The 72,089-nt window shown below is 43.0% G+C and overlaps 2 protein-coding genes and 1 pseudogene across 2 annotated transcripts; 2 read left to right on the top strand and 1 right to left on the bottom strand.

Moving 5' to 3' along the window:
• Positions 1–19,464: 19,464 nt before the first annotated feature.
• On the top strand, positions 19,465–37,090 carry LOC106583254 (synaptotagmin-6-like). Its single transcript, XM_082967502.1, has 6 exons — positions 19,465–19,579; positions 34,461–34,881; positions 35,598–36,156; positions 36,364–36,484; positions 36,785–36,956; positions 37,075–37,090. The coding sequence occupies exons 1-6, from the start codon at positions 19,465–19,467 to the stop codon at positions 37,088–37,090; spliced, it is 1,404 nt and encodes a 467-aa protein (XP_082823628.1).
• Positions 37,091–42,782: 5,692 nt separating this feature from the next.
• On the bottom strand, positions 42,783–45,222 carry LOC106583243 (olfactomedin-like protein 3A; annotated as a pseudogene).
• A 3,378-nt stretch (positions 45,223–48,600) lies between these two features.
• LOC106583244 (C-X-C chemokine receptor GPR25) lies at positions 48,601–50,364 on the top strand. The gene has a single exon (XM_014167194.3). It carries the CDS (start codon positions 48,626–48,628, stop codon positions 49,751–49,753), a length of 1,128 nt encoding a protein of 375 aa, XP_014022669.2. The 5' UTR covers positions 48,601–48,625; the 3' UTR covers positions 49,754–50,364.
• Positions 50,365–72,089: the final 21,725 nt, after the last annotated feature.

Genomic DNA, 72,089 nt, shown 5'->3' with positions numbered 1-72,089 from the left:
AGATACATTAACATGGTCATTAGGAGCCTTGAATCTCTGGTCAACAAGTCATGATAGGTATATTATTAACAGGGTTGGGGAGTAACGGATTACATGTAATCCGTTACATGTAATCTGTTACATGTAAGGGATTACAAAAACCGGTAACTGTAATCCGTTACGTTACCAGCAAAAATATTGTAATCAGATTACAGATACTTTTGAAAAACGAGATGATTACTTTGAGGATTCCTTTTAAATTCAGAAAGGATGTTTGCGAAAACAAATCTTTGACACTTCTGTTTCTCAATGACATTCAAATCAGCATTGAAAAAAGGCAAAAGTTAAAATTTGTTGCACCTGAGCGAGTCTGACCACAAGTCAGAGACCACTGTGATGACACACCAAATGTCTTTGATGGATCGTGGGAAAAGAGCAGGGATAGGCTTTTGTAGGCTACAATCCAAGTTATGTCTTCCAATGGTGCGACTGCTGTCGGCATCCAAAGATTATCCGACTTGAATAAACTCTTGGAGGTAAGGATGACAGCAGTGGTGTAGTCTACAGCGATACAGATATCACTTATTATTGATATCTACATAGGGCATTGATGTGAATCACACTGCTGCTCTCTCATTTAGCTATTTGCGCCTTACGGATTGTGGTTGTTGTGGATGGCTGTTCACAAATCAAAATGTGTATTTGAACACAATAACGGTTGAATTCAAAACATTTAAGCTGCCTATTCATCATTGTTTTTGAAACCAGTGGACAGCCACTGAAAAATGTGCTTTTGCAACAGCTGCATAGTGCGGGTCCAAGTCTATGGAATAAAAGTGGGGCTTTAATTGCTCAATCTAATTCATGCTGATAATTTTTTTTCCATAAGCCTAATGGACACATGCTCACTTTTTTGGTTACTACATGATTCCATATGTGTTATTTTATCGTTTTGATGTCTTTACTATTATTCTACAATGTAGAAAATAGTACAAATAAAGAAAAACCCTTGAATGAGTAGGTGTGTCCAAACTTTTGACTGCTACTGTATATCCATTGATTATTGAAGAATATAACTTATAAATGCCTCATGAGTTCAGTTCAACTGTCACATTCCATGAGAACCCAATATATAAGCGTGTTTTTCTCCAATGTTTGTAAACATTGTAAATGTAAACAAACACTGTATAGCCTCATAACATGGTTAAAACAATAATGTTGATATCATGGATGGTCAGTCCTTGCATCCATAGCTCTGTCTATTAATCTGAGAGTGGGTACATTCCTCCAGGCCCATCCCACAGTTTTTTACCAAAACAGAGGCGGGGCGCCGTTTTGTTATGGTTTCATCTGTGAATTTGCCCTTTCAACACCTGCATATTATCAAGATATCAAACTGTCAACAACAAAAAAGTTCAACAATAGGCCTATAGCAAATGCAGCATATGGCATTCATTTTCACATGTAAATAGCACTTTTCAGTAGTGCTCAAAGCATGCCATTCCATGAGCGCAGCATTTATTTTTCAACTGGAATCAATGAGCCTGTCACGTCCTGACCAGTGAAAAGGGTAATTTGCCATAGTAGAATGGTCAGGGCGTGGCAGGGGGGTTGTTTTGTGTGTTTTTGGGTTTGTTTGTTTCTAGGGGAATTTTTTCTAGTTTTCATTTTCTATGCTTCGTTTTCCATGTTTGGCCAAGTATGGTTTCCAATCAGAGGCAGGTGTCTTTCGTTGTCTCTGATTGGAAGCCATACTTAGGCAGCCTGTTTTCCTTTGAAATCACATTTACATAAGTATTCAGACCCTTTACTCAGTACTTTGATGAAGCACATTTGGAAGCAATTACAGCCTCAAGTATTCTTGGGTATGATTCTACAAGCTTGGCACAGCTGTATTTGGGGAGTTTCTCCCATTCTTCTCTGCAGATCCTCTCAAGCTCTGTCAGGTTGGATGGGGAGTGTCGCCGCACAGCTATTTTCAGATCTCTCCAGAGATGTTCAATCAGGTTCAAACCGGGCTCTGGCTGGGCCACTCAAGGACATTCAGAGACTTGTCCCCCGAAGCCACTCCTGCGTTGTCTTGGAGCTCTATGGACAATTCCTTCGACCTCATGCCCTGGTATTTGCTCTGACATGCACTGCCAACTGTGGGACCTTATATAGACAGGTGTGTGCCTTTCCAAATCATATCCAATCAATTGAATTTACAACAGGTTAAGTTGTAGAAACATCTCAAGGAGGATCATGGAAACAAGATGCACCTGAGCTCAATTTCGAGTCTCATAGCAAAGGATCTGAATACTTGTGTAAATAAGATATTTCTGTTTTTTAGTTTTAATGAATTTGCAAACACTTCTAAAAACCTGTTTTGCTTTGTCATTTTGGGGTATTGTGTGTAGATTGATGAGGACTTTTTTATCTATTTAATCTATTTTAGAATAAGGCTGTAACGTAACAAAATGTGGAAAATGTCAATGGGTCTGAATACTTTCCAAATGCACTGTAGTTGGATCCCAGCTAGTACTTAATGTTCTGAGAACTATATGTTTCTTAGAGCTTGGTGAGAGCATGGTTGTCCTATGATTATATTTTGTTAACAACCTTCCCACAACTTTCAGGGAATGGTATAGGATAGTTGCATGGCTTTGGAACATTCTCAGCACATTTAAGGAACTTGGTATTTCATTACTTTAACAAAACGTTTCCTAAAAGTTGAAGCATTACATTTCATTTAAATTTTGGTCATGCTCTAGGAATGTTATCCAAATGATTTGACATTGGGAATGTTCTCAAATAGTTCAGAGAATGTTAAAGCTGCACTATGCAGAAATTGCTCTGCCATTCCTGGTTGCTGAAACTCGAATAGTTTGCCTAATTTCTGTTTATGTGACAAAACAAGCACATATCGTGTAGAGAATCATTGAACCATCATTTGGTTATGGAAAATGAAACTTAAGAATGGGAAGCATAGAATAACGCAGATAGAACAGATCTCCCATTTCTTAGACTTGCTTTCAATGAGAATGATAGATCTATTACTCACATTTCTATGTGAATTTGGTCGGGTCGTCAAAAAAGTTACATATTGCAGCTTTAAACAACGTTCTTCTATGGGAATTTCAGTTCTTCGGTATAACGTTTCCTAAAGGTTTCCTCATGGTTCTATTTAAAGTCATGTTCTCAAATTGTTCTGAGAACTTTAAGAAAACTTTCCATAAAAAAACACAAGAAAACTTTAGTAGTGTTCAGAGAAAAACGTATACATTCCTTTCTCAGCATCAACAAAACTCCTCTATCTTGTTAAGTGTGTTCAGGTATGTCGGCTGAGCACCCTAATTGGCCACACCTGATCTTAAGGAGGGCTTGTTTCCTTTAAAATGGGATCTGTTTGAATACACTAAAAATGAACAGCTTTGAATGTGTAAAAAGACATTTGGATGCTAGCTTCATCCTGGTTGCACAGGGGCCTAATTCCATGGATAGAAAACAGAAGATTATAGGTTTGAATCTCACTGATGCCGTGTCACAATAAAAAAGGAATGTGTTTTCATGATTAATGGCTAAGGAAATTAATTTCTATGTGTCCTATCAGTGCTTGGTGGTGTTCAAAAATGTAACCCAAAATAAGCTAGCAGTGTAAATAAAGGTCTTATTATTTGGAAGAACCCATCTCTACCTAAGATATTTAATGATGGTACGTTTAAGTCTTGGTATGATAGAGGCATCAAATAATCTCTTTTACGAATGGTCATTTCTTTCATTGAATGAACTACAGTCTATGTACATCACATCTTCAGAGTTTTTATTAAAATGCTTACAGATATGACATCTGGTATTTACTAAACAACATGATTTGAATGTGCCAAAAGCCTCAAATATTGAATTGGTTCTGAGGAATAGGAATAATAAAATGTATTTCTAAATTGTTTTTATGCCTTCTTGATTCTTTCCCAGATAACACTAATAATGTTCATGTCAAATGGGAGGCAGACTTGGGGGAAAGTATTACAAATGAGGAATGGGTGAATAAGAATTTGTTCTTAACTGAGTTGCCTAGTTAAATAAAGGTTAAATAAAAAATAAAAATAAATATCTGGGATACTACTCATTCAAGCTCTTACAATCAGAGACATAAAATTATGCAATTTAAGATTCTACATAGAGTATATTAAACTCCTGCACGATTGCATAAAACGCATGCATAAATATCCTACTTGTGCTGAAAATGTAAGAAACAAAAGGGAACTATTCTACATATACTCTGGGCATGTCCAGAGCTATCAAAGTATTGGGATGCCATAATATTAGTTTTAGCTCGGTGTGTGGGAATCCACTTTTTTTCCTTCAAATTTCAAACAATCCATTTATATTTTCCAACGGGGCTATACATTTTGGTGAGGTTTTTTTCCTCGCCTGAGTAGCCTTGTGTCACTGCCAAAAATAAAATTAAACCATCTAGTGTTCACCGAAATAACAACATAATGCCAAATACAGGTAGCCTAGTCAAATAATTAACATCCAATCACATTAACCATTACTCTCTCGTGGGAATTCCACTAACGGTCCGTATGTAGCCAAACGTAACTGCTGCTCATGTTGGTATCTGAACTGATGGCGCAAAAGCCATGACAGGGAGACATAGTGGTATCACGGCACAAGGCGAGACACAAATGCAGACAGGAGGCAGATAGTTGGAGTCTTACAATGTTTACTAATCCAAAGGGGTAGGCAAGAGAATGATCATGGACAGGCAAAAAGGTCAAGACCAGATCGGGTTCCAGGAGGTACAGAGTGGCAGACAGGCTCATCGTCAAGGCAGCCAGAATGGTCAGGCAGGCAGGTGCAAAGTCCAGAAACAGGCAAGGGTCAAAACCAGGAGGACTAGAAAAAGGAGAATGCAAACAGGTTTCTTGTGTTATTATTATTTATGTTTATCACTTGCTGTTATGATTTGTCTGCTTTTTTCCCATCCATGGGAAGATATGGGTTGGTGGGAGGGAGGGTCAGGGTCAGGGTCAGGGATGGAGGGAGAGGGTATATGAGAAATTGGGTGAGTGGTGGGGTTCAAGGTGGGTGGGTGGACAAGAAAATCATTCCTGTAGTATGAATTATTGTTCAATTGTATATTATGTTATTGTGCAAGAATAATTGTGAAAACGTAATAAAAATATTAAAATAAAAATATAAAGTATTTTTGAAACATTCAGTGAAAGTTTTAAGAAAGTTATTCAAAAATCTCCAAATCACCTATCATTTTCATTCTCAGAGTGTTAATAAAACCTCCCAGGGAAACTTTCAAGGAACTAGAGTAAAATGTACCTACAACCCCCAAAAAAAACATTCCCAGAAGAGGTGAAATGTTCACTTCTGTTCTCAGAACGTTAAAAAAACATTCCATTTAAACAGTCAGGAAACGTATTGCTTTGTTCCCACAACCAATGTGAAACCAAAAACATACGTTCCAACAACTTCCAAGGAATGAAATGTGCTAGCTGGGATGGTTTGTTTAACTTTGTAATCCTTGGTTTTTGTTTGGCATACATTTTAAAGTGAAAAATCTGAGTCTCAGCATCATTCTGTTACCATGGAATTTCCATTACTGGAAATCATAGAGGGGAGGGCAAACGGAAGACGGGGAGATGTCCAACCGACTGAATGATAGAATAAAAGTAAAGACAGTAAAAATAAAGAATAGTGGAAACTGAGGAGTGTTGGAGAAATGAAAATAATCTTCTCCTGTGGTGTTGTCAATGCCCTCCAAATACTGTATCTCTGCACTACCTCCCATCTCTGCGGGAGAGATTTGCTTTATAACATAGACAGTGCTGCTCAGAAACAAAGATCACAGCAACAATGCGGGATCTCTGGGTGCCAATTCAAAGGCACTTCCTCCTCTCATCTGATCGATCAGTATTCTGTGGACATGTTCAGGCCCAAGGCCAAGTGACACTGCTTAAAAATGTAAATCCCATAGCAATATATTCTTTCATACTATTCTACTAACAGCCATCTGGATCAACCCAGCATAGGAAAGCCTGGAATATGTAAATGAGTACATGCATAATTACACATTGATTTACATCAAAATAAGCCTTGTTGTACAAGATCCTCTCTGGGAGGTACAACTACAGCTCAGCACGAGCCATGACCTTCATCTGCCAGATAGCTAGATACTGTAGTTAGGCTTCTCTCTCTGTGAGACCGTGAGATTGGCTTTAGGTGCAATGCATCACTCTTTCACTCTGCCAGGTAGATATTAGTCACATCACAGCAGCTATCATGTGTCTCACCTCCAGATCTATGTGAGATTAAGGCTCAGGCTTGACATGAGAAACTAACAGCCGCAGCTGAAAGAAAATAGTGAAGCATAAGGTGAATACCTTTTTATCATGTTCCTCAGGGTATAGTCACACGTAATCAGACAGTGTTTCATTACAGTTATACACTTCTGAAGTGAAATGGGCCAAATGCGTTGAGAGAGCAGGAGACGAAGTCTTCCAACTATGTGTCTCCCTGCGTGCTGATGCAAAAAGATGATTTTCTATAAATATTTCTGACATTATCAGTTCATCTATTATGAATCCCAATGAATCATGTCTCTCTTTCCCCCTTCCAATCTCACTCTACACCCCAATAACTGCTGTGGGTCGGCAGCTGGCTACCCTAAGTCGGTGAACTGTATAAATTTACCACAAATTACACGGTGGCTCTTGAGAAGGCAGAGAGGGGACTTGGATGCTTCCCTTCCCCCAACACTGGGCACTTCCCCATCTTTAATACACACTGATGCTAATCTGGCCAGAAGTAGTCTACAAGGGACAGCCACATCTCTGCTACACAGAGAAAGGCAAGCAGAGGCAAAGCAGGAAAATCGCATGGCAGTGGAATCTACTACTGTACATAACAATAACTTCAGAAGACTGAGGATGAAGGCAGCTGCTCAGATGCATATTAATGCAATGATACACAATTGTAACAATGTGCAAAACAGAGCAATCCCCTGCTTTCTTGGTGTGCGCAAACTGACTCCAAACCTGGCCATCTGTGGAAATATGGGTTGGGAACCATGTGTGGTTAGGCAAAATGGTGATGTCTGTGGAACAGACTGATAAAAATGCCAGAACACAGAATCACCCAAAAAATCATTTCACTTGGACCTTAACAATCATATCAGAATCAAATAAAATGTTATTGGTCACATACACATTTTTAGCAGATATTATTGCGGGTGTAGCGAAATGCTTGTGTTCCTAGCTCCAACAATGCAGTAATATCTAACAATTCACAACAATATACACAAATCTTAAAGTAAAAGAATATAATTAATAAATATATAAATATTAGATTGAGCAATGTCAGAGTGGCTTTGACTAGAATACAGTAGAATAGAATACAGTATATACATATGAGATGAGTAAAGCAGTATGTAAACATAATTTTAAACATTATTAAAGTGACTAGTGTTCCATTATTAAAGTGGCCAGTGATTCCAAGTCTATGAATATAGCGCAGCAGCCACTAAGATGCAGAGTTGCGTAACTGGGTGGAAGCCGGCTAGTGATGGCTATTTAACAGTCTGATGGCCTTGAGATAGAACCTGTTTTTCAGTCTCGGTCCTAGCTTTGATGCACCTGTACTGACCTCGCCTTCCTGATGATAGCGGGGTGAACAGGCCGTGGCTCAGGTGGCTGATGTCCTTGATGATCTTTTTGTCCTTCCTGTGACATCAGGTGCTGTAGGTGTCCTGTGGGCGGTGCAGTTGCGTACCAGGCGATGATACAGGCCGACAGGAGGCTCTCAATTGTGCATCTGTAAAAGTTTGTGAGGGTTTTAAGGGCCAAGCCAAATTTCTTCAGCCTCCTGATGTTGAAGAGGCACTGTTGCACCTTGAAGCTTTCCACCTTCTCCACTAAGGTCCCGTCAACGTGGATAGGGGTGTGTACCCTCTGCTGTTTCCTGAAGTCCACGATCAGTTCCTTAGTTTTGTTGACGGTGAGTGAGAGGTTATTTTCCTGGCACCTCCTCCCTGTAGGCTGTCTCGTCATTGTTGGTATTCAGGCCTGGTACTGTTGTGTTGTCTGCAAACTTGATGATTGAGTTGGAGGTGTGCATGGCCACGCAGTCATGGGTGAACAGGGAGTACAGGAGGGGGCTGAGCATGCACCGTTGTGGGGCCCCTGTGTTGAGGAGCAGCGAAGTGGAGGTCTTGTTTCCTACCTTCACCACCTGGGGGTGGCCTGTCAGGAAGTCCAGGACCCAGTTGCACAGGGCGGGGGTTCAGACCCAGGGCCCGAGCTTAATGATGAGGGTACTATGGTATTGAATGCTGAGCAATAGTCAATGAACAGCATTCTTACATAGGTATTCCTTTTGTCCATATGGGATAGGGCAGTGTGCAGTGCGTTGGCGATTGCATCATTTGTGGATCTATTAGGGCGGTAAGCAAATTGAAGTGGATCTAGGGTGTCAGATAGAGGTGATATGATCCTTAACTACCCTCTCAAAGCACTTCATGGTGACAGAAGTGAGTGCTACAGGGAGATAGTCATTTAGTTCAATTACCTTTGCTTTCTTGAAGCAAATGGGGTCAGCAGATGGGACAAGGGAGAGATTGAGTTACTCATAACCAGGGTTGGGGAGTAACAGATTACAAAAAAAACGTAACTGTAATCCGTTACGTTACCAGCAAAAATATTGTAATCAGATTACAGATACTTTTGAAAAACGAGATGATTACTTTGAGGATTCCTTTTAAATTCAGAAAGGATGTTTGCGAAAACAAATCTTTGACACTTCTGTTTCTCAATGACATTCAAATCAACATTGAAAAAAGGCAAAAGTTTAAATTTGTTGCACCTGAGCGAGTCTGACCACAAGTCAGAGACCACTATGATGACACACCAAATGTCTTTGATGGATCGTGGGAAAAGAGCAGGGATAGGCTTTTGTAGGCTACAATTCAAGTTATGTCTTCCAATTGTGCGACTGCTGTCGGCATCCAAAGATTATCCGACTTAAATAAACTCTTGGAGGTAAGGATGACAGCAGTGGTGTAGTCTACAGCGATACAGATATCACTTATTATTGATATCTACATAGCGCATTGATGTGAATCACACTGCTGCTCTCTCATTTAGCTATTTGCGCCTTACGGATTGTGGTTGTTGTGGATGGCTGTTCACAAATCAAAATGTGTATTTGAACACAATAACGGTTGAATTCAAAACATTTAAGCTGCCTATTCATCATTGTTTTTGAAACCAGTGGACAGCCACTGAAAAATATGCTCTTGCAACAGCTGCACAGTGTGGATCCAAGCCTATGGAATAAAAGTAGGGCTTTTATTGCTCAATTGAAATCCATAAGCCTAATGGACACATGCTCAAACTTGCACACTTTTGATAGACTTAAAGGGGCAATCTGTAGTTGCTACATCCATTTTTGGACATATATATACAGCAGCAGTCAAAAGTTTGGACACACCTCATTCAAGGGTTTTTCTTTAGCTGTACTATTTTCTACATTGTAGAATAACAGTAAAGATATCAAAACTATGAAATAACACATGAGGAATCATGTAATAACCAAAAAAGTGTTAAAGAAATCAAAATATATGTTATATTTTAGATTCTTCAAAGTAGCCACCCTTTGCCTTGATAATAGCTTTGCACGCTCTTGGCATTCTCTCAACCAGCATTCTCTCAACCCCCTCAGGGGTGCGTGCACAGTCCCCTCCTGTACTCCCTGTTCACTCATGACTGCATGGCCAGGCACGACTCTAACACCGTCATCAAGTTTGCCTATGACACAACAGTGGTAGGCCTGATCACCGACAACGATGAGACAGCCTATAGGGAGGAGGTCAGAGACCAGGTTGTGCGGTTCCAGGACAACAACCTCTCCATCAATGTGATCAACACAAAGGAGATGATTGTGGACTACAAGAAAAGGCAGACTGAGCACACCCCCATTCTTATCAACGGGGCTGTAGTGGAACAGGTTGAGAGCTTCAAGTTCCTTGGTGTCCACATCACCAACAAACTATCATGGTCCAAACACACTAAGACAGTCGTGAAGAGGGCACGTCAAAGCCTATTCCCCCTCAGGAGGCTGAAAAGATTTGGCATGGGTCCTCAGATCCTCCAAAAGATTCTACAGCTGCCCCATCGAGAACATCCTGACTGGTTGCATCACTGCCTGGTATGGCAACTGCTCAGCCTCCGACAGAGGGTAGTGCGTACGCCCCAGTACATCACTGGGGCCAAGCTTCCTGCCATCCAGGACCTCTATATCAGGTGGTGTCAGAGGAAGGCCTTAAAAATGGTAAAATACTCCAACCACCCTAGTCATAGAATGTTCTCTCTGCTACCACATGGCAAGCGGTACCAGAGCGCCAAGTCAAGGTCCAAAAGACTTCTTAACAGCTTCTACCCGCAAGCAGTAAGATTCCTGAACAGCTAATCAAAGGGCTACCCAGACCCCTCTTTTACGCTGCTGCTACTCTGTGTTTATTATCTATGCATAGTCACTTTAACTCTACCTACATGTACATATTACCTCAATTACCTCAACTAACCGGTGCCCCCGCACATTGACTCTGTACTGTTACCCCTGTATATAGCTTCGCTTGTTATTTTACAGCTGCTGTTTAATTATTTGTAACTTTTATTTTCTATATTTTATTTTTACTTAACACTTATTTTAAAATGTTTTATTAACTTCTTAAAGCTTAAAGCATTGTTGGTTAAGGCCTTGGAAGCAAGCATTTCACTGGTCTGCACCTGTTGTATTCGGCGCATGTAATGAGTGAGTGACTGGTTTCCGGGAAGTCAGGCGCAGGAGAGCAGAGATGGGTGATAACAGGAGAACTTTAATATACACCCTGGCCCAAAGGCACAAGCGAGGCAGCACAAAGCACAACCACGGTAACATGAACCGGATTAAACAAATCAAACAAACCTAGGTTTGAAACAAACCTAGCGCAAGCCAGCCTGTACCGTAACACCCTACACAAAGAACAATTCCACACACAGACATGGGGGAAACAGAGGGTAATATACATTTAGTCTGATGAGGGAATGTGAACCAGGTGTGCGGGAAAACAAGACAAAACAAATGGAAAATGAAAGGTGGAGCGGCGATGGCTAGTAGACCGGTGACATCGACCGCTGAATGCCGCCTGAACAAGAGGAGGGACCGACTTCGGCGGAAGTCGTGACAGTGCATGTGACAAATACGATTTGATTTGATTTACAATGCTTTTCCAACAGGTTTAAAGGAGTTCCCACATATGCTGAGCACTTGTTGGTTGCTTTTCCTTCACTCTGCTGTCCAACTCATCCCAAACCATCTCAATTGGGTTGAGGTTGGGTGATAGTGGAGGCCAGGTCATCGGATCCAGCACTCCATCACTCTCCTTCTTGGCAAAATAGCCCTTACACAGCCTGGAGGTGTGTTGGGTCATTATCCTGTTGAAAAACAAATGATAGTCCCGCTAAGCGCTGCCGTAGAAATATTGGTCCAATAATATTTATCGGATACCGGAACTTGTGAATTCAAATAAACTTTATTACAAAGTAACAAGCCGAGCTGGTCCATAGATTAACTGTTTTTCCCAGCCTCAGCACACTCCTTTTATACAATTTCATCTTTACATCACATACATAGTCACTCCTCTTTATGTAAATTATCAACTCTTTTTGGCTTCGCGCCACTATTGTTTCCCACCCTAAGTTCTTTCTTTGAGGCAGGCTTTTCCCCACCTCTACAAATCATTTAACACTCTACAAATCACTGAACCGATTATATTGGTGGCGCAACTGTGACAGTTTGGTTAAAAAATAATAGGTGCCCCTACCAAGCTGCAGTCACAAGTACATTCATTGAATAGATTATATCAGCACCCACTAGGCTATAGTCATAAGTACATTCATTACATTGATTATGCCATTTCTTATCCAGGCATGCATCTGGATTACAATGTTTGTCTATTTATTTTGTAAATTGTCTTTTCTAATGCTATACAGGTGTGGTTACAGGTTCCATTAAAGCTTTTAATGATTATGTTTTATTACATTAATATTTCACAATATGCTACTGAAAAATCACCATAGCGCAAACCAGATGGGATGGCGTATCGCTGCAGAATGCTGTGGTAACTATGCTGGTTAAGTGTGCCTTGAATTCTAAATAAATCACTGACAGTGTCACCAGTCTCATCTTCTTCTTATTGGTGTCCTTTAGCAGTGGTTTCTTTGCAGCAATTCGACCATGAAGGCCTGATTCATGTTGCATCAATTCAACAGTTGATGTTGAGATGTGTCTGTTACTTGAACTCTGTAAAGCATTTATTTGGACTGCAATTTCTGAGGCTGATAACTCTAATGAACTTATCCTCTGCAGCAGAGGTAACTCTGGGTCTTCCTTTCCTGTGACTGTCCTCATGAGAGCCAGTTTCATCATAGCACTTGATGTTTTTTGCGACTGCACTTGACAAACTTTAAAAGTTCTTGAAATGTTCCATATTGACTGACCTTGGTGTCTTAAAGTAATGATGGAATATAATTTCTCTTTGGTTATTTGAGCTGTCCTTGCCATGATATGGACTTGGTCTTTTACCAAATAGGGCTATCTTCTGTATACCCACCCCTACCTTGTCACATCACTAATGATAGGCTCAAAAGCACTAAGAAGGAAAGAAATTCCACAAATTAACTTTTAACTAGGCACACCTGTTAATTGAAATGCACTCCAGGTGACTACCTCATGAAGCTGGTTGTGAGAATGCCAAGAGTGTGCAAAGCTATCATGGGGAGGCAGGTAGCTTAGTGGTTAGAGCGTTGGACTAGTAACCGAAAGGTTGCAAGATCGAATTCCCGAGCTGACAAGGTAAAAATCTGTTGTTCTGCCCCTGAACAAGGCAGTTAACCCACTGTTCCTAGGCTGTCATTGAAAATAAGAATTTGTTCTTAACTGACTTGCCTAGTAAAATAAAAGGCTAAAGGTGGCTACTTTGAAAAATATAAAATGTACTTTTTGGATTACTACATGATTCCATATGTGTTATTTCATAGTTTTGATGTCTTCACTATTATCCTACAATGTAGAAAATAGTACAAATAAAGAAAAACCCTTGAATGAGTAGGTGTGTCCAAACTTTTGACTGCTACTGTATATCCATTGATTCTGGAAGAATATAACTTATAAATGCCTCATGAGTTCAGTTCAACTGTCACATTCCATGAGAACCCAATATATAAGCGTGTTTTTCTCCAATGTTTGTAAACATTGTAAATGTAAACAAACACTGTATAGCCTCATAACATGGTTAAAACAATAATTTTGACATCCTGGATGGTCAGTCCTTGCATCCATAGCTCTGTCTATTAATCTGAGAGTGGGTACATTCCTCCAGGCCCATCCCACAGTTTTTTGACCAAAACAGAGGCGGGGCGCCGTTTTGTTATGGTTTCATCTGTGAATTGGGCCTTTAAACAGCTGCATATTATTATCAAGATATCAAAGTGCCACCAACAAAAACTTCAACAATAGGCCTATAGCAAATGCAGCATATGGCATTCATTTTCACATGTAAATAGCACTTTTCAGTAGTGCTCAAAGCATGCCATTCCATGAGCGCAGCATTTATTTTTCAACTGGAATCAATGAGCCCAATCAGTCCTCCATGACAACAAAATCATAAACAACAGAGTAGGGCTGGCTAATAAGTCCTTAGCTTTTGGGTCATGCTTTTGGCTAATCTATACTTCCATATTTCCAATAACTATTCTTGAAGATCAAGGGGTATAACATTTATTGGAATGACTGGAATTCTGATAGACTTTGTTTTTTAATGTAAAATTATAATTTAATGGTATTATTACATGTAGTAGAAAGCAGTGGGCTAGAAAAATTCTACATTACCAACCCGTAAAGTAAAATTTGACATCCATATATGGCCAGCTATGCAAACTTTAACACTGATTTATCCTGCAATAGATGCCATTCAATTGGTAACATACATTTTTGTCTTCTTCTAGTGCCTCTTAAGGGGAAAGTAATCTAAAAGTAACGGAATGTAATCAGATTACGTTACTGAGTTTGGGTAATCCAAAAGTTACATTACTGATTACAATTTTGGACAAGTAACTAGTAACGATTACATTTAGAAAGTGTCAGGGATTTCTTCGTCGGAGGACGATATGGCGAAATCAACATCGGAAAATGAGGACCAATATGCAGCAGAGTTGAGATGGTTCATTTTGAACTTTTAATAAATTCCAAAACGAACATACAAAAATAACAAAAACGAACGCACGATACACTGACAGTCCTGTTAGGTTTACACACACTAAACACGAAACAATCTCCCACAAATACACAGACAAACACACCCAACTAATATAGGACTTCCAATCAAAGGCAACACCACACAGCTGCCTTCAATTGGAAGTCCACCCCAATTAACTCAACATAGAAACAGATCAACCAGACTACACATAGAAATACATCAACATAGACCATAACTCAAAACCTGGAAATAATAAATCAAACGCCCTCCTAACTAACACACCACCCTGAACCACATAAACAAATACCCTCTGCCACGTCCTGACCAAACTAAAATGACAATTAACCCTTATACTGGCCAGGACGTGACAGAAAGTAACCTACTGTACCCAACCCTGGTCATAACAATCCGTGGTTAGAGAATTGTTATTTATTTTTTGTGAAACTGATTTGCAGTATATATTCAGGAACAAATTAGCATGTGGTGTTAACCAAATCAACGACACACTTTTTCTGATCCACAAGGAAAAATGGGCAGTTGATGTTTGGTTTAAACCTAAACTTTGAACGCATACTCTCATCAAAGAGAACGACAGCCCTGAACCATATGTTCGCTTGAACCTAACAAAAAGCCAAAGGTCAGCTTGTGCACAACTCAGATCCGGCACCCTCCCTCTGGCTATAGAGAAGGGTAGATTTAACAGAGTGTCAAGAGGAGCGATGCCTCTGGGCGGGAAATCGAAAACAAATCCATTTTGTGTTTTATTGCCCTCTGTATGACAATCTGAGACCTTTGTTTTTGGTGATTAACCTGATGTGTTCTGGTTACGAGGGGTGAGCAGAGGCTTGAATTCTGTTTCAGACAGAGCGTGTTTGAGATTGCTCAGTTTGTTCACAATGCCTGGAGAAGGAGAAATGTACTGTTTGTGTTGTGTGGCTAGATGGTAGCTGTACTTGCAATGATTATTGTATGCGTATCATTTGTGAAACATTTATTTTGTTCTGTAGTGTCTTGTAAGCCCATTTGGGCTGGGCACCGGTAGGTGTATGACACAAATCATGTCAATCATCAGATACACGTTTCACAGACCAGACTACATACAGTACATGGACTGCGCACACATTGTCCACATTGGTCCGTCTGCCCATTACTGATTATATAAGCCTTTGTATATAATTGATAAGGTAATCTCTCCTGCTCTCCTCCAAGTTGCTCCCTATTTCTGTATTTGATTATTTCTCCTCCTCCTCCCAGTCTTTTGTATCAGTCCTGGTGTAATATCCAAGGCACCCTTTCACAGATGTGTCTGATATTCATAAGCTTATTTCATTAATATGCATGCAGTCCAACATGTTCACCCTGCTCCTCTGTTAGCCTCTTTCTCTTTAGGACATAAAAGGAATGAAAATGTGTTTTTCCTGCTCGCCACATAAAAAGGTACAGGAGGAGAGACGGAGAACCTCAATAGGCTAATTAATAGGGCTAATAACTGCTAGCGCTGCACACTGGCACACTGGCAGTTAATATTATTATCATTATTATTATAAATAAATAAAGGGAGCCGGTCTATATTTAATGGCCTTATGGATCAGCTGTAGGTCTTATTTATAAAAGGTTGGTAACTGCTCGCCAGGCTTGGCTGAAGTACCTGCCCCTGGACAGTTGCAGTAGGCTATACAGCATCTAGTACTGCACACTGTCTGGATGACTGGCTGGTTGGTTGGCTGACTGGCTGTATGGCTCACAGCTCCATAGATACGGGGTCCCAGTTGAAAGCTTATTCGGTGTGGAGGCAGGGTAAGGAGAGCATCCTCTGAGTGAGAGAGGGATAGTAAGAGGGGCAGAGAAAAAGAGAGAGAAGCAGAGAGTGAGAGTGAGAAGAAAGGGAGCTAGAAACAGAGAAAGAGAGAGCGCTTGTACAGAGATTCAAAGAGGGAAAGAGAGGAGAGTGTTCATCACCGGTGAGTGCTATCACTGTCACTTTGCATGATATTAGCTGCTTGTTGATGTAATATTATAACAATGTTGATATATTGGGGGCATATAGTAGTACGACTGGTTAAAAATCTGATTTCAAATGGAAACAGGACAATTTGTGACAGAAGAAATGCAGAGTTTTAATCTGTCCTTTTCCACTGTTGCCTGTCGTGTGTCGCACCTGTGGGAGTCAGAACCCTCTATCAATCTTATCTCAGATCTTTTTAACTTTTTTTTTACTTGAAATGTGAAAACCTAGATAAAGGAACAGGGTAAGACATTGATTTTTCAATGTTCCTCCAAAGCTCTTTGGTGTTTTGCTTTGAATCATCTTTAAGCAAAGCCTTATTGGTGTAGTGTACTGTAAGAAGTCCATTTGATATTATCTTGCATACTGTGTTAGTATTGATCTCACTGTACTGAGCTGTGTCCCAATCCATTGCCCTTCAAGCGCATTAAACATATTGCAGTCAGATGAGCGAGTTCTACATTCCTGCTCAAGGGCTAGAACGAGACGATTGCATTTCATGTTTGTGTGTGCGTATGTGTTTGTGCCGAGTTCATTCACAATTACAGCATTGCAGTCAGTCTGCATGGGTCTGGTTCCAACCCACTCATGAATGAACCTCCAGATAAAAGTCTCAGCCCCAGTGGGATCTATGTGCTGTGAATACACTATCGCAAACAAACCCACAAGAAAAAATCACATTCTCAGTGACTGCAGCTCTACTTGTAGGAGTGTGGGAGTGTTTTTCTGGCACTCAGGCCACACGGTCTGATGAATAAGGCTGGCCCTGTGACATGTTGCTGGCCGGGATCCCGTGGTGGTGGCCTGACTGACTGACATGGCCGTTTGGGCCGTGGTTCTGTTTAGTGTTTCGACACTCAGGGTGCAGCTAGAAACAGCTGCACCCAGATTCCAGGACCTGTGGTCGACGTACTGGAGGCCAGTTCTAAGGGAAAGGTTTCACTGCAATGGGAAGCTAAGGGCAGGCGGGTATAGATAAGATGAGAGAGAGTTGGTTCGCTAACTAGCTTAGACGGCTTGTTGTTTCCTGTAGACACATTGTGGAAGAATGGGATCCAACCCAAAGAACACATAAAGATACACCAATACCATGTTAGAAAGGGATATAATAGTAACTACTGCCTCAGAACAGAGAGAGTGCCTCATGGACGAGAGGAATACTTAAAGAAAGAGACAGACAAAATGCAGAGTAAATGTATTACAGTGCATTGGGAAAGTATTCAGACACCTTGACTTTTTCCACATTTTGTTACATTACAGCCTTATTTTAAAATTGATTAAATAGTTTTGCCCCTCATCAATCTACACACAATACCCCATAATAACAAGGCAAAAACAGGTTTTAAGAAATGTTTGCAAATTTATAATTATAATCCCCCAAAAAACTGATTTCACATTTACTTAAGTATTCAGACCCTTTACTCAGTACTTTGTTGAAGCACCTTTGGCAGTAATTACAGCCTCGAGTCTTCTTGGGTATGACGCTACAAGCTTGGCACACCTGTATTTGGGTAGTTTCTCCCATTCTTCTCTGCAGATCCTCTCAAGCTCTGTCAGGTTGGATGGGGTGCGTTGCTGCACAGCTATTTCTCTCCAGAGATGTTCGATCAGGTTCAAGTCCAGGCTCTGGCTGGTCCACTCAAGAACATTCAGAGACTTGTCCTGAAGCCACTCTGGCGTTGTCTTGGCTGTGTGCTTAGGATCATTGTCCTATTGGAAGGTGAACCTTTGCCCCAGTCTGAGGTCCTGAGTGCTCTGGAGCAGGTTTTCATCAAGGATCTCTCTGTACTTTACTCCATTCATCTTTCCCTTTCCCAGTCCCTGCTGCCTAAAAACATTCCCACAGCATGATGCTGCCACCACCATGCTTCACAGAAGGGATGGTGCCAGGTTTCCTCCAGACGTGACGCTTGGCATTCAGGCCAAAGAGTTCAATCTTGGTTACATCAGAACAGAGAATCTTGTTTCTCATGGTCTGAGAGTGTTTCAGGTGCCTTTTGGCAAACTCTAAGCGGGCTGTCGTGTGCCTTTTACTGAGGAGTGGCTTCCATCTGGCCACTCTACCATAAAGGCCTGATTGGTGGCATGCTGCAGAGATGGTTGTCCTTCTGGAAGGTTCTCCCATCTCCACAGTGGAACTCTGGAGCTCTGTCAGAGTGACCATCGGGTTCCTGATCACCTCCCAGACCAAGGCCCTTCTCCCCCGATTGCTCAGTTTGGCCAGGCGGCCAGCTCTAGGAAGAGTCTTGGTGGTTCCAAACCATTTAAGAATGATGGAGGCCACTGTGTTCTTTGGGACCTTCAATGCTGCAGAAATGTTTTGGTACACTTCCCCAGGTCTGTGCCTCGACACAATCCTGTCTCTGAGCTCTACGGACAATTCCTTTGACCTCATGGCTTGGTATTCGCTCTGACATGCACTGTCAACTGTGTGACCTTCTATAGACAGGTGTGTGCCTTTCCAAATCATGTCCAATCAATTTAATTTACCACAGGTGGACTCCAATCAAGTTGTAGAAACATCTCAAGGATGATCAATGGAAACAGGATGCACCTGAGCTCATTGCAAAGGGTCTGAATACTTATGTAAATAAGGTATTTCTGTTTTTTATCTTTAATATTTTTGCTAACATTTCTAAAAACCTGTTTTCGCTTTGTCATTATGGGGTGTTGTGGGTAGACTGATGAGGAAAAAAGTAATTTCATCAATTTTAGAATAAGGCTGTAATGTAACAAAATGTGGAAAAAGTAAAGGGGTCTGAATACTTTCCAAATGCACTGTATATAGTGCATGTGGTGTAACATTTTGGAAGACTCCTCATCATGTTTTATTCATACTGATTTGAAAGTCTCCTGCAACTGTTACCATAACAGCATGTTGATATGGTCTGCAGTGACTCGTGAGTCTCCTTTGGACCTGTATGACTGGTGACAGCTACCACACAAGATAAGGCCCCGGTAACGTCTGATTCATTCAACATTGTGGTCAATGTAATGTAATTAGGATTTCATTGCCAATTTCTTTTTGATGTCGCAGGAAGCACTTTGGGTAGTTACTATGGGCACGTAAGTGCATTAACAAAGTGTAACAGAATTTGCCCATGCACGTACAAATTCTTAAGGTGCAATGAAGGTGCATCTGGACAGAATCAATCAATACCAGGCAACCATTCATTCAACCCATTAGGGCATGAATAAAAATGTGTCAGGAGGTGAGTGTGAGCATCCATTGGTCAGTGCGGAGGTTGGGCCTGTTATACAGTGTGCCTCTATCATCCCCCAGTTACTGGGCATAACCACACAGAGTAAGTCTGCATCCCAAATGGCACCCTATCCCCTATATAGAGCACTGCTTTCGGGCCAGAGCCCGATGGGTGCACTGTAGGACTGGATCTATTCTGCATCAAAAACTCAAGCCTGAGCCTTGATCATGTGAGCCATGGACGTCTTCACATTCAGGATCCAGTCATCCAAGCAAATCCATTTCAACTCAATCACTTTTTGACAGCATCCCTTTTGATTTAAACAAAACTTTCCATACATGTTTGCCCATGGAAGAAGTGGTCAGAAAGTGACTTTTTGGACCATAAATGATATCAAACTCAACCATTTATATTTTCCAGTGATGAAGACATGATGTCTCATGGTATTGTGGGGTATGCAAAATGGGTCGGCTTTGAGCATCTCTATCTTTTGAATGTTTTGGCATTCAGATCCATAAAGTCACTTTCTAAGCACTTTTACCATGGGCAAATATGTATGACGCTTTCAAAATGGGTCCTGTCAAAAAGTGATTGAATTCAAATTGGTTTACCCTTTATTCAAGTCAGCATTTGAGCAACCAAAACCTTTTTGACAGGAGATTGGCCATAACTGACCAGCTGTGACGGTCATGCAAACTCCTGTATTGTGCCGACCAGAAGAGAACTCGCTAGCTGGTGCTCACCCTCAATCTGTCAGTCTTGGGAGATTTTCTTTGCCACTGTTGCCCTTTTCTTGTTCCTCTGAAAGGGAAGGTTGGGTCGTGGTCTTTTGTCTAGCCTCACATGACGAATGACTTTATAAAAAAGCACCACCCAAATTGATTTGTATAGATTTGATTGATTAATTTGGAAGTCAGTCCCCCCAAGGGTCCAGATGTTGACGAATAAGATGTTGATGGCTAATTAATCTATGGAGAAACAGAGGAGATGAGATGGAGGAAGAGCTCCATGAACAGGATTGGCCACGTTTAGTTCTCAGCCACCTTAAACACTAGATTTTTATAAGAGATGTGAATCTATTCACTCTTGTCTAATTAATGTTAGAAATTAGGTTTGGATGTTTTGGCTGCAGGGGATGATCCCTCCATTTGTTTATCCACTCAAACTGTCAGTCAATCAGATCCCCGAGAGAGGATAGCATATTGAATGGTGTTCAACAGAAGGGTGGCTAGCAAATCCTTCGGCTCGGGTCAATGATACATGTATAGTACATCATTTCTTTCATACAGTAACTCACCACTCAATATGTTATCTGTGAGTTCTGTAGCATGCACATTTTTTTAAGGTGTAGTAGAGTTTGACAATAAATAAAAAGCTCATTACAATTCATCCGAAACGGATTTCTCCATTACTTTTCACAAGAGCATAATGTGAGAGTAGAGGTCACTTTTATCAAGGCTACTGTAAAAGCTTTATTTTTAAAATGCTCTATTTTTGACCATGCCTGGCATATGTTGTGTAGGCTGTTGGAGTTGGGTTTGGAAATTGCATGAGGCGCTTTAGCACCCAGAGACAAGTCTGCAGAGTCACAGTGTTTACTTCAGGATCTTGCCCTCTGTGTCTTTAGAGGAAGATGGGGTATATTGTGTTGGTTGGACAGGGCATTCATCAGGTAGTATACCATTGTTTGGGCTCTACTAGTTTAATAGTCTTTGCTTTCCAGCTTGGTAAGTGACTCAAGGCTAGCCTAAGGCAATGTTTCAGAGTCCATTCTTGGTTAAATTCACATGGTTTCATTCTCCAACACTCACCCCCTAACAGACAGCTGTGAATAACTTGACTTTTCCCCAAATAGGATTTATTTTGTTTTTTTTTATAAAAGTCTTGGTCAGATTTAGGGACATTTGCTCAGCCGAGCTCTCTTATTGGCTACCTCTCGGCAGCTTCTCTTCAGAATGACCGGCCATGTCCATCAAAACCTGCAAGCCTGGCCTTTCTCTCTCTTATCTCCCGTCCACACTCTCCTCAGTCTCCAGCCCAACAAATACTAATCTAACCCTCTTTCACACACATAAGAAAGGGACAGGATACTCAAGGCATGTTGCGTCATCCCCCTGCCCCTCTGCTTGATCTGCAAGGACACTTATCTGTTGTGTGTGTGCCTCAATGATACTTCTTATTGATGTAACCCAGGGGTTGGTGACATTGCTGTAGGTTGCTGTAGGTTTTGTAAAGGATCCATTGTGCATTCCTGCTCGACTGAGCTCTCATTTGGTTTGGGGGAGCGTTCAAGTCGAGAAACATGTTAATAATGTGTTCACGAATCACACTGTAGGATTCTCTTGCTCGTTTAATTACTAGCCTCAACAACTCAGCATGATTTTGTCCCACATTATCATCCTCTGGGTGGCTAGACCAATTATGGAAATTAATTGCTGAACACCAACTCTGGAGTTGAACTTATATTCCCTGGTGTAAACTGCTTATTTGGCGTGTTAAAATTTTAATACATGTTTTTTTCAAACCAATCTTTAAAAAATTCCACTAAACGCAACATTATTTCTTAGCTTTGTTATTATCTTGAGACAAAGGTCAAATTTAAATGTAATTGTAATTGTATTGCATGAAAGTATATAACATTGGCACTCTCAAATTTCCCTTTTTGTCACGTCCTGACCAGTATAGAGGATATTTTGTTATTGTAGTTTGGTCAGGACGTGGCAGAGGGTAGTTGATTTATGTATTACGGGGTTTGTTGGTCACTGGTTTATGTTTGTATTTCTATGGGTATGTTCTAGGTTAGTTTTTCTATGTGTAGGTTGGGTGCTGGACTCTCAATTGGAGGCAGGTTTTTCTAGTTGCCTCTGATTGGGAGTCCTATAAGTAGGTGTGTGTTTTGTTTGTTACTTGTGGGTAGTTATTTGTTAGCACTGCTTTTTGTTGAGCCTGCTACTCTGTTCCTGTCGTTAGTTTGTTTATTGTTTTTTCGTGGTGTTCTCATTTTTATAATAAAGATGTTGAGCACGCAACCCGCTGCGCCTTGGTCCCATTCTATCTTCCACAACAGCTGTGACACTTTTGAGTTTACTGTTTAGTTTATTCATATAATAATGCATTTTGTTCTGTTTGGTCTCTCTATTATAATGATGATACGTTTTGTTTTTGTACCAGAGGTTTCATGGACTTGACTAAATCAATAGGCAGACATAACATTTCTCTCTCAGATACATAACAATTCAGCATTGTGCCTAGACATTGGAAAATAATGTCCATTTTCTACCTTGTTATTTTGTTGAGTCCTATCAAAGTGAGAGTGAAGTGGAGCTCTCTATTTCTCGCTCTCTCTGTCTGTCTCTCTTAGTCGCTCTCTCTCTCTATCAAGTCAAATCAAATCGTATTTGTCACATGCGCCGAATACAACAGATGTAGACCTTACAGTGAAATGTTTACTTACAAGCACTTAACCAACAATGCAGTTTTAATATTTGTTAAATGTTTATATATATACGTAAAAATGTAACAAATATATATATTTTAAAGACAAATAAGGAGCAACAATAAAATAACAATAAAGAAGCTATATACAGGGGGTACCGGTACAGAGTCAATGTGCGGGGGGCACCATTTAGTTGAGGTAATATGTAGGTAGAGGTAAAATGGCTATGCATAGATAATACATAACAGAGTAGCAGCAGTGTAAAAATGGGGGGTGGGGACAATGCAAGTAGTCTGTGTAGCCATTTGATTAGCAGGAGTCTTATAGATTGGGGGTATAAGCTGTTAAGAAGAATTTCGGACCTAGAATTGGCACTAAGGTAGTGCTTGCCATGCTAGTGTGGCTGGAGTCTTTGGCACATTTTTGGGCCTTCTTCTGACACCGCCTGGTATAGAGGTCCTAGATGGCAGGAAGCTTGGCCCCAGTGATGTACTGGGCCGTACACACTGTCCTCTGTAGTACCTTGCGGTCGGAGGCTGAGCAGTTGCCATACCAGGCGGTGATGCAACCAGTCAGGATGCACTTGATGGTGCAGCTGTATAAATTTGGAGGATCTGAGGACCCATGCCAAATCTTTTCAGGCTCCCTAGGGGGGATAGGTGTTGTCGTGCCCTCTTCACGACTATCTTAGTGTGTTTGGACCATGATAGTTTGTTGATGATGTGGACACCAAGGAACTCTCTCGCTCTCTCTCTCTCTCTCTCTCTCTCTCTCTCTCTCTCTCTCTCTCTCTCTCTCTCTCTCTCTCTCTCTCTCTCTCTCTCTCTCTCTCTCTCTCTGTCTGACTGTCTCTTTCTCTTTCTCTCTCTGCTGCAGCAGTTCAGAATCCACACCGACCAACTTCAAACTGACAGCCAGTTGCTGTCTGATGTGGTGCTGTGTCTTCTCAACCTTGAGGCAAACTTGAAGTCAACTACTGTTGCAAAACAGTTGGCACAGGTCCTCCTGAAGTCACTGCGTGAGTGCTTCTTATGCATACTGAATCCTTTGCAGCCAACTTCGATCCAACCCCTGCAGCAGCTTGTCTGATGGATCCAAGTGTGTCTCTGGCACTTCGCTCAACTGAGATGGAGACACTGACAGAGATATATATATGTTCGGTCTATCCAAGTCTATGGTCCTGGCCTATCACCTTACAGCCCCCTAGTGGCAAGAAGTGAACAAACTATAGGCCTACAACACAAAAATGGATCCTAGCCTCCCACACATTGGCTACTTTCTGTCCCTAAAACTAAAACTGAAACTAAATAATATAAAAACTAAATAGAAATGTTTTCATCAAACTGAAACTAAATAAGTCTGAAAACTAACAGAAACTAAACTGAATTTCAAATAAAAATCTAAAAACGAATAGAAATAAAAACAAATATTAAATCATAATACTATAATAACCTTGCTTTGTTTACGATAGGGCTATTTTAATGTTTTTCATTTGGCAACAGTTCAGTAATAGCCCCTTTTAAATAGGGGATTGTTGGAAGTAGGAAGGCATATACAGCAAGGGTTGTGGTGAGTTTCCACATGGCAATCCCAGTAATTGCTTGTCTGTAAATATCCTCACACTGAAGAAGTGTGCCTTTCTTTCCCACATACTATACTGTACACAGGGTCACCAGGGCTGCAGCTTAGGGAAAATGTTGCCTGCAATTTTTCTGATGCACTTAACCTAAATGTCAGTTTATGTGGACGCTGCGGTGCACAGTTGGGAGGAGCTATAGGATGGAGGCTATACTATAACAGTAAAACATATTTATTTTGTTTTGTCATCCTTTGTAGCTCAGTTGGTAGAGCATGGCTTTTGTAAGGCCAGGGTAGTGGGTTTGAAAAAAATCTCTGACAACCAAATCAAAACAGAAAGGGTTTCAAAAGGGGTTCTGAAAGATACCCACCATGGATGCCCACTAGGTTTGCCTCTGAAAAGACAAACTAAAAGAAAAACCCACAATTTAGGATAGGGAGTAAAATAATATGGAGCAAAACAAATACTTTCTGACTAACGAGATGGACAAGCCAGCACAGATATAACACATACTTACTAACGAGGTGACACCAATTGGTACGCCCTATGTGTTAACATGCTAGCCTAGTGGTTAGCGTGTTGGGTCAGTAACTGAAAGGTTGCAAGATCAAATCCCTGAGCTGACAAGGTAAAAATCTGTTGTTCTGCTCCTGAACAAGGCAGTTTACCCACTGTTCCTAGGCTTACATTATATATAATATTGTTTTTACCCTTTACTTGACAACGCAATGGGAAAATAATGTTTCTGTGCTCTTGTCTTGCCTTTTGATGGGCTGTGTTTTCTCCAACAGAACCACTATAACCAGCTGGATGATGTATATTTCTTTTTCAGACAGGTAGCCTATTTCCTGTGTATTGTCAGCCCTAATCATGTGGTCATTGCAGATGAAGGGATGATCCCATACCCATTTTATTTTTGTCCAATTATAAATTAGTTAACTGGCCGATTCCTCATAAGTATAATCTCTGTGGGTAAATCCCAGGTGCAAAGGATTGAGTGGGGAGAATGATAAAGTGGCCAATGTGTGAGGCGGCTGAGGCCTATAAATAGCCGAGGAGGCTGCTGGAGTAATTGCTTAAAGATTATTTAAGAGGAGCCATCTTGCTGCCACTTGACTCCTGATGAGACACCACAAATCATCCCAGTCAAGGGTGATTAGTTGTTATTTTTTAGCTTTTTAGCGCACATAATCCACCAAGACATAGAGAATTAGTGTAAGAACTGGAAAGTTGGGTTGGCAGGTAGCATTGGCCCAGTAACCTAAAGGTTGCTAGATCAAGTCCCCGAGCTGACAAGGTGTTGTTCTGCCCCCGAACAAGTTAACCCACTGTTCCTAGGCTGTTGTTCTAAATAATCAAATCAAATGAAATCAAATGTATTTATATAGCCCTTCTTACATCAGCTGATATCTCAAAGTGCTGTACAGAAACCCAGCCTAAAACCCCAAACAGCAAGCAATGCAGGTGTAGAAGCACGGTGGCTAGGAAAAACTCCCTAGAAAGGCCAAAACCTAGGAAGAAACCTAGAGAGGAACCAGGCTATGAGGGGTGGCCAGTCCTCTTCTGGCTGTGCCGGGTGGAGATTATAACAGCACATGGCCTAGATGTTCAAATGTTCATAAATGACCAGCATGGTCAAATAATAATAATCATAGTAGTTGTCGAGGGTGCAACAAGTCAGTAACACAAAAGTAAGTGTCAGTTGGCTTTTTCATAGTCGATCTTTGAGAGTATCTCTACCGCTCCTGCTGTCTCTAGAGAGTTGAAAACAGCAGGTCTGGGACAGGTAGCACATCCGGTGAATAGGTCAGGGTTCCAGCAGGTCTGGGACAGCATGTCTGGATATAACCCCACCCACTTTGCCAAAGCACAGCCTCCACACCACTGGAGGGATATCTCCAACCACCAACATACCATCCCGGGACAAGGCCGAGTATAGCCCACAAAGATCTCCGCCACGGCACAGCCCAAGGGGGGGCGCCAACCCAGAGTTTGTTCTTAACTGACTTGGTTAAATAAAAAAGAATGAATGATGCGGTTTGCTTATATACAGTCAGGTCCCAGGTTATTGGCACCCTTCATAAAGATGAGAAAAAATGAAGAATACAAATAATGAGCTATATTGTACAAAAAAATGGAAATTATATATGATATACTAATACAGTTTAAAAAATAAATACATTTTGTTTAACAAGTACTACTTTTTTTCTCTCAAAAAGATAGGGGTCAAAATGATTGACACCCCTGTTTTCAACACCTTTCAATAGCTCACCTTACATAACAGCCCTGAGCCTTTTTTCTACAATGTTTATGAGATTGGAGAACACATTGGGAGGGATCGACCATTCCTCCATGCAGAATCTTTCCAGATCCTTGATATCCTTTGTCTGTGCTTATGGACTGCCCTCTTCAATTCAAACTACAAGTTTTCAATTAGTCCGGAGACAAATGTTTCCTTTTTTTGTTGTTGCATACAATATAGCTCAGTATTTGTATTATTTATTTTCTACAGTCTTTTCTGCTCATCTTTATCAAGAGTGTCTATAATGTTGGACCTGACTGTATATCTGGCATGTTGTGTTTGAGACTGCAGCTCTCAGAATTAAGGGGTGGGGAGAGTGGGAGTGGAAATGTCTAATGGTAAGGATTCTTTTGAGACCAGGTTGTATATGAGGGCACTTGAAGAGGAGAACAAACCCTGGGGCTTTGGTTTCTCTCTGTGTCTCTGCTACAAAGCAAGGTTTAATTAGATTTATGAGTACCTGAAAAAGCTCTACTCGTCTGGTCTCACTGCAGGTTCTTTCTGCCAGAGCAGTGCAGCAGATACATTAAATGTGTGTCATAGGCGTCGTAAGGATTGGACCAAGGCGCAGCGGGTAAAGTGCTCATCTTCTTTATTTGAAGTAACGAGAACACTTAAACAAAAATAAACAAAACGATGAAACAGTTCTGTAAGGCAACACAGGCTATACAGGAAAACAACCACCCACAAAACACAAGTGAAACAAACACAACTAAATAAGGCCTCCAATTAGAGACAACGACAACCAGCTGCCTCTAATTGGAGGTCATTGCCAAAAACCCAACATAGAAATAGAAAACTAGATATAACATAGAAATAAAGAACATAGAACCTAAACCCCCAAAAAACCGAAACACACAAAACAAACACCCCCTGCCACGCCCTGACCAAACTACCATGACAAATAACCCCTTTTACTGGTCAGGACGTGACAATGTGGTCGTTTCCCCCATTTTGCAGACAGTAAAATCCAATTGTACTCCATCATGCCTTTATGTCCAGTCATTTTTCACAAAATACATTTGTTCCTTTTTTGATACAGAAAACATCTCATAAGTTTCAACGATTTTATGATGAATAAAAACTGCAAATACAGTATCATGAACACAGTACTCTGACATCTATTGATTTAAAAAGACACACGCTAGATTCAATTACTGTATGAACACCGAATACCATCTATTACCATCTCTTGGCTTTGAGTTTTGCATGGACAATTAGGCTGAGGTGTCAAAGGTGTGAGCTGTGTAATAATTGTACAAGCTTGCATTGCTCTCACATCAATATTTCATTTGAGGTGTGTGTGTGTGTGTGTGTGTGTGTGTGTGTGTGTGTGTGTGTGTGTGTGTGTGTGTGTGTGTGTGTGTGTGTGTGTGTGTGTGTGTGTGTGTGTGTGCGCGCCTAGGGGACCAATTAATCTCAATAAACTGCTGGTACTTAAAATGTTATTACAGCAATACAACTCTGTATTTCAGAAAGAAAAAAAACACAAAACATAAATACACTCAAAGGGCAAAATTGTTCTGATGGTTTTTGTTTAGGCTTTTGAGCACCGGTGGCGGGAGGCGATACTTAGAAGCCCTTAGCTATATCACTCATTGAAGGTACATTAAACTTCATAGTGGGTTAGTCACCCAACCACCCACTCAGATAATTTCAATATCCCAAAAGTTAATCAGGGTGTAAGTAAGCAAAGAAGTTTGAGTGACTGTGAAATTCCAACATTTTATTTTCGAGTATACAGGGATTACCAGTTGTCTCCACCATAAAGATGCACTTATATCACTCCAGTGTAAATTTCTAAATCGTAATTACTTAACCACTATTGGCCTATTTATTGCCTTAACTCCTTACTTTATTTGCACACACTGTATACAGATTTTTCTATTGTGTTATTGACTGTACGTTTGTTTATTCCATGTGTAACTCTGTTGTTGTTTCTTTGCTATAGTTTGGCCAGGTCGCAGTTGTAAATGAAAACTTGTTCTCAACTGGCCTACCTGGTTAAATAAAGGTGAAATAAAAAAATAAAAAAATGTGCTGACTGGACTGTTGAGGGAAAATGTGTCTCCCAAATCCATGCTTGAGTCCCAAATGGCACCCTGTTCCCTATGTAGTACACTACTTTGACCAGGGCCCATAGGGCTCTAGTCCAAAGTAGTGCACTATGCAGAGAATGGGGTACCATTTGGGACGCAGCCCAGATCCTGTGTCACTGTGTAACGGTCGTTGTATGGAGTAGACCAATGCGCAGCGGGTTGAGTGCTCATCTTAACTTTTATTGAACACTTAAATAACAAAACAAGAAAACAAACAAACGCACAGTATTGCAGGCTAAACACAGCAGTGCAAAAACATCTACCCACAAAACCCATTACAAAAACACCCCTCTATATAGGACCTTCAATCAGAGGCAACGAGGAACAGCTTCCTCCAATTGAAGGTCAAACCAATAACCCTAAACATAGAACTAGAAAGACTAGACCAGAACATAGAAATATACTAACATAGATCATACCCAAAAACCCCGGAACACTCTAAACAAACACCCCTCTACATAAACACATAGCCCAACAAACCCCGAAACACTCTAAACAAATACCCCCTGCCACGTCCTGACCAAACTACAATAACAAATAACCCCTTTTACTGGTCAGAACGTGACAGTACCCCCCCCCCAAAGGTGCAGACCCCGGATGCACCTACACAAAACACAAAAATAAATCCCCCCAAATTTTTTAAAGAAATAAAAATAAACCCAAACTAAAGGGAGGGAAGGGAGGGTGGCCACCGTCACCGACGGTTCTTGTGCTACACCCCCCCCCTCCCCAACCCACCTACTATGGAGGTGGCTCAGGCTCCGGCCTTACTCCCCAACCTAACCTGTCCACCCCCGCTAAATACATATTAAACTTTACCCCTCCCGAAGTCTCTGGGCTATGGCGCATCGCTGAAGGCCTCGGGCTGATGTGCGTTGCTGGAGACCTCGGGCTGATGCGCGTCACTGGAGACCTTGGGCTGAAGGGCGACTCTGGCTGCGCCGATTCCGGACTGTAGGGCGACTCTCGCTGCGCCGACTCCGGACTGTAGGGCGACTCTCGCTGCGCCGACTCCGGACTGTAGGGCGACTCTCGCTGCGCCGACTCCGGACTGTAGGGCGTCTCTCTCGGCTCCGACTCCGGACTGTAGGCCGTCTCTCTCGGCTCAGGACTGTGGGCCGTCTCTCTCGGCTCCGGACTGTGGGCCGTCTCTCTCGGCTCCGGACTGTGGGCCGTCTCTCTCGGCTCCGGACTGTGGGCCGTCTCTCTCGGCTCCGGACTGTGGGCCGTCTCTCTCGGCTCCGGACTGTGGGCCGTCTCTCTCGGCTCCGGACTGTGGGCCGTCTCTCTCGGTTCCGGACTGTGGGCCGTCTCTCTCTCGGTTCCGGACTGTGGGCCGTCTCTCTCGGTTCCGGACTGTGGGCCATCTCTCTACGGGGCACTGTCGCCGGAAGCTCTGGACGAGGCACTGTCGCCGGACACTCTGGACGAGGCACTGTCGCCGGACGCTCTGGATGAGGCACTGTCGCCGGACGCTCTGCACGAGGCACTGTCGCCGGACGCTCTGGACGAGGCACTGTCACCGGACGCTCTGGACGAGGCACTGTCGCCGGACGCTCTGGACGAGGCACTGTCGCCGGACACTCTGGACGAGGCACTGTCGCCGGACACTCTGGACGAGGCACTGTCGCCGGACACTCTGGATAGGGACTGCGCACTGAAGGCCTGATGCGTGGGGCTGGCTTAGGAAGCGCCAGACTAGGGACACGCACCACAGGGCTAGTGCGAGGAGCAGGAGCAGGATGAGCTGGACTGGACTGATGCACTGGAGGCCTGGTGCGTGGGGCTGGTACTGGAGGTACCAGACTGGAGACACGCACCCCAAGGCTAGTGCGAGGAGCGGGAACAGGACGTACTAGACTGGGCTGACGCACTGGAGGCCTGGTGCGTGGTGCTGGCTTTGGAGGCGCCAGACTAGAGACACGCACCTCAGGGCTAGTGTGAGGAGCAGGAACTGGATACACCGGGCCATGAGTAGGCACTGGAAGTCTGGAGCGCACCTCCTGCACAACCCGTCCTGGCTGGATGGTAATAGTAGCCCTGCACGAGCGGAGTGCTGGCACAGGGCGAACTGGGCTGTGCAGAGGCCTGATGGCTGCCGTGCGTAGAGCAGGCCTAGGACGCGCACTGGTGGCCAGATGTGCTGCGCAGGCCTCCTCCTCCCGGGCTGGATGCCCACTCTAGCACGGCACTTGCGAGGGGCTGGGATCGCTCGCACCAGACTGAGCGTGCGCATGGGCGAGATCGTGTGCACTTCCGCATACACCGGCGCTCTCCACTCCACACGCTCCCCATAATAAGCACGGGGACTTGGCTTAGGACTCACCCTTGGCCCAGCCAAACTACCCGTGTACCCCTCCCAATTTTTTTTTATTGGGGGTTCCTCTCAGGCTTCCTTGCTAGCCGTGTACCCACACAACGTTCCCGGTCCTCTCCAGCCTTCCTGGCTGCCTCCACTCTCCTGGCTTCGTCAACCTGTTCCCATGGAAGGCGATCTCTTCCAGCATAGATCTCCTCCCATGTGTAGGATCCCTTTCCGTCCAATATCTCCTCCCATGTCCACGATTCTAAGCTCCTCTGCTGCTCCTTCCTCCGCTGCTTGGTCCGTTTGTGGTGGGTAGTTCTGTCACGGTTGTCGTATGGATTGGACCAAAACGCAGCGGGAATATGTATACTCATCTTCTTTTTATTTTGAAGAGGGAGAAACAACTAAATACGTATACAAAAAAAGAACAAAACGAAACAGTCCTGTCAGGTGCAACAAACACTAAACAAGGAACAACTACCCTCAAATCCCATAGAAAAACACCCCTCTTAAATAGGACCTTCAATTAGAAGCAACGAGGAGCAGCTGCTTCCAATTGAAGGTCCACCAAATAAACATCACATAGAAATAGACATACTAGAACTAACATAGAAATAGACTAACAAAGAACATAGCCCAACAAACCCCGAATCACTCTAAACAAACACCCCTCTTAAATATGAACATAGCCCAACAAACCCCGAAACACTCTAAACAAACACCCCCTGCCACGTCCTGACCAAACTACAATAACAAATAACCCCTTATACTGGTCAGGACGTGACAGTTAGAGTAGCTATTTTCTACAAGGTCCATTTTTTTACGTAGGCTAAAGCAGGAGACTTTAAATACTGGTTGTGAATTTGACCGCTTTACTAGAAACTTAATGTAAAATTCATGTGTTTTCATCATGTATAATGAATTAGACTGGACAGCTGTTTTAGGGAGATAGTAACCTACAGTCTAATGCTTTCCATCTCTACACTCAATTTATGGCCAACATTTTCCACTGGGGTTGGAAGGTCACACCCCCCCAATCCATCCAATACCAATGCCCCAGTCCTTTCATAGACATTAATTACATTATATCAATATACTTGTTTGTGACACTCCACTCATTATCCCTATGGAAATGCAGATAAAGACTGAAGCACTTTTTGAATTTGAATTGATGCGTTAACAGTTTTTCCATACTGGCCCCACTCCAATACAGTGGGGCAAAAAAGTATTTAGTCAGCAACCAATTGTGCAAGTTCTCCCACTTAAAAAGATGAGAGAGGCCTGTAATTTTCATCATAGGTACACTTCAACTATGACAGACAAAATGAGATTTTTTTTTTACAGAAAATCACATTGTAGGATTTTTAATGAATTTATTTGCAAATGATGGTGGAAAATAAGTATTTGGTCAATAACAAAAGTTTATCTCAATACTTTGTTATATACCCTTTGTTGACAATGACACAGGTCAAACGTTTTCTGTAAGTCTTCACAAGGTTTTCACACACTGTTTCTGGTATTTTGGCCCATTCCTCCATGCAGATCTCCTCTAGAGCAGTGATGTTTTGGGGCTGTCGCTGGGCAACACGGACTTTCAACTCCCGCCAAAGATTTTCTATGGGGTTGAGATCTGGAGACTGGCTGGGTCACTCCAGGACCTTGAAATGCTTCTTACGAAGCCACTCCTTCGTTGCTCGGGCGGTGTGTTTGGGATCATTGTCATGCTGAAAGACCCAGCCACGTTTCATCTTCAATGCCCTTGCTGATGGAAGGAGGTTTTCACTCAAAATCTCACGATATATGGCCCCATTCATTCTTTCCTTCAGCTCCAAAGCATGATGTTTCCACCCCCATGCTTCACAGTAGGTATGGTGTTCTTTGGATGCAACTCAGCATTCTTTGTCCTCCAAACACGACGAGTTGAGTTTTTACCAAAAAAGTTATATTTTGGTTTCATCTGACCATATGACATTCTCCCAATCCTCTTCTGGATCCTCCAAATGCTCTCTAGCAAACTTCAGACAGGCCTGGACATGTACTGGCTTAAGCAGGGGGACACGTCTGGCACTGCAGGATTTGAGTCCCTGGCGGCGTAGTGTGTTACTGATGGTAGGCTTTGTTACTTTGGTCACAGCTCTCTGCAGGTCATTCACTAGGTCCCCCCGTGTGCTTCTGGGATTTTTGCTCACCGTTCTTGTGATCATTTTGACCCCACGGGGTGAGATCTTGCGTGGAGCCCCAGATCGAGGGAGATTATCAGTGGTCTTGTATGGCTTCCATTTCCTAATAATTGCTCCCACAGTTGATTTCTTCAAACCAAGCTGCTTACCTATTGCAGATTCAGTCTTCCCAGCCTGGTGCAGGTCTACAATTTTGTTTCTGGTGTCCTTTGACAGCTCTTTGGTCTTGGCCATAGTGGAGTTTGGAGTGTGACTGTTTGAGGTTGTGGACAGGTGTCTTTTATACTGATAACAAGTTCAAACAGGTGCCATTAATACAGGTAACGAGTGGAGGACAGAGGAGCCTCTTAAAGAAGAAGTGAAAGACAGAAATCTTGCTTGTTTGTAGGTGACCAAATACTTACTTTCCACCATAATTTGCAAATAAATTCATTAAAGATCCTACAATGTGATTTTCTGATTTTTTTTTCTCATTTTGTCTGTCATAGTTGACGTGTACCTATGATGAAAATTACAGGCCTCTCTCATCTTTTTAAGTGGGAGAACTTGCACAATTGGTGGCTGACTAAATACTTTTTTGCCCCACCGGTATGTGTTGCGGACTCCCAGTGTGAGTCCTTTGCAAATACATTTGTAATAATCACAGAAATAATGGTTCTTCTACCTGTGTGGCTTTGCTCCTTGGTAAAATGGATTGTGGGACTGTTTCTGGAATAAGACTTAATTATATTTAGCTCATTTGCAAGTCAAACAGTGAGCACTTGCACTCTGCGTCTGTGTGTGCGAGAGAGACATAGAGAGAGAGAGATGAGATGGATGAAGGCTTATTTCTCATAACTTTAAATTCCTGCATGGATTATTTGTAGTCAAAGACATGTAACTCATTCCAGACTTGTATTATTCAGGGTTCAAGCTGAATCGTGCCAGAGCATGACACCTGAATTAGCACCATTTTAGGACCCTGCCCTTTAGGTGAGCACAGACTTGGCCCCAAAAAATAGCTCATTTGATCTATCCCCACCCCTTTTCTTTCTTCTCTTCCACCTCCATCCCTTCATCCATCCCTCCATTGCCTCCTCCAGATATCTCCTTCAGCTTCCTGCTCCTGGTGTTCGTGGCCTGTGGCCTGGCCCTGCTGGGCGTCATTGTCTTTGCCTCCTGGAAGCTGTGCTGGCTGCCCTGGCGCACCAAGGACCTCTCCTCCAGTGCCACCGCCCTTGCCCCCGCCGCCGGCCCCCCCTCCTCTGCCTCTGACAGACCCTACGACAGAGCCTTCTCAGCACATGCCCACAGGCCTACATTCGTACGCACACACACACACGTGCACGCCATGGCGTCTGACAAGCTGAATCCTTCGGATCCAGCGAGTTTTCTGGAGGCGGCAGTGAAGATCAGCCACACGTCGCCTAACATCCCTGCCGAGGTGCAGCTGTCCATGAAAGACCACTTCCTACGCCGCACGCGCATGGCCAGGCAGACCACCGAGCCTGCCTCCTCCAATAGGTCAGGCTCCGGGAGGAAGTTGCCCTTAGACACAGACCTAGGCTGTGTCCCAAACTGCACCCTATTCCTTACATAGTGCACTACTTTTGACCTGGGCCCTTTTCAAAACTAGTACAATATACTGTATAGGTAATAGGGGGCTATTTAGGAGGCATCCCTAGCATCAGCTTATTAGTGTATCCTTCCCAAATCCTAACCATTTGGGTGGAGTAACACAAAACTGACCTAATATCTGTGTATATGGGCATCCTTCTTAAATAGGTTAGACAGGGCTCCTCTGAGCTCCCGTTTATGCACAGGCCATGTATTAGTATTGAGGTAATAGTATGTGATGTTGTCAGGAAGTGGCTATTTATCGTGTATCATAGTGGTACAGAGATATTATTCATTACGCATCATATCCACCCCTGTAATATCTCCATTTGTGACCTTTAAGATGAGATAGATAAAAAAAAGTAATGAGGTTGTCAGTTGAATGCCCCTACTGCCGTGTCGCTCCTATTGCGCTAAATGAAGAAAAATCGAAATCATCTAATATCAGAAAGAAAAAGTGATTCCATTTACTCTAAATTGGAATCTGACGACATTATTCTGAAGGGATGTGAGGGCACAGATTTCCCAGGCATGCCATATGGTACTAACATTATTTCACTGCTTGAGTGTGTAAATTGTCCATGACAATGATTCAACTGGCAAAAATGTCTCCATGTCTCCAGGCACAGCTCCTTTAAGAAGCACCTCCCCCGACAAATTCACCATGTCACCAGCCTTGACCGAGGCAGCGACTTCCCCTATGCAGAGGACCAATCCACCAGCCTGGCCAGTTTGGGTCGCATCCAGCCAGAGCTCTACAAACAGAGCCCCCTGGAGGCTGACGAGTCCTCCAAGACCTGTGGCAAGATCAACTTCTCCCTCAAGTACGATTATGAGTCCGAGGCGCTCTTCGTCAACATCCTCAAGGCCTTCGACCTGCCTGCCAAGGACTTATGTGGCAGCTCCGACCCCTACGTCAAAATCTACCTCCTGCCTGACCGCAAGCGCAAGTTTCAGACTCGTGTCCATCGCAAGACTCTCAACCCCATGTTTGACGAATCCTTCCAGTTCACCGTGCCCTACGAGGAGCTGGGCAGCAGGAAGCTGCACCTGAGCATCTTTGACTTTGACCGCTTCTCCAGCCATGACATGATCGGCGAGGTCATCCTAGAGAACCTGTTTGAGGCGTCGGACCTCTCTCGCGAGACGGCCGTCTGGAAGGACATTCAGTACGCCACCTCTGTAAGTCAATCAATTATCCAATCAAATGTTTTTGATAAAGCCCTTTTTACATCAGACGTTGTCCATAGACTGCTTTCAAAGTAATGAAACAAATATCTAAACATGTAAATTCATTCAACTATACTTTTAACAATATTAGTGGCATTGTAATGTGTGATAACTGTTTCCTTCTGTTCTGATGTGTTTTGTCTGTGGCCCTGAACACAGGAGAGTGTAGACCTGGGGGAGATCATGTTCTCTCTCTGTTACCTGCCGACTGCAGGCCGACTCACCATGACCATCATCAAGTGCAGGAACCTCAAGGCCATGGACATCACAGGATACTCAGGTATAGTTGAGTCAGTGGGTCACTTTAAAAGGTTTTGTGCTTAAACACTGTTGTTCACTCTTGTTCTATGCATTGATTTGGCTATCTCTCTGGTAAAAGAGTGTAGGCCTATGCTAAATTACAAGATAAAAATGTAATCTGATTTGGTATCATATATCTGGTTTGGTAACACAAGAGCCATACTTAGCTAATTTACATATCACATAATGTAGCTAGAGTCAGATCAGCTTGATCCTTTAAGTAGCTAAGCATTTTTAGTTTTAAAGAAATCAAATCATATTTTTTCTTGTTTATTGGCAGACCCATATGTCAAAGTCTCCCTCGAGAGTGACGGACGGCGCTTAAAAAAGAAGAAAACCACCATCAAGAGGAACACTTTAAACCCCACCTATAACGAAGCTATCATCTTCGATATCCCCCCTGAGAACATGGGCCAAGTCAGCCTGCACATATCCGTCATGGACTATGACTTGTATGCTATTATCATAATATATATATACTTGTTTGTATTGCCATATCAATTGTTATATTTGCCCTTATTATTATCAATAATAATTTCTAAGTTCTTGTTACTGATCTGTTTGTTTTAGACCTGGGCTCAAATAGATATGTCTTTGAGTATTTAAGATTTTGAAATACTTTTTCTGTGTATTTCAGTATTTTCAAATACGCAGCCCAAAACAAGTACCTTTATTTGAGTATTTGAATGGTTATTTGTAAAAACCAAATAGTCTTCCAAATTGTATTTGGAAGTATTTTCAAATACTTATGTCAAATACAATTTTCAAATACCTGGGTTAAATATGGGAGTGTATTTGAGTCAGTATATTTTAATATTTTTATTGTATTTCCAAATACATTCCAATATTCAACTACTTTGCTTTCAAATAAAGGTTATCTGAATACTTACTACAGAATGTATGACTCTACACAGGGTGGGACACAATGAGATCATAGGTGTGAACAGAGTCGGCAGTCATGCAGAGGGACTGGGTAGAGACCACTGGAACGAGATGTTGGCCTATCCCCGCAAGCCCATCGCTCACTGGCACCCTCTACTGGAGGCCACCAAGTCTCAGAAAGAGGTAGGTCGGTTACTCCGTTTCCCTGATAGCTGCTTTATTAAGGAAGGTATTACTTGCAATGACCGTGATGTGGTTGTCTTACCTACCTTAGTTGGATGCACTGACTGTGTGTCGCTTTGGATAAAAGAATCTGCTAAATTATCAAAATGTAAATGTATGTACACGGAACAAAAATATCAATGCAACATGTAGAGTGTTGGTCCCATGTTTCATGAGCTCAAATAAAAGATCCCAGAAATGTTCCATACGCATAAAAAACGTATTTCTCTCAAATGTTGTGCACAAATTTGTTTACATCCCTGTTAGTGAGCATTTCTCTTTTGCCAAGATAATCCATCCACCTGACAGGTGTGGCATATCAAGAAGTTGATTAAACAGCATGATCATTACACAGGTGCACCTTGTGCAGGGGACAATAAAAGGCTACTCTGGAATGTGCAGTTTTGTCACAACACAATGCCACACATGTCTCAAGTTTTGAGGGAGTGTGCAATTGGCATGCTGACTGCAGGAATGTCCACCAGAGATGTTGCGAGAGAATTTAATGTTAATTTCTCTACCATCGTCGTTTTAGAGAATTATCCTGTACGTCCAAAAGGCCTCACAACCGGAGACCACGTGTATGGCGTAGTGTGATTGAGCGGTTGTGAACAGATTGCCCCATGGTGGTGGTGGGGTTATGGTATGGGCAGGCATAAGGACAACGAACACAATGGCAATTTGAATGCACAGAGATACCGTGATGAGATCCTGAGGCCCATTGGAGTGCCATTCATCCACCTCCATCACCTCATGTTTCAGCATGATAATGTACGGCCCCATATCGCAAATTATGTACACAATTCCTGGAAGCTGAAAATGTCCCAGTTCATGGCCTGTATACTCACCAGACATGTCACCCATTGAGCATGTTTGGGATGGTCTGGATTGACGTGTACGACGGCGTGTTCCAGTTCCCGCCAAAATATACAACAACTTCGCACAGCCATTGAAGAGGAGTGGGACAACATTCCACAGGCCACAATCAACATCCTGATCAACTCTACGAGAAGCAGTTGTGTTGCGCTGCATGAGGCAAAATGGTGGTCACACCAGATACTGACTGGTTCTCTGATCCACGCCCCAACCTTTTTTTTTTTAAGGTATCTGTGACCACCTGACTGTATCCCCAGTCATGTGAAATCAATAGATTAGGGCCTAATTCATTTATTTCAATTGACTGATTTCCTTATATGAACTGTAACTCAGTAAAATCTTTGAAATTGTTGCTTGTTGCGTTTCTATCTTGTTCAGTATATACAGTGCATTCGGAAAGTATTAAGATCCCTTCCCTTTTTCCACATTTTGTTATGTTACAGCATTATTCTACAATGGATTAAATAAAATGAAAAATCCTCATCAATCTACACACAATAACCCATAATGACAGAAATCTTTGCAAATGTATTAAAAATAAAAAACAGAAATACCTTATTTACATAAGTATTCTTACCCTTTGCTATGAGACTCGAAATTGAGCTCAGGTGCCTCCTGTTTCCATTGATCATACTTGAGATGTTTCTACAATTTGATTGGAATCCACCTGTGGTAAATTCAGTTGATTTGGAAAGGCATACACCTGTCTATATAAGGTTTACAGTGCATGTCAGAGCAAAAACCAAGCCATGAGGTCGAAAGAATTGTGCCAAAGCAAAGATCTGGGGAAGGGTACCAAAACATTTCTGCAGCATTGAAGGTCCCCAAGAACACAGTGGCCTCCATAATTCTTAAATGGAAGAAGTTTGGAACCACCAAGACTCTTCCTAGAGCTGGCCGCCCAGCCAAACTGCGCAATTGGGGGAGAAGGGCCTTGGTCAGAGATGTGACCAAGAACCCGATGGTCACTCTGCCAGAGCTCTAGAGTTCCTCTGTGGAGATGGGAGAACCTTCCAGAAGGACAACCATCTCTGCAGCACTCCACCAATCAGGCCTTTATGGTGGAGTGGCCCGACGGAGGCCACTCCTCAGTAAAAGTCTCATGACAGCCCGCTTGGAGTTTGCCAAACGGCACCTGAAGGACTCGCAGACCATGAGAAACAAGATTCTCTGGTCTGATGAAACCAAGATTGAACTCTTTGGCCTGAATGCCAACCGTCACATTGGGAGGAAACCTGGCACCATCCCTACAGTGAATCATGGTGGTGGCAGCATCATGCTGTGGGGATGTTTTTCAGTGGCAGGGACTGGTAGACTAGTCACGATCGAGGGAAAGATGAATGGCGAAAAGTAGAGCGATCCTTGATGAAAACCTGCTCCAGAGCACTCAGGACCTCAGACTGGAGCGACCGTTCACCTTCCAACAGGACAATGACCTTGAGTGGCCCAGCCAGAGTCCGGACTTGAACCTGATTGAACATCTCTGGAGAGACCTGAAAATGGCTGTGCAGCAACATTCCCCATCCAACCTGACAACTTGAGAGGATCTGCAGAGAAGAATGGGATAAACTCTCCAAATACAGGTGTGCCAAGCTTGTAGTGTCATACCCAAGAAGACATGAGGCTGTAATTGCTGCCAAGGGTGCTTCAACAAAGTACTGAGTAAAGGGTCTGAATACTTATATGAATTTAATATTTCAGTTTTTTATTTTTAATACATATTTGCAAAAATGTATAAGTGTTTTTGCTTTGTCATTATGGGGTATTGTGTGTAGATTGATGATGGGGGGGTGGGGGGGACTATTTAATCCATTTTAGAATAAGGCTGTAAAGTAACAAATTGTGGACAATGTCAAGGGTTCTGAATACCTTCCCATTGCACTGTATATATATCCATCTATGTTTAGGATTTCTGATGGTAGGTAAACTCCTAACAGTGACAGCAATTTCCATGTTGGTACACTAATCTTACCATGTGAAATGTCTCCTACAGTGGAAATCCCGCACTGCAAGCTTTGACAGCCAAGGCTCCTGCCCCTCTCCAAGACTTCTGTCTAGTCCATGAGGGAGGAGCCAGAGTTTATACTACACTACTCTACGAAGCCTGCCCTGCAGCAAGGCCTGAAATATTGGAGTGTCCCAGACCCACAAATTCTGTGCCTCAAAATAAGTAAAGTGCAGTAAGTTATTCTGGAATAACAGTCGGTTTACACTGGACATTATCTCCTCAGCACACAGACACAGAAACACAGGTAAACACACACACACGCATTTCTCTTGTGCCCTCTTGGACAGCCAGTTTGTCATGGAATGTATAGTGTATACTGGGTCTGGTGGGATCAGTACTATTGCAACAATATTTTTGTAGTTGAGCTCAGCCTGGTGTGTTTATACATCTATGTGTATCTGTCTGAAGTGTGGTCAGGGCGTTATGGCAGTCTTGTGAACATACAGTACAACATCATATTAAGTAGGTCAAATGTTATAGTTGCTGCTGTTGAGTGCAGGATGTTCTTGAAGTACCCTACGACTTACATCCCCAGGCGTAGATCCCTATCTTACAGCAAGTCCAAAACAATCAACAGGGTATTATGAAGTGAACCATTTTATACACATTTGTATTGTTACTTAAATAATTGTTGGTTTATTACAGTGGATGTTCCAGGATGATAAGTGTTTCATCCCTCTACTTTATTTTTATTTGTTTTATGTACACAACATACAGCATACCTGGCCATCATATATTTTTGATGTCTTCAGTGTAGCTGCATTACGTGCTAAATACATAGGTAGCATCATTACAAACAATGTGGTTTGGTTTGTGGCAGTACAGTTAAAGTTACACTGTAGGTATGGACTTCATGTACAACAGTATATGTATATAATGCCCATTGATACTGACATCAATAATAGCACTGTATTTAGAATCACATATTTATTATATTATCCACATGACTATCCCCCTGAACTTACTTTTCTGTTTCAATTTCACAGTGACTACAGCTTCACTGCTCTGTTTTCCTATTACCTGTGAAGTGTTTGCCAATAGTCTCCTGTTCAGGCAATGTCATGTACTTTGTTGAAGGACTTGGCTTGATTTGCACCATCAGCCTTGTGATAAGTGTTTAAAATAAGGACTCTCCTGTTTTTTTCAAGCAATTTAGAGTAACTTTCCACTTTTGTATTGAACATTTGTATTTGGAACAACTGTTTCCAGGCATCCCTTGTATTTTAAAGAAATTACAATAAAGTTGTTGATTCTGGTTTTAACATTCCAAATTGACTGCAGATGTTCCTCTTTTACTGTAACATGGAAGAAAAATAACTTACACGCTTTCATCAAAGTATGTTTTTATTCAACATCAAGGCATAGCCAGTGAAAGGTAAAATGTGGTTTTCGAAAGTGCTAAACAGAAAACAAAAATGATACAACTGAACTATTTTTACTTTAGCTTCTCTGTCCACATGCCCCTAGATCTTTACAATCGTATAAATATTTAATAACAAGCAATATCTAAAGTAAATGGATGGTTTTGTCACTGAACTGTTTTTATGTTAGTAGTCAAGACAGGAAATACAATATGACAATGATCTGATTACATTAAGGACTGTTCAAAATCATAACTGCAGATGTAGGTGTAACGCTTGATGTAGTGGGTGTGGAGTCAGGCGCAGGAAACAAGAGCGTTTGCTATCGTGCTTTAATAAATGCACCGTCAAAGAGAGTATACACCCAAAAATAACAACAGGGTGTAATCAAAATATACAAGGACCCAAAACACGTTCCACTTACACAAATCACAGTGAAAGACAGAAATAAGCCCGCACACAGAACAGGTGGGGAAACGGGCTTAAATTCCCAACTAATCACTAATGGTACACAGGTGAAACCAATAAAGACAAAACCAACAGAAAAGGAAAAAGGGATCGGTGGCAGCTAGTAGGCCGGTGACGACGACCGCCGAGCGCCACCCGAACAGGGAGAGGAGTCACCCTCGGCAGGAGTCGTGACAGTAGGATCTTAATTTGAGCCAGTTTGCTACAGCATAAAATTATCCTGCAGCAACAGGACATGTGTATTATAATAAATTGACAAATTTGTAGGGGATGATAAAAAAATGTGTTCGGGCAAATCAAATTTAAAGTGGAAATTGGAAGCCATTTTTAAACCTCAGATACACTACAAGATTGCATTTCCTGTAGTGCAGGCAAATTCCTGCAACAGCATGATCAAATGCAGACACGGCATCTGTAGTTGAACAAACCTGAACATGACAGTGAAAATGTTTTATTTTCATCTACACAGACATTTCTGGGCTTTTACTCAGTACAGATGTTAGAAATCTCAAACCCACCTCAACACTAGGCGGCGCTGCTGAGCTCATACCTCCAGTTTCCTCTTCATGGCCAGCTTGTAAAGGATCTGGTAGCCATCCCCAGGCGTAGATCCACAGCTCCAGTAGATTGTACTTGGGAAAGTACACTAGCGGTGCGTCGTCGTTGGTCACCATATCACTGACATCAAATACGCACTGGACACACGAGCGTCTGGGCTCCGCAGTGTTGTAGACCATGTACACTGTGCCGCAGATGAAGGCTCCCTCGGGCATGGCGTGTCCCACATCTGTTCGATGTCCATCGTGTTCTCGTCCATTTTGTCCAGAGAGATGTGCCTCTCAGTCTCCTTGGTGGCATACACTTAGATGGCCCAGAGGCCCTCCTCGTCTGCCTCCAGGTCAATGACCGTCTCCAGGGTTAGGCCATATACGGGGACGTGGTCCTGGACAGGGAAGACAGCGCTGTCCGCCACAGGTCGTACTTGATCAGCCGCGGCTCCTTGACCTCCTATAGGTAGTACGAGTGGTTGTTGTAAACGATGTGGCCGCTACCTCGCCAATGGGATGGCAGCTTCATGGTCTTGGCCATAGATGTGCCCAAGGAGACGGTGAAGTCCCTGATGGAGCCAAACTCATAGAGGGTGTCCTCATCTGTGTTGTTGAAGACGTAGACCTTGCCCGAGCTGCTGCCCACGTCTTTGGTCCACATGCCCTTTGGGCCTCCTACTCACTTAAAAATCTTCATGGATTTGATGCTGGATATCATGTCCCTGCAGTCTGGGAGAGGAGAAGAGAGGTACATGACCCTTCCTGGTCCCACTTTAAATTTAGTTGGACTAATATGTTTTTTACATGGTTGTTAACATTACACAGCGGGTTCAGTGTAATTACAATGTAGACATTGTTACAGTCCAACTGTGATATCTGTTATACCAATATCATGAGACAAACTACAACATACCATATTGATAAAGCAAACAAAAGTGATACTAAGGGACTAAGTGAAGTTCAAGGGATAGTTACATTTAAAAAAAAATGTTTTAGCTTATTTTCACTCCTTTCACATGTTCTGAAGTATGTTCAGATGTTAAACCGGATTGTGTCAGAAGAACCTGCCCACTTAGTAGGCAACAGCACTCATCTGATTTCATTACTGGCTAAATTAAAAAACGATTTAATTACAAGTGTGTGGCAACATTTATAAAGATCACAGGCTATTAAATCTAATTAGTCACTGCCTATTCATTTTTGCTCTAGTGCAACTGAAACCAGATATTACAATTAAAGTGGTGCATAATTTAGAGAATGATATTTGAATCAGCATCCCATCTTCAGTCAGTCCTTCATCTATGTGCTTCATCAGTATGCTCTCATACAGGAACTCAGTAACTGTCCTCCCACTTCCTGTACTTCAACAACCAAGTGTAAATAGTTTCCTGAATACCTGCTCTAGATTTATAATTATGCCTGCCAAGAAAACCAGATGGTGTTCTATATGTTATCAACCCTAACCTTAACGTTTTAGAGCAGAACAAAAAGTGTTAAGCACAACATTGAATGAAATTCACTTAAATTATTAAATAAGTGCCTCTGCGAGTAGAATCCTGATATGAGGGTAGATTGATTTTCTAACTTAGTTACATGACAGTACAGCAGCTGAGACACTTGGCCTGCATACACGTTTATCATCATCTCATACCTGTGGCCCACTATATCTCCACTCATCATGTAGAAGAAGACTTGTTAACATTACCGCTACTGCTGAGTTTACTTCATATATTTGTCCTTTCAATAGGCCTATGCCCGGCAAATTCAAATATGGACCTCGAAGCTAGTTCCACTGCTGCTTTTTATCAATTAATTCTTCCCCTCTAGGGATTTAGACCTGGGATGCCAGGTGGGTGCAATTAATTACTAGGCTTGCTATGATCCTCTTAGTAAGTAATCATGTGTCTTTGTCCCCTCAGTATGTCACCACATCTGCCACCATGTCTGCCACATCTCACCTGTGGCCTTGTCGCACTTGGCCTTGCTCTTCTCCTTCACCACGGTCACCTGTTGCTCCACCAGCTTGTCGTCAAGGTCCACGCAGGGCTGCGCCCCGTTCTGTGTCTCCAGGTAGTCCATCTCGAGCTCCACGCGCGTCCCCACACGGTCCAGGTCTGTCCTCAGGGTCACATTGTCCAGGGGCTCAATCTGGGCAACCATCTGCTGCTTGAACTCCCGCAGCTCTGTGGCATAGCAGTTGGTCTGCTCCTACCACACCGAGATACGGTCCTGGTGGGAGAGGTGATAGAGCAAGTAGTCCTGGAGGCATATGGGTGCTGTCCCTATTTCACAGGATGAATTAACACCCTGTTCTCTGGGGCCACTGCCACAGTCATCACCAATGGTATGGCTTCTAAAGAACCAATGGTATGGCTTCTAAAGAACCAATGGTATGGCTTCTAAAGAACCAATGGTATGGCTTCAGGCTCCACAGGGGGATGAGGCAGGGATGTTTCTCTCCCTTGCTGTTCGTTCTGGGCCTGGAACCTTTGGCCATCGCATTAAAGTAGAACAGAGACATTAAAGATGGAATCTGCAGTAGGGGAAACAGTGCCACTGTCTACCCCACAGCCGGTGTTTTGTTTTGTTGACAAAGCTAGGAGGGTGTGCAGAAAAGTCAGGATTGTAGTTGTATTCAAGAGCCACTGGTGTGGCTAGGAACTAGGAACAGACAGCTACCAACACCACAGAGAGGGACGACCAGTGAATATAACACACTGTGTGACAGCGGTGAAGTGATATGCAGCATGTCCACAGTATACTGAATTATCACCTGATATATTATTTCAGGTGGATGTATCACATGGGATTGTGTGAAACTTACTCCTCAGCCTGACATGTCCCCACTTGCGCCAGCTAATATCTAGCTTTTCGAGTGGTGCTGACTGGTAAGATGCTTCCGGAGGGCGGTCACATTTGCTAGCAAAGCATAGGTCCCGAGTTCATGCCAGGTATAGGCCAAATCAGGGGAAATGGTACTCGCTAAGCAAGCAGTGTGACCTCCTTTGCACAGACAGCTGCAGGATGATTGAAGAGTCTCACTAAAACAACATTAATACTCATTGTGTATTTATTCCTTGAGATATTATTTTTCTACTATTTTTCCATTTTCTGTCTGCATTGTTGGGAAGGGCCCATAAGCCTTTTATTGTTAGTCTACACATGTTGTTTACGAAGCATGTGACAAATAACCTTTTATTTTATTTGATCAACCTGAATTGGCAAGTGTTTTACCCTTTTTTTTTTGAATGACTCGCTGGCTGGAAATGAACCGAGAGGTTTCTCTGAGTAGTTACAGTCTCTCAATAAACAACTTGTTTGGGAGGTATTATTCATGCAGTCAGAGCACAGAGAGGGAGAAGCAAGAGGGAGTATGGGATATGGGTATAATATATTTGGCAGTGAAGCAGTGGCGTTGTGTTACTGCACATCAACACCTTGAAGTGAGCCAGCTGGTCTGTCTTTTGCAGAGGAATTGTCCAAATAACTCCATGTATCAGGCTTATACCACATTAGGGATGAATATAGGTTACTTTAGGTTGGGAGGTGCTTTCCATTTTTTTATTTTATTTCTTCTATGTTTTGTAGAGACTGAAATACATTGAAACGTATGGTTGATGACTCGTATCACACTAAAATGCAATGTTTAGGCAAGTTAAAGCAAAATATTGTTTGCACAGTTGTCACTATTTATTAGAAGTTGTCACTCTTGACTGAAAGTTGTCACTTGATTAAAAACGAGTTCTTCACTCCTGTTAGTATTTGATTTAGTTTTATGTGTTTAGAAGTAAACTCTTATGCATTGATGGGAAGCAAATGCTGATGCAACGCTGAGAGTGGAGGAAAACCTTTTTGCCAAATAGAAGATCCTTTCTCCCCTCATGTTTTTATTGGAACTGTAACCTTCTCTTACATAACCAACATTCAACTAGCTCAGGCTGAACCTTTTGTCATTGGTTCCCTTTCCTTTTCCTCTAACATAGTATTATATAACTATAGTATTATATACCTATAGTATTATATAACTATAGTATTATATACCTATAGTATTATATAACTATAGTATTATATAATTAGTTTCACTCTGTTCTATAACTGTTCATATGATGATTTACATTTCTGACAGAGACCATTGTCCATTGTTCATGTTCACACACTACTATCAGTCAAAAGGAGAAGTGGTTGGTTAAATTAAGCTGTCATTCCACGTATGGTTTTCACAACCTATGAACACATCAAGTTCTCATCAAGTTCACATTACAGTAAGTTTTATCTATAATATGACTCATCTGATGAGACGTCTGATTTATTCATGTGCACGATCATATAGGGTCTGGCAAGTCCCATTTTGATTTCCACATGCAAGCATTTTCGCATAATGTAGAGCAGAGGGTGGCACGGGCGGCCCAATACATCACTGGGGCCGACCTCCCTGCCATCCAGGACCTCTATATCAGGTGATGTCAGAGGAAGGCCTGTTCACTCTGCTACTGTCCAGCAAACGGTACCGGAGCATCGGCTCTCAGACCAACAGGCTCCGAGACAGCTTCTACCCCCAAGACTGCTAAATAGTTAATTAAATGGTTACACAAACTATCTGCATTGACCCTATCTTGCACTGACTATGCACACTCACAATACTATATACACACTCACACTACACTGACACTCTCACACACAACCCACCCACATTCACATACACTACCAACGCACACACACACACACTTTCACACTTTCACACTCATTATTTGCTGTTGCTACTCTGTTCTTTATTTTACTCTTATTATTATCTATCCTGATGCCAGGTCCTTTGACCCTGCCTTTATGTACATATCTACCTCCAATACCTTATTATTATCTATCCTGATGCCAGGTCCTTTGACCCTGCCTTTATGTACATATCTACCTCAAATACCTCGTACCCCTGCACATTGATCTGGTAGTGGTACTTCCTGTATATAGCTTAATTATTGTGAATTTTATTCCTCTTGTTTTACTATTTTTATTTGTATTATTATTTTTAACTCTGCATCATTGGGAAGAGCTCGTAAGAAAGCATTTCCCAGTAAAGTCCACACCGGTTGTATTCGGTGCATGTGACAAATGCAATTTGATAACAGTGTTTGCTGTTTTCACACCGTTCACACAAGAGACTATGAGTAATACGAGTGGCGCAGCGGTCTAAGGCACTGCATCACAAATCCACTCTGTGAATGTAGGTTTTTTAATATATACAAAATCATAATTAAAGTATGCCTACATCAACCCCTTGAATACCATAAACATCCTGTCCCTGTCAAGTGTTTTTAGCTTTTATTGTTTGATCTGCAGCTTTAATTCAGTCCTTGGTTGTTTTTTATTATTTTCGTTCAATGCCATTGCCCAGATTGTACATGTACTTTTTCTCTTGATATGTTTTTATGTTTCTTCTTGCTAAGCAAGAAGCAAGAAAAAGCAGACTTGTTGCCTGCATGTAAGGAAGCATCTTAAGTGTTTCTATTTGAAAACTGATATGCAAATAGAGTATATTGTAAAAGATTATCATGAGAAATAGTAGTAATTTGTGTCAGAGTTTTGTGCAAGAATATGCCAGATTGAAAACATACAGAGATCATGCTAGAGATCACAGAAGAAAACCTGACAGTTTGTCTGTGGTTTTTAAGAATGTGACGCAGGATAGTATGTCTAGAGGTATTGAGCTTGCCAGCCAGACACACAGAGCGCAAGCAGCTGAGACACTTCTCTTTGACCACAGAATGGAAATGTATGATAACGACAACTACTTCTACAGCGATGACAATGACACTGACATGCTGTACAATTACAGCTACAATCCAACCAACCTTGGGGAGCACTCCAACTCCAGTCTTCCCCATTCTCACATCTACCTGCCACTGCTTTATTTCTTCATGTTTTTCTCAGGCTTCCTGGGAAACCTCTTTGTGATCATGGTCATGGGCAGCAGGGGGAAGAGGGGTGGGCGTCTGGTGGATACATTTGTGGTTAACCTGGCGCTGGCGGACCTGGTGTTTGTCCTCACCCTCCCACTGTGGGCCGTCTCCTCCAGTCAGGAGGGACACTGGCCTTTTGGGAACCTCCTCTGCAAACTCAGCAGCTACATCATCTCCGTCAACCGCTTCTCCAACATCTTCTTCCTGACCTGTATGAGCGTGGACCGTTACCTGGCAGTGGTGCGCCTCATGGACTCCCGCTTCCTCCGCAGCAGCCAGTGTGTGCGTTTCACCTGCGCCGTGGTCTGGCTGCTATCCCTGGCTCTGGGTACCCCCTCCCTGGTGTACCGTAGCGTACGTACCCCGAACGGTGAACCCTTCTGTCTGGAGGACGAAGAGTCGTCCTTCTTCCTGGGTCTGAGCCTGACCACGGTTTTCCTGACCTTCGCCCTGCCGGTGTTCATCATCCTCCTCTGCTACAGCTCCCTCCTGGCCCGCCTGCGCCGACACTGTGTTGCCGCGGGCAACCCCCGCACGGAAGCCCGCCGCCGCCACTCTCTCAAAATGGTCTTCACCATCATTGTGGCCTTCGTGGTGTCTTGGCTTCCCTTCAACATCTTCAAGACCCTCCTAATTGGTTTCAGGCTGTCTGGGGCCGATCTGAGCAATGAGACCCAGTCTGTCCTGAGTCAGGGCCTCACTCTCTCCTGCTGCTTGGCGTTCCTCAACAGCTGCGTGAACCCGGCCATCTACCTGCTCCTGGACCACCACTTCAGACGGCAGGCGGAAAGCCTGTTCCTGAGCTGCGTGCGTAAGCGTGGGCTGCACCAGGGCTATGCCTCGTCCACCGACTTCTCCTACAACGGCACCTCAGAGAGCTGTGGCACAACAGCCTCCAGAACTCGTTTCCAGTCGTTCGACCAGAAAGTCTGATAGCAGGGTTCTACACATTTTATAGCATTTTTGTAGTCCAAAGCCCTAAAGGTTGAGGTGAATAATTTTGTATTATGATTTTAGGTGTTACTGTATGTAATTCAAAAGTTCAGTGAAAGCATTCACTACAATATATTTTATGTATAATAGTTATTTCATTATCATTAATAGTTTGAATTGATGTTTGCATTTATATTTCTTATTTATTTTGCTTTATTTTTTTAACCGAACAACCATATTTTGAATATGATTAATTCACCAGTAGCCTGTTTATTATGATTGTTAACATTCGTAAATTCATAGTAATATTAAATAGTAATTTGTTAACAGTCACATTAATTTGTTAGTGGTTCCTTTCTGCTGTATGAAAACTATTGCAATAATATTCTTAATGGTTTTCCATGTTCATATCATTAGTAAGATGATATTTTAAGCATTATAAATAAAAATAATATACTCTTTTGTAATAAATTGGGTGTTTATATGATTGCTAATAACTACTTGCTAATAAAGTCTTTTTGCAGTTTAACAATGGGCATTCAGCTGAAAACATTCCAAATGAGGTTAATATCAACTGTAATGCTTCGATTAGATTTGTGTGTACTTATTACAGTAAAGCAACACAGAAGAATTAAAACAAAGTTAAAATGATTTAAGCTATATTTTAGGCATATTGAAAGAAAGCATAATAAAAAAAAGTAATATATAAAATTTCCTCAAAAGTAGTTCCTATAACTTTATTGTATCGAAATACTTATTTTTATAACATAACTTTACCATTCATAGCTTTTATAGGCATTACATGTTCACGCTACATAGTAACATCTTGAGAAGTCAAAACACTTCTCAGTTTATTTCTTCAGTGACTAGGTAACTCATCAAAACAAACTTACCAATCAAAATAGATCCAAAAGCTCAACAATGTTTTCTCTGCTTCCTCAAAATGATTGGACTTGCACTCAAATCAGTGGCAAACTGCTGTATTTGCAAGTTAGAGTGCTGGTTGCTGACCAGTGGCAACAAAATAACAACCACTTTGATTGATAAAACAGATACTCTCATAAATGATACAAAATGAAACTTCATTGAGATAAGAAGAGTTCTTCGCATGGGAATTTGTTGGCTGGTTATATGACTTGAAAGTTCAAATGTTCATTCATGCCCACATGTTTTTTCAGTTGCATTTGCACGATGAATCATCCAGTTTCAAATGGTCTTGAGAAGCTTGGGGTAGATGCCAGTCTGTGGGAACCTAAAGCATAACTGTACTTCAGCCGAAGTTCCCTTCAGACTTGTGAAAAAACTGCATTGGAGCCCAGACCTGACCTTCTGTTCCACTTAATCAGAATGATGGCAGGTTGTTGAAATGGACAATTAACTTCACAGTTTAATGCTTAATAGTCATACCAAGTCACTGAAAACTATACTGAATAAAAATATATACGCAACATGGAACAATTTCAACAATTTTACTGAGTTAAAGTTCAGATAAGGAAATCAGTCAATTGAAATAAATTCATTAGACCCTAATCTATGGAGTTCACATGACTGGGAATACAGATATGCCTCTGTTGGTCACAGATACCTTCAAAAAAAAGGAAGGGGCATGGATCAGAAAACCAATCAGTATCTGATGTGACCACCATTTGTCTCATGCAGCGCGACACATCTCCTTCGCATAGAGTTGATCAGGTTGTTGATTGTGGCCTGTGGAATGTTGCCCCACTCCTCTTCAATGGCTGTGCGAAGTTTCTCTATATTGGTGGGAACTGGAACACGCTGTCGTACACGTCGATCCAGAGCATCCCAAACATGCTCAATGGGTGACATGTCTGGTGAGTATGCAGGCCATGGAAGAACTGGGACATTTTCAGCTTCCAGGAATTGTGTACAGATCCTTGAGACATGGGGCAGTGCATTATCATGCTGAAACATGAAGTGATGCAGCGGATGAATGGCACGACATTGTGCCTCAGGATCTCGTCATGGTATCTCTGTGCATTCAAATTGTCATCGATAAAATGCAGTTGTGTTTGTTGTCCGTAGCTTATGCTTGCCCATACCATAACCCCATCGCCATCATGGGGCACTCTGTTCACAACAGTGACATCAGCAAACTGCTCGCCCACACAACGCCATACACGTTGTCTGTGGTTGGGAGGCCGGTTGGACGTACTGCCAAATTCTCTAAGATGACGTTGGAGGCGGGTTATGGTAGAGAAACTAACATTCAATTCTCTGGCAACAGCTCTAGTGAACATTGCTGCAGTCAGCATGACAATTGCGTGTGTAACCGATGTGAAATGGCTAGTTAGTTAGCGGTGGTGCGCGCTAGTAGCATTTCAATCGGTGACGTCACTCACTCTGAGACTTGAAGTAGGGTTTCCCCTTGCACCGCAAGGGCCGTGGCTTTTGTGGCGCGATGGGTAACGATGCTTCGTGGGGTGTCAGTTGTTGATGTGTGCAAGGGTCCCTGGTTCGAGCCCGGGTTGGGGCGAAGAGAGGGACGGAACCTACACTGTTACATTGATGCTGTTGACCCGGATCATTGGTTGCTGCGGAAAAGGAGGAGGTCAAAGGGGGGGTGTGTGTAACCGATGTGAAATGGCTAGTTAGTTAGCGGTGGTGCGCGCTAGTAGCATTTCAATCGGTGACGTCACTCGCTCTGAGACTTGAAGTAGGGTTTCCCCTTGCGTTGCATCTGTGGCATTGTGTTGTGTGACAAAGCTTTTGTGGCGCGATGGGTAACGATGCTTCGTGGGGTGTCAGTTGTTGATGTGTGCAAGGGTCCCTGGTTCGAGCCCGGGTTGGGGTGAAGAGAGGGACAGAACCTACACTGTTACACGTGCTCCCTCAAAACTTGAGACATCTGTGGCATTGTGTTGTGTGACAAAACTTCACATTTTAGAGTGTGTGTAATGTGTAATGATCATGCTGTTTAATCAGCCTCTTGACATGCCACACCTGTCAGGTGGATGGATTGTCTTGGCAAAGGAAGAGGGATATAAACAAATTTGTGCCCAGAATGAGAGAAATAAGATTTTTTTATTTCAGCTCATGAATCATTGGACAAACACTTTACATGTTGCGTTTATATTTTTGTTCAGTGTAAGTTATTGCAAAGTATCAAGTCACAGTTATTTCAAATTAGCACATACAAAATGCATACATCATTGGGAAGGGCCCGTAAGTAAGCATTTCACTTTTAGTCAAACACAATTTGATTTGATCACTAATGAAGATGAGATGATTTTGCCTAGCAGAATCCTTATCTTTTGACCAAGAGGGCTCTCTGGCAAGGATGTGGTTTCCTTCTCAATTGGTTCCTTTAGTAAACCCATATCACTTTATAGTGAAAGTAGTTTTTTCTGCAGGGGGTCAGGCTGAGGGTTACTGTGGACAAGCTGAGGGCCTCACCGTTGGGACTTTCCTTCTCTGTCAATCACACCACATGAAATGAGAAGCATGGCCCATTACACTTTAATCTCACTGCCAGGCACTGCTTTAGGCGACAGGGTACGAGGCATCTGTCAGTTTCCATTGGTGCTCTCTGTGCTCGCAGTGATGAGAACAAACGTCCTGTCATTTTCTCATGGCATTATCTGTGACCCGCTGGCACCGTTGGCACACGGTGTACACTCAGTTGCTCAATTTGAGAATGGTTGTGAAACCTGTTTGAGTTAACCTTACTAGAGATTGACGTGTGACGTGTAATCATTAGGCCTAGGTGAAGTCCTTCAACAAAACCATCACAAATTGAACATCGGATGATTGATAGGTGATATATTTTTGAGAGATAGACGTGTAGCCTATACTCAATGACAGTAGCGCAGAGGATGTGTTTACTTCAATTCTGTGGGCAGAGCAAATGAAAAGAAGAGAATAGATTAACCTAGATAAGACGTGAGCTTACGCTCTAAAGGAGTGTGCAGAAGCTGTGAAAACAGCCAGAACCTCAAAACAGTCAAAATCTCACACACTGAAGTGATCACATGGCACTGGCAGCCTGTGGTTTGGTTTCATTTCCTTCATTGTAAAGGAACACTGATCTACAGTTAGCATATGAAGTTTTTTTATTTTAAAGTGGTCAATACCTAGATAGGACATTTGAACGAATTGGCTGATCGATTCTTCCTTTTTAAAGGGTGAAAATGCAGGAATAGTGTTTATCTGCGCTGGTTTCCTAGTGGCTTATATACACTATATATACAGAATAAGGAACCATCAGAAATTAATATTTGGCAGCTTTACCAAACAATGTGCCTTCAGAAAGTATTCATACCCCTTGACTTAGTCCACCTTTTGTTGTGTTACAGCCTGAATTAAAAATGGATTAAATCAACAAAAGATTCTCACCCATCTACACACAATACCCCATAATGACAGAATGAGAAAATGGGTAACAGTTCATTTTAAGGGGTCCTTATTACAGTGTAATTACATGTATAATTACACTGTAACAACAGTGTAGTTAATTATAATAACTCAGAGTTACACTGTAACAACATGTAACTGGTGGTAATTGCAGTCTGTAATTACAGAGGTGTAACAACAAATGCTTGTTACCACACTTGTTACAAATGGGTAAGTTTCCACTAAATTCACCAATTTTGTGTTTTGTTTCTTCTCAGCTGCCTCCGATTCAGTAATAACTATCACAAGGTTGTAATCTCATGGACAGATGCGCTGGGTGTCCCGAAGTTACATAGGCTCTAATAACCTACCCGTGACTGCACACTTCAACGTTTCCACTCAATGTTGTTGCTAGCACTGGCCCCCAAAAAGTGTACCATATGGGTTAACTTGGTTGAGTTTCCAAAAATAGATAAGGTGTAGGTTAATCTCACTGACTGGGGTCTACCATACAGGTGTCGGCCTCAAGTGTGAGGATAAACACAGAGTACATGTAAAATCTGCATCAGAACAATATAATTACTAGGTGTTTCCCAGGATTTAGCTAGTTAACTTGAAGAGTATCTTGAGTGGTCCTTGCTTGTAATTAATGTGTACTTTTATAGTACATTACCCATCCTGACAACCTGGCCCTAATTTTAAAGCTTCTGGAAGGACCATCCAAGTGAGAAAATATACACAGTAGTACACCACAGAGTACATGTGAAATCTGCGTAAGTACAATGTAATTACTAGGTGTTAAACAGGATTAAGCTAGTTAAAATGAAGTGTATCTTGAGGGGTGCTTGTAATTAATGTGTTGTTATATAGTACATTACCCATCCTGACAACGTGGCCCTAATTACAAAGCATCTGGAAGAACCATCCAAGGGAGAAAATAAACACACTATTACACATGTAATATCTGCGTACGTACAATGTAATTACTAGGTGTCACACAGGATTTACCTAATTAAAATTAAATGTATCTTGAGGGGTACCTACTTGTTTTATTTTTTATTTTTTATTTTATTTCACCTTTATTTAACCAGGTAGGCCAGTTGAGAACAAGTTCTCATTTACAACTGCGACCTGGCCAAGATAAAGCAAAGCAGTGCGACAAAAACAACAACACAGTTACATATAAACAAACGTACAGTCAATAACATAATAGAAAAATCTATGTACAGTTGAAGTCAGAGGTTTACATACACCTTAGCCAAATACATTTAAACTCAGTTTCTCACAATTCCTGACATTTAATCCTAGTAAAAATTCCCTGTCTTAGGTCAGTTAGGATCACCACTTTATTTTAAGAATGTGAAATGTCAGAATAATAGTAGAGAGAATTATTTCTTTCAGCTTTTATTTCTTTCATCACATTCCCAGTAGGTCAGAAGTTTACATACACTCAATTAGTATTTGGTAGCATTGCCTTTAAATTGTTTAACTTGGGTCAAATGTTTTGGGTAGCCTTCCACAAGCTTCCCACAATAAATTGGGTGAATTCTGGCCCATTCCTCCTGACAGAGTGTTACGGTTGTCGTCGGGAAAGGAGGACCAAAATGCAGCAGGTATGTGGTTGCTCATCTTGAACTTTTATTAGACTCAAAATGAACACCAAAATAACAAAACGAACTCACGATCAACGAACAGTCTTCTCAGGCTCACACACGCTAGACAAGAAACAATCTCCCACAAAACCTACACCAAACAATTACCCATATATAGGACTCTCAATCAGAGGCAACGAGGAAGCACCTGCCTCTAATTGAGAGTCCCAAACCCCCATTAACCTAACATAGTAATACACTCACTAGACTAAACATAGAAATACATAAACATAGAACATAAACCAAAACCCGGAAATAATAAATCAAACGCCCTTCTACAAAAACACCACCCCGAACCACATAAAACAAATACCCTCTGCCACGTCCTGACCAAACTACCATAACAATTAACCCTTATACTGGTCAGGACGTGACACAGAGCTTGTGTAACTGAGTCAGGTTTGTAGGCCTCTTTGCTCGCACATGCTTTTTCAGTTCTGCCCACACATTTTCTATAGGTTTGAGGTCAGGGCTTTGTGATGGCCACTCCAATACCTTGACTTTGTTTGCCTTAAGCCATTTTGCCACAACTTTGGAAGTATGCTTGGGGTCATTGTCCATTTGGAAGACCCATTTGCGACCAAGCTTTAACTTCCTGACTGATGTCTTGAGATGTTGATTCAATATATCCACATAATTTTCCTACCTCATGATGCCATCTATTTTGTGAAGTGCACCAGTCCCTCCTGAAGCAAAGCACCCCCACAACATGATGCTGCCACCCCCGTGCTTCACGTTTGGGATGATGTTCTTCGGCTTGCAAGTCGCCACCTTTTTCCTCCAAACATAATGATGGTCATTATGGCCAAACAGTTCTAATTTTGTTTCATCAGACCAGAGGACATTTCTCCAAAAAGTACGATCTTTGTCCCCATGTGCAGTTGCAAACCATAGTCTGGCTTTTTTATGGCGTTTTTTTATTGCGGTTTTGGAGCAGTGGCTTCTTCCTTGCTGAGTAGCCTTTCAGGTTATGTCGATATAGGACTCGTTTTACTGTGGATATAGATACTTTTGTACCTGTTTCCTCCAGCATCTTCACAAGGTTGATTTGCACTTTTGGAACCAAAGTACGTTCATCTCTAGGAGACAGAACGCGTCTCCTTCCTGAGCGGTATAACGGCTGCGTGGTCCCATTGTTAGGGGTGCGTACTAGAGGCAGAGAAGTCAGACACAGGAGAGCAAAAACTATATTTCCAACGGCGCAGTTTAATAATAAAAACCCACCGGAAAACAGAACAATCAATAACTGGGTACATAAACCGACGCACACCAGACATAACGTGCACAAGCACTTACAATAAACAATACCGGACAAGGACATGTGGGGAACAGAGGGTTAAATACACAACATGTAAAGGATGGGACTGAAACCAGGTGTGTGGGAAGACAAGACAAAACAATTGGAAAATGAAAGGTGCCTCGGCGATGGCTAGAAGACCGGTGACGTCGACCGCCAAACATCGCCCAAACAAGGAGAGGGACCGACTTCGGAGGAAGTCGTGACACCCATGGTGTTTATCCTTGCGTACCTGTCACGTCCTGACCAGCAGAGTAGTTGTGTAGTATTTTGGTCAGGACGTGGCAGCAGAAGTCTGTGTATGTGTGTTCTGGGATGTCTGTTTCTATGTTGGTCTGTGTGGCTCCTGATCAGGGACAGCTGGTTATCGTTGTTCCTGATTGGGTATAGCCTGTTAACCTGTCTTTAGTCGTTGTTGTTTATTCTTTTCCGTGTTTGCTTTATTCATTATCATTAAAAGATGAGTATTCACATCCCGCCTGCGATTTGGTCACTTCAACATTACGACAGCCGTTACAGAACAACCCACCTATCCAAGACCAAGCAGCGGAGAAAGGAGCGGCAGGTTGAGAAAAATGACTTTGAGTTGGACACTCATGAAAAATGGACTTGGGAACAGATTCTGGCCGGAGGGGGCCCGTGGAGGAAGGCTGGTGAGGACCGGGAACGCTACCGGGGTACCCGACTGGCGAGGAAGCCGGAGAGGCACCCCCAATCATTTTTTGGGGGGGGCACACGGGTAGTTTGGCTAGGCCAAGGAAGAGCCATAAGCCAGCTACCCGTGAGTATATGGAGGAGCGTATGGAGTGGAGGGCGCCGTGTTTCGCTGAGGTGCGCACTCTCGCCCATACGCACGCACAGTCTGGTGCGCTCTATTCCAGCCCCTCGCAGATGCCGTGCTAGAGTGGGCATCCAGCCTGGGAGGAGGATGCCTGCGCAGCACGTCTGGTCGTCGGTACGCCTCCTAGGACCAGGCTACCCTACGCCCACTCTACGCACGGTAACCAGCAAGCCCCTGCACAGCCCAGTTCGCCCTGTACTAGCACCCCGCTCGTACAGGGCTGCTAGTTCCACCCAGCCAGGACGGGTTGTGCAGGAGGTGCGGTCAAGGCCACCTGTGCGCCTCCATGGCCCAGTCTTTCCGGTTCCCGCCTCTCGTGCTAACCCGGAAGTGAGTACCTCCAATCTGGTACCTCCACTACCAGCCCCACGCATCAGGCTTCCAGTGCATCAAACCAGGCCAGAGTGTCCGGCAACAGTGCCTCGTCCAGAGTGTCCGGCAACAGTGCCTCGTCCAGAGTATCCGGCAACAGTGCCTCGTCCAGAGTGTCCAGCAACAGTGCCTCGTCCAGAGTGTCTGTAACCAGGGGAGACGGCCCACTGTCCGGAACCAGGGGAGACGGCCCACTGTCCGGAACCGGTTGAGTCTGCCTGCGACCCGGAACCGGTTGAGTCTGCCTGTGACCCGGAACCGGTTGAGTCTGCCTGCAACCCAGAACCGGTTGAGTCTGCCTGCGACCCGGAACCTGTTGAGTCTGCCTGCGACCCGGAACCGGTTGAGTCTGCCTGCGACCCGGAACCCAATGAGTCTGCCTACAGTCTGGAGGGTAGTAGGCCGGAACCAGAGCCACCTCCAGGATAGGTGGGTTGGGGAGGGGGGGTGTAGCACAAGTGCCGGCAGCCACCCTCCCTTCCCTCCCTTTTTCTTTAGGGGGTATTATTTTTTGTTGTTGTTGTGGTATTGGAGATTTTTGTGGTTTCTTTGTAGGTGCTTTCGGGGTATGCACCTTTAGGGGGGGGTACTGTCACGTCCTGACCAGCAGAGGGAGTAGTTGTGTAGTATTTTGGTCAGGACGTGGCAGAAGAAGTCTGTGTATGTGTGTTCTGGGATGTCTGTTTCTATGTTGGTCTGTGTGGCTCCCGATCAGGGACAGCTGGTTATCGTTGTTCCTGATTGGGAGTCATATATTAGGAGTGTGTTTGTCATCTGGGTTTGTGGGTTGTTTCGTTAGCACTGCTATTATTGTAAGTATAGCCTGTTAACCTGTCTTTAGTCGTTCTTGTTTATTGTTTTCCGTGTTTACTTTATTCATTATCATTAAAAGATGAGTATTCACATCCCGCCTTCGATTTGGTCACTTGAACATTACGACAGCCGTTACAGTACTATTGTTTGTACAGATGAAAGTGGTACCTTCAGGCGTTTGGAAATTGCTCCCAAGGATGAACCAGACTTGTGGAGGTCTACAATTGTTTTCTGAGGTCTTGGCTGATTTCTTTTGATTTTCCCATGATGTCAAGCAAAGAGGCACTGAGTTTTAAGGTAGGCCTTGAAATATATCCACAGGTACACTTCCAATTGACTCAAGTAGATGTCCTAACCGACTTGCCAAAACTATAGTTTGTTAACAAGAAATGTATGGAGTGGTTGAAAAACGAGTTTTAATGACTCCAACCTAAGTGTATGTAAACTTCCGACTTCAACTGTACAGTGTGTGCAAATGTAGAAGAGTAGGGAGGTAAGGCAATAAATAGGCCATAGAGGCGAAATAATTTACAATTTAGCATTAACACTGGAGTGATAGATGTGCAAGTAGAGATACTGGGGTGCAAAAGAGCAAGAGGATAAATAACAATATCGGAATGAGGTAGTTGGGTGTGCTATTTACAGATTGGCTATGTACAGGTACAGTGATCGGTAAGCTGCTCTGACAGCTGATGCTTAAAGTTAGAGAGGGAGATATAAGACTCCAGCTTCAGTGATTTTTGCAATTCGTTCCAGTCATTGGCAGCAGAGAACTGGAAGGAAATGCGGCCAAAGGAGGTGTTGGCTTTGGGGATGACCAGTGAAATACACCTGCTGGAGCGCGTGCTACGGGTGGGTGTTGCTATGGTGACCAGTGAGCTGAGATTAGGCGGGCTTTACCTAGCAAAGACTTATAGATGACCTGGAGCCAGTGGGTTTGGCGACGAATATGTATTGAGGGCCAGCCAACGAGAGCATACAGGTCGCAGTGGTGGGTAGTATATGGGGCTTTGGTGACAAAACGGATGGCACTGTGATAGACTACATCCAGTTTTCTGAGTAGAGTGTTGGAGGCTATTTTGTAAATTACACGAAGTCAAGGATCGGTAGGATAGTCATTATTGTGTACCTACAAAGTATGTAATGTTACCAATCCTGACAATCTAATTGTCAGCTTCTGAACGCGACATCCAAGTGAGAAAATAAATACACTAACACAACACATATCTGTAATATCTGCATTAGTACAAAATCCGTGTCACTAATTGTAACACAGAATTTGTAACTTTAAAGTTACCGTTGAGCAATTTGTATTTATACCACAGCATTGTTGAATACTAATTTCTGATTGTTTAGAAAGGCATTCACCCCAAAGGTGCGGACTCCGACCGCGAAACCTGAAACTAGATGGGGAGGGTTTGGGTGGTCAACTAGAGTCGTTGGCGGCTCCAGTGCGGGACGCAGCACCCGCTCAGACATCGGCGCAGAGGAAGGCTCCGGCCATGGAACGGGACTGGACGCCGTGCCTAGACTGAGCACCGGCGCAGAGGAAGGCTCCGGCCATGGAGCGGGACTGGACGCCGTGCCTGGACTGAGCACCGGCGCAGAGGAAGGCTCCGGCCATGGAGCGGGACTGGACGCCGTGCCTGGACTGAGCACTGGTGCAGAGGAAGGCTCCGGCCATGGAGCGGGACTGGACACCATGCCTGGACTGGGCATCGGCACAGTGGAAGGCTCCAGCCATGGCACCGGCGCAGGAAGCTCCGGGCCGTGGACCGTCACTGGAGGCTCCGAACCGTGGACCGTCACTGGAGGCTCTGGACCGTGGACCGTCACTGGAGGCTCTGAACTGTGAACCATCGCTGGAAGCTCTGGACTGTGAACCGTCGCTGGAAGCTCTGGACTGTGAACCGTCGCTGGAGGTTCCGGGCTGTAGACCGTCGCTGGAGACTCCAGACTGTACACACGCACTGGTGGACAAGTGCGGGGAGCCGGCACAGGACGTACCGGGCTGGGAAGATGCACTGGAGGCCTGGTGCGTGGAGCCGGCACAGGTTGCACCGGACTGATGACACGCTCCTCAGGGCGAGTGCGGGGAGCCGGCACAGGACGTACCGGGCTGGGAAGGCGCACTGGTGGCCTGGTGCGTGGAGCCGGCACAGGTTTCACCGGACTGATGACACGCTCCTCAGGGCGAGTGCGGGAAGCCGGCACAGGACGTACCGGGCTGGGCAGGCACACTGGAGGCCTGGTGCGTGGAGCCGGCACAGGTTGAACCTGACTGATGACACGCTCCTCAGGGCGCCTGTGCTGCAGAATACACCTAACCAACATCTCTCTCCGATATCCCTCCTCCAACTGCTCCATCGACTCCCAGACGGTCTCTGGCTCTCTCCTCGGCCGACCGCCCCTTGTGCCCCCCCCAAAAAAAAACTTGGGGTTGCCCTTGGGCTGTTTGTGGCCGCGGACCAGCGTCGTCGCTGTCCTCCTTTACTCCTCGGTGACTCCCGCTAAGGAAGGGTCTCGCATCCACCCAGTATCTCTTCCCATGTCCAACTCTCCTTCACCTCCTGGGTACGCTGCTTGGTCCTGTAATGGTGGGATATTCTGTCACGATCGTCATATAAATAATTGGACCAAGGCGCAGCGTGAGTAGAGTTCCACATTTTAATAATAGTGAAACTTCTCAAAACAACAAAGATATAACAATGTGAAATACGTAGCGCTCATAAGCACACATACAAAACAAAACAATATCCCACATCGCAGGTGGGAAAAGGAACACACTAAGTATGATCCCCAATTAGAGGCAACGATTATCAGCTTCCTCCAATTGGTAACCATACACATACACCAACATAGAAATATACTATCTAGAAACCTCCCTAGTCACGCTCTGATCTATTACACCAAAGAGAACAACGAGGGCTCTCCACGGTGAGCTTCTCCTTTAGTCAACTTTATTGCAACGTAAAAATACCTTACATTTCTTAGAAAATTACAAGGATTTCTATTGTTTGATTACTAATTTGATTCATTAGAATAAAACAAAGATATAGACCTAGTCAAAAACATAAAAATAACTATTCTAGTGATGGTGACGAGTGGCAGTCTACAGTGAGGGAAAAAAGTATTTGATCCCCTGCTGATTTTGTACGTTTGCCCACTGACAAAGAAATGATCAGTCTATAATTTTAATGGTAGGTTTATTTGAACAGTGAGAGACAGAATAACAACAACAAAAATCCAGAAAAACGCATGTCAAAAATGTTATAAATTGATTTGCATTTTAATGAGGGAAATAAATATTTGACCCCTCTGCAAAACATGACTTAGTACTTGGTAGCAAAACCCTTGTTGGCAATCACGGAGGTCAGATGTTTCTTGTAGTTTGCACACATCTCAGGAGGGATTTTGTCCCACTCCTCTTTGCAGATCTTCTCCAAGTCATTAAGGTTTCGAGGCTGACGTTTGGCAACTCGAACCTTCAGCTCCCTCCACAGACTTTCTATGGGATTAAGGTCTGGAGACTGGCTAGGCCACTCCAGGACCTTAATGTGCTTCTTCTTGAGCCACTCCTTTGTTGCCTTGGCCGTGTGTTTTGGATCATTGTCATGCTGGAATACACATTCACGACCCATTTTCAATGCCCTGGCTGAGGGAAGGAGGTACATGGCCCCGTCCATCGTCCCTTTGATGCGGTGAAGTTGTCCTGTCCCCTTAGCAGAAAAACACCCCCAAAGCATAATGTTTCCACCTCCATGTTTGATGGTGGGGATGGTGTTCTTGGGGTCATAGGCAGCATTCCTCCTCCTCCAAACATGGCGAGTTGAGTTGATGTCAAAGAGCTCCATTTTGGTCTCATCTGACCACAACACTTTCACCCAGTTGTCCTCTGAATCATTCAGATGTTCATTGGCAAACTTCAGACCGGCATGTATATGTGCTTTCTTGAGCAGGGGGACATTGCGGGCGTTGCAGGATTTCAGTCCTTCATGGCGTAGTGTGTTACCAATTGTTTTCTTGGTGACTATGGTCCCAGCTGCCTTGAGATCATTGACAAGATCCTCCTGTGTAGTTCGAGGCTGATTCCTCACCGTTCTCATGATCATTGCAACTCCACGAGGTGAGATCTTGCATGGAGCCCCAGGCCGAGGGAGATTGATAGTTCTTTTGTGTTTCTTCCATTTGCGAATAATCGCACCAACTGTTGTCACCTTCTCACCAAGCTGCTTGGCGATGGTCTTGTAGTCCATTCCAGCCTTGTGTAGGTCTACAATCTTGTCCCTGACATCCTTGGAGAGCTCTTTGGTCTTGGCCATGGTGGAGAATTTGGAATTTGATTGATTGATTTCTTCTGTGGACAAGTGTCTTTTATACAGGTAACAAACTGAGATTAGGAGCACTCCCTTTAAGAGTGTGCTCCTAATCTCAGCTCGTTACCTGTATAAAAGACACCTGGCAGCCAGAAATCTTTCTGATTGAGAGGGGTCAAATACTTATTTCCCTCATTAAAATGCCTATCAATTTATAACATTTTTGACATGCGTTTTTCTGGATTTTTTTGTTGTTATTCTGTCTCTCACTGTTCAAATAAACCTACCATTAAAATTATAGACTGATCATTTCTTTGTCAGTGGGCAAACATACAAAATCAGCAAGGGATTAAATACTTTTTTCCCGTACTGTAGATACCTAATTTAGAACGGGATTGTCTTTTTCTTTGCTTTTTAACGTTTCAAGTAACAATGGAAATGGACAAGGACAACTCTGTCTCTATCTGTTTCTTTGTTGTAAGATTTTCCCCATCTTCGAGTCTGAGACCTTGTGTTAAAGAAGAAGAATCTGTGGTAGAGAAGAAAAATGTAGATATGACAATTTACATCACCCTATACTAGTTATCATCATAATGATTTATATAGTTAAGGCCTGCTACCTTGTGTTATTCAGCGAGCAATAATAGTTCTTACTAACACTATGATAAAATAATTTATATGTTTAAAGATAATGATTAAATAATTCTACCCTGAAACCTAACTATTAGTGATTATTAGTTTATGTAGCATGTATAATGAATAATTAAAGTACTAAACGTAAGTCCCATAAGGTTTAGTAGAGACCTGTGAGGAAGAGAAATGTATGTGTGTATGTGTGTGCCTACGAAAATACCGAGAACAATTAAGACTGTGTTTGGCTCGACCTGGCTAGAACTCTGAGAAACTTATGATAGGACAGGGAGTACTTCTCAAGGTTCCTCTAATCTCGGGGGAATGGAACGAACATCGCTGGGTAGTGATACACAGTGGTGAGAACTCTGGAGAAGCACACAACTCACCTACTGTTTGTGTGGATGTATGTGTGTAGGATATCTACTGTTTATGTGGATGTATGTGCGTAGGTAGGAAGTGAACTATAAAATGGATGTCTTTGTATAATGAACTTCAGAGTACCCTCGTGAATAAACATTTTGACTATTTTAAGCTGGGACTCTCGTCTGTTTCATTCAACCAGAATCTTACAAACTCTGGATTGCAGACTGAGTAGATTAATTGAAGTTTATGAACATTGATAACGAAATTCACATAACACACTAATAAATTAGCTAGTGTTTAGCTACATTGTAAAGGAACTAATGTTACTCAGAGTGTGTTGACACAAGTGGCTACCTAGCTAACATTAACATGCTGGGTGTGTCTCACGTAATACCCTTGGGGTACGGATAACCTGAGAAAAAGGTTCAGGAAAGATAACACCATCGAGCCCAACTAACATTAGTTATTTAGCGAGTAGCATAGCTATTTGCCAGCTTTAGGTAGCTAGCTAGTTAAGGTTAGAAAACTAGCTAACTAGCGTGCTACTCAGTCAACACGTTCGTTTCGGGCTTATTCCGTTTGAGAATCGGGGGACTCGGCATCGACTCAGATGGGGGGCTTCATACGGGCGGAGCTCTTCCCGAGTCCGGCAGAATCACTAATGGTACTCAGGCCGAATCCACTTCAGCATAACTTTTTCAGAAGTAGGGCCATAGCTAGCTAGCTAATCCCCCAAAACTCAGATTGCATGGAAAGTCTATTCTGTTGATAACTGGTAGGCCTAACAAAAACGCCAGAAAACACTAGGCTAGCTAGCGAGCAAATGTTAGCTAGCTAAACTCAGCAAAAAAAGAAACGTCCCTTTTTCAGGACCCAGTCTTTCAAAGATAATTCGTAAAAATCCTAATAACTTCACAGATCTTTATTGTGAAGGGTTTAAACACTGTTTCCCATACTTGTTCAATGAAACCTAAACAATTAATGAACATGCACCTGTGGAACGGTCGTTAAGACACTAACAGCTTACAGACGGTAGGCAATTAAGATCACAGTTATGAAAACTTAGGACACTAAAGAGGCCTTTCTACTGACTCTGAAAAACACCAAAAGAAAGATGACCAGGGTCCCTGCTCATCTGTGTGAACGTGCCTTAGGCATGCTTCAAGGAGGCATGAGGACTGCAGATGTGGCCAGGGCAATAAATTGCAATATCTGTACTGTGAGACGCCTAAGACAGCGCTACAGGGAGATAGGATGGACAGCTGATAGTATTCACAGTGGCAGACCACGTGTAACAACACGTGCACAGGATCGGTACATCCGAACATCACACCTGCTGGACAGGTACAGGATGGCAACAACAACTGCCCGGGTTACACCAGGAACGCACAATCCTTCCATCAGTGCTCAGACTGTCCGCAATAGGCTGAGAGAGGCTGGACTGAGGGCTTGTAGGCCTGTTGTAAGGCAGGTCCTCACCAGACATCACCGGCAATAACGTCGCCTATGGGCACAAACCCACCGTCGCTGGACTAGACAGGACTGGCAAAAAGTGCTCTTCACTGACGATTAGCGGTTTTGTCTCACCAGGGGTGATGGTCGGATTCGCATTTATCGTCGAAGGAATGAGCGTTACACCAAGCCCTGTACTCTGGAGCGGGATCAATTTGGAGGTGGAGGGTCCGTCATGGTCTGGGGCGGTGTGTCACAGCATCATCAGACTGAGCTTGTTGTCATTGCAGGCAATCTCAATGCTGTGCGTTACCGGAAAGACATCCTCCTCCCTCATGTGGTACCCTTCCTGCAGGCTCATCCTGACATTACTCTCCAGCATGACAATGGCACCAGCCATAATAGCTCGTTCTGTGCGTGATTTCCTGCAAGACAGGAATGTCAGTGTTCTGCCATGGTCAGCAAAGAGCCCGGATCTCAATCCCATTGACCACATCAAGGACCTGTTGGATCCCAGAAATGTCCGGGAACTTGCAGGTGCCTTGGTGGAAGAGTGGGATTACATCTCATAGCAAGAACTGGCAAATCTGGTGCAGTCCATGAGGAGGAGATGCACTGCAGTACTTAATGCAGCTGGTGGCCACACCAGATACAGATTTTGACCCCCCCCCCCCCCCCCCTTTGTTCAGGGACACATTATTCCATTTCTGTTTGTCACATGTCTGTGGAACTTGTTCAGTTTATGTCTCAGTTGTTGAATCTTGTTATGTTCATACAAATATTTACACATGTTAAGTTTGCTGAAAATAAACGCAGTTGACAGTGAGAGGAATGTTTATTTTTTTGCTGAGTTTAGTTAACTACCTATGCTAAATTGCCCAGCAGATTTAATTTATACAAAAAAGCATAACAAATTGCATGTAAAACTTACTTTCTGTCTCTTATGTTGACGTTTTTGTCTTGTCTACAACACCTTGATTCTTTCGCGGAAATCTCTCATGTCTTGATTTTGCATACTGACCTTCTTGATAGTTTTTTTGCGCACTGTCACATGATGTCACTGTCAATAAATTTGGGCCTGTTCAAATTATGGCCCGATGTTGACGTGCCTTAATTACTGGGATAAATAAATAACCAATTAATAGGCTTACAATTTGGCAAAGACGTATACAAGCCCTGGATTGCTGATGCTATGTATTGGACATTGAGAGGTTTTGAAGCCACCAGTCAACCGTATTGGCACTCCCTAGTACGAGCAGTCCTCCATAGGAATGAATGGAATTCTACAGTATTTTAATTCAATGTTTCAAGGACAAAATTACATGTATTTAAGTATTTTGTTGTTTTAGTGGGGAAAGTTACATTAGTGCTCTAAAAAATAATACTTTAATGAAAATGTTTTATATATATTTTTTATTTTAATGTTTAGCTCACATAACATAATTTTAAATAAACATGTCAAAAATTAATGTAGACATTATTAATAAATGCATTTCTATAGCTTCCAAAATATTTTTTACAATTGAGGAGGTGCCAAGATGCCTGTGCGGTGGCTTCAATTCAGTGCCCCCTGTCAGTCATCCAGGGTTTATGCACATTATTGAATGCATCCATCCAAAAGTGAGAATGTTCCTCAACAGTGAAACCCTTGCAAGGTTACATGATGGAATAAGAGTTTGTCTTATTAACAATTTGTGCATTTATAAACCATTATTCAACAAATTTAATAGGCTCACATGCTGACCATACCGCACGCATGTGCATCATGTGCGCGGAAGTTGATTTTGTTTACCCACACCAGACGTGATCAGGACACGCAGGTTAAAATGGAGTAACTACAATGTTGATCCATCCTCAGTTTTCTCCTATCACAGCCATTAAACTCTGTAACTGTTTTAAAGTCACCATTTGCCTCATGTTGAAATCCCTGAGCGGTTTCTTCCTCTCCAGCAACTGATTTAGGAAGGATGCCTGTATCTTTGCAGTGACTGGGTGTGTTGATACACCATCCAAAGTGTAATTGATAACTTCACCATGCTCAAAGGGATATTCAATGTCATTATTTGATCCTTTTACCAATCGGTGCCCTTCTTTGCGAGGCATTGGAAAACCTCCCTGGTCTTTGTGGTTGAATCTGTGTTTGAAATTCACTGCTCGACTGGGGGACCTTACAAGTAATTGTATGTGTGGGGTACAGAGATGAGGTAGTCATTCAAAAATAATGTTAAACACAGTTATTGCACACCAAGTCAATGCAACTTACTATGTTACTTTATATAAAAAAAAATACTCCTGAACTTAGCGTTGCCATTATAAAGGGGTTACTGACTCAAGACATTTCAGCTTTTCATTTTTTATTATTTGTAATCATTTCTAAAAACATATTTCTACTTTGAAATTATGGAGTATTGTGTGTAGGCTAGTGACACAAAATCTAAATTGAATTCATTTCTAATTCAGGTGTCACGTCCTGACCAGTATAAGGTTAATTGGTATTGTAGTTTGGTCAGGACGTGGCAGAGGGTATTCGTTTTATGTGGTTCGGGGTGGTGTGTTTTGTTGAAGGGGCATTTGGTTTAAGTATTCCGGGGTTTTTGGGCACTGTTTGGTTTTCAGGTATTCTATGATTTGTCTAGTATGTCTGTTTCTATGTTTGGTTAATTGGGGTTGGGACTCTCAGTTGAAGGCAGGTGTTGTCTATCTGCCTTTGATTGAGAGTCCCATATATGAGGGTGTGTTTGTGTTTGTTATTTGTGGGTGATTGTTCTGTGTTGAGCCTATGCTTTGCAGACTGTCAGTTTATTGTTCGTTTTCTTGTTTGTTGTTTTTGTATTAGTTTTGATTTAATTAAATGTTCAAAATGAACAACTGCACACCTGCTGCGTATTGGTCTACATTCTCAGATGACGATTTCGCATTATCGTCAGAAGACGAAGAAATCCCTGACATCAGGCTTTTGAAAAAGTCAAGGGGGAATACTTTCTGAAGGCACTGTATATCCTTTACCTTACCAAATAGGATGCCCAACCATGATTAGAATGATTATGATCTTAATAGGTGCAACAGACTGAGGGAACATAGAATACAAAATAAATGGAAGAGTTGTTATAGCCTGTGTGGTGATGTATCATTTTCATTACCTGCAAAAGATATAAACAATGCACTCTTGACACCTAGCGTTTGCAGGTTAGAGTAGGCATTCTGGTTAGAAAATGAATTCACTCACTAGGGCCTCTCTCCAATATGGTGTAATTGCAGACCACAATTCAGGGTGTTTCCTATGAACATGTGTAAATTCTATAGTTGAATTTAAAAAATATTATAGTTTCTTGATGTGGTCGTTCTTTGATATCAGGACAAGCCCATTGGTGTCTGCCATTGGTCAACTCTGGTGTTATGAAACTGATGGTTTCTGGACACAGATTATTTGTTTACATAGAAGGTTAGGATAGCTAACGTGGCAGGTTAGATGAATTCGATTGGCAGGTTATGAGGATAAGGTTAGGAAAAGGGTTAGGGTCGAATGCTTTGCATGGTCAATCCGACATCTGAAGTGGCAGTATAGGATTTACTGTGATGCAGCCTCCGCAGGTGTCAGGGCTTTCATACTTCTTGCGCTTAGAGGAGCAGAGCTATTGAGAAGGAAGTTGTCAAGGAAGTGAGTTTATGTTTATACAGGACCGACCATCAACCAATCATGTCAATGCGGAGCTATACGGAGCCCTCCGCATTGTTACAAAATTTGAGAGCCGCATGGCGATGCGGTATGGAGTTTGATTTGGCCTCTACATGCCTCCGGAGGTTCCGCAATTGCGTAACACCTTCCTAATGAAGCTTCCGAAACATTTTCGGATCAAGCATGAATTGGCTTTCAGGCTTAGCTTCAATAGTCAACAACTGTTGTCCCAACGCGAAAGAAACGGCCACGGACCAATGGCGAGCATCAATGGGTGTAACTTGATATCCGTATAGCTCCGCATTGACATGATTGGTCGAGTTTGCAGACGAAACAACAGTAGTAGACCGGACGAGACAAACTACAGGGAGGAGGTGAGGGGCCTGGAGGAGTGGTGCCAGGAAAATAACTTCTCCCTCAACGTCAACAAAATGAAGGAGCTGATCGAGGACTTCAGGAGACAGCAGAGGAAGCACGACCCCATCCACATCGATGGGGCCGCAGTGGAGAAGGTGAAAAGCTTCAAGTTTCTCTGTGTACACATCACTAATAATTTTAACTGGTCCACCTACACAAACTGTGGCGAAGAAGGTGCAACAGCGCCTTTTCAACATCAGGAGGCTGAAGAAATTTAGCTTGGACCCTAAGACCCTCAAAATTTTACAGATGCACAATTGAGAACATCCTGTCAGAAAAACAGAAATACCTTATTTACATAAGTATTCAGACCTTTTTCTATAAGACTTGAAAAAGAGCTCAGGTGGATCCTGTTTCCATTGATCATCCTTGATGTTTCTACAACTTGATTGGAGTCCACCTGTGGTAAATTCAATTGATTGGACATGATTTGGAAAGGCACACACCTGTCTATATAAGGTCCCACAGTTAACAGTGCATGTCTGAGCAAAAACCAAGCCATGAGGCCAAAGGAATTGTTCCTAGAGCTCAGAGAAAGGATTGTGTCGAGGCACATACCTGGGGAAGCGTACCAAAACATTTCTGCAGCATTGAAGGTCCCAAAGAACACAGTGGCCTCCATCATTCTTAAATGGAAGAAGTTTGGAACCACCAAGGCTCTTCCTAGAGCTGGCCGCCCTGCCAAACTGAGAAATCTGGGGAGAAGGGCCTTGGTCAGGGAGGTGACCAAGAACTCGATGGTCACTCTTACAGAGCTCCAGATTTCCTCTGTGGAGATGGGAGAACCTTCCAGAAGGATAACCATCTCTGCAGCACTCCACCCATCAGGCATTTATGGTAGAGTGGCCAGACGGAAGCCACTCCTCAGTAAAAGGCACATGACAGCGTACTTGGAGTTTGCCAAAAGGCACGTAAAGAGCTCTCAGACCATGAGAAACAAGATTCTCTGGTCTGATGAAACCAAGATTGAACTCTTTGGGCTGAATGCCAAGAGTCACGTCTGGAGGAAACCTGGCACCATCCCTATGGTGATGCTGTGGGGAGGTTTTTCAGTGGTAGGGACTGGGAGACTAGTCAGGACCGAGGGAAAGATGAACAGAGTAAAGTCCAAATCAAATCAAACTTTATTTGTCACATGCACCGAATACAACAAGTGTAGACCTTACTGTGAAATGCATACTCACAAGCCCTTAACCAACAGTGCAGTTCAAGAAGAGTTAAGAAAATATTCACCAAATAAACGAAAGTAAAAAATTATAAAGAAGTAACAAAATAAAATAACAATAACGAGGCTATATGCAGGGGGTACCGATACCGAGTCAATGTGCAGGGGTACAGGTGAGTTGAGGTAATTTGTACATGTAGGTAAGGGTGAAGTGACTATGCATAGATAATAAAACAGCGAGTAGCAGCAGTGTACAAAACAAATAGGGGGGGTGTCAATATAAATAATCTGGTGGCCATTTGATTAATTGTTCAGCAGTCTTATGGCTTTGGGGTAGAAGCTGTTAAGGAGCCTTTTGGTCCTAGACTTGGCGCTCCGGTACCACTTGCGGTGCGGTAGCAGAGAAAACAGTCTATGACTTGGGTGACTGGAGACTCTGACAATTCTATGGGCTTTCCTCTGACACCGCCTTTTATATACGTCCTGGAGCGCCTATTATATATGTCATATATACGTCCTGCACCTTACGGTCAGATGCCGAGCAGTTGCCATACCAGTCGGTGATGCAACCGGTCAGGATGCTCTCGATGGTGCAGCTGTAGAACTTTGAGGATCTGGGGACCCATGCCAAATCTTTTCAGTTTCCTGAGGGGGAATAGGCTTTGTCGTGCCCTCTTCACGACTATCTTGGTGTGTTTGGACGGGTTTGGGTTTGGCCTCGCAGTCGTGGGGAACAGGGAGTACAGGAGGGGACTAAGCACACACCCCTGAGGGGCCCCGTGTTGAGGATCAGCATGGCAGACGAGTTGTTGCCTACCCTTACCACCTGGGGGCGGCCCGTCAGGAAGACCAGGATCCAGTTGCAGAGGGAGGTGTTTAGTCCCAGGGTCCTTAGCTTAGTGATGAGCTTCGTGGGCACTATGATGTTGAACGCTGAACTGTAGTCAATGAACAGCATTCTCACATAGGTGTTCCTTTTGTCCATG

This window comes from Salmo salar, chromosome 22 (assembly GCF_965601325.2).
Source record: "Salmo salar chromosome 22, fSalSal1, whole genome shotgun sequence".
NCBI lineage: Eukaryota > Metazoa > Chordata > Actinopteri > Salmoniformes > Salmonidae > Salmo > Salmo salar.
This window is presented reverse-complemented; position numbering and strand designations above follow the sequence as displayed.

Coding starts and splice junctions, on each gene's coding strand:
- LOC106583254 (XM_082967502.1), top strand. CDS start 19,465: ATGAATAAAAATGTGTCAGGAGGTGAGTGTGAGCATCCATTGGTCAGT. Junction 36,157..36,363: donor ACATTCAGTACGCCACCTCT/GTAAGTCAATCA, acceptor CCCTGAACACAG/GAGAGTGTAGACCTGGGGGA. Junction 36,485..36,784: donor GGACATCACAGGATACTCAG/GTATAGTTGAGT, acceptor GTTTATTGGCAG/ACCCATATGTCAAAGTCTCC.
- LOC106583244 (XM_014167194.3), top strand. CDS start 48,626: ATGGAAATGTATGATAACGACAACTACTTCTACAGCGATGACAATGAC.